Genomic DNA, 71,171 nt, shown 5'->3' on the forward strand with positions numbered 1-71,171 from the left:
TGCCCTCTCCCCGGAGTGCAGGTTTGGAAGGCAGGAGGCCTCGCCCGGCCGCCGCCTCGGCTGCTCGGGTCCCCATATATAGTCATATCCACCGTCAACTGGGAGGCCGGCAGGCAGCAGCAAATGGGCGAGCGGCCCCCGCGGGAGCAGCGGGGAGGGCGCAGGGGGCGGAGGGAGGAGAGGGGGAAAGGGGGCAGGAGAAAAAAGCTTTTCCAAAAAAGTATTGGCTGTCTTGAGGAATGCGGTCGCCCCCTTGGGAAAGTACATATCTGGGATCAGCAGGCGGCTGTGCGCTCGCACTCCGGATCGGCCTCCCCACCGCGCTGTTGCCTCCCCGCTCCCGCCGCCGCAGCCCCAGGGCCGCTTGCCGCCGCCACCATGGACGCCATCAAGAAGAAGATGCAGATGCTCAAGCTCGACAAGGAGAACGCCTTGGATCGAGCGGAGCAGGCGGAGGCCGATAAGAAGGCGGCGGAGGACAGGAGCAAGCAGGTCTGCCTGCGCCTTTCCGGCCCTGCGCCGGCCGGTCGCCCGCGCTCCGCCCGCCGGGGGCCCCCGAGCCCCGGGACCCGGGCCTCGCACCCCTTCCCGGCCCCTCACTCCGAGGACTCGGGGAACCACCCCACTCCAGGGCGTCTGAGAAGGGGGAAGGGAAGAGCGAGACTCTGGCTTATTCTAACTTTTTCTCTCGTCTGGGGACGCTTATTTCCCTTTTCTGGTTCCCAGAGCCCGCGAAGTCCCTTCAAGTCCTAGAGGCACTTGATTCTCAGGATGAGAAATCAGTTTTGGATTCGGGGGCGGGGGAGAGGAGGAGGGTCGAAGGGAATCAAGTCCAGAAACTGTTAGAAGTTCTTCTGGACTTTTTGACTGGGGAGTATAAAACATTCAACTGGGAAGGGGGGGGGCTGCGAGGGAGGGGGGAGGGACAGTCACACAGTTTGTTCCTAAAAACAAAGATGGACAGACTAGAGAGTACGGCGGGCCGGGAAGACGGGGGCGTTTTTCTGCACCCCCAAGTTGTGGGCTTGAGCCCGTTGAGACCTCCGCAGGAGTCTCGCCCCGGGGGCTGGGGTGGGGTGCGGAGTGGGCTCCGGAAGAGAGGAGGGTTACCTAGGTACCCTTGAACCCCAACTCGGTGGCGCCTCACACCCGAAGGGCCCCAGCCAACTCGGTGCCCGTGTGTTTTGTGTGTGTGTGTGTGTGTGTGTGTGCGTGTGTGTGTGTGTCTAACACCCGGTCCGTGCCGGCCGGCCGCGCCCGCCCGCCGCCGCCCCCCAGCTCGAGGAGGACATAGCGGCCAAGGAGAAGCTGCTGCGGGCGTCGGAGGACGAGCGGGACCGGGTGCTGGAGGAGCTGCACAAGGCAGAGGACAGCCTCCTGGCCGCCGATGAGGCCGCCGCCAAGGTACCCGGGGCGCGCGGCGCGGCGCACGAATGGCTAACTCTGTCTCTCTCTCTCTCCCTCCCTGTCTTTCCCTTTCTCTCTCCCGCTGTCCCTGTCCTTCTGGCTCTGTGCACCCACACCCCTCCCCTGCGGGATCACGCTGCCTGCTGCACCCCCCCTCCCGTCCCCGTCCCCCACGGCCAACTCCCAGCTGGAAGATGAGCTGGTGTCGCTGCAAAAGAAACTCAAGTCCACCGAAGATGAACTGGACAAATACTCCGAGGCTCTCAAAGATGCCCAGGAGAAGCTGGAGCTGGCGGAGAAAAAGGCCACCGACGTAAGTGCACGCACACACTGCCTCCCTCACCTCCTGCCCTGGTGGCCGCTCTGGGGTCACCACAGGGGCCAGAGAGCAATGGAGGAGGGTCACCTCCTCTTGCTGGAAACTCGCACACAGCCTGCCATGGCCCAGAGCACTGGATGCTGCCTCCGACTGCTACCGCACACGTTCATTTTTATTTCATCCATTCCTCTTTCTTTTTCTCCTTCTTTCCCCCACCCCTGGGGGTGGAGGGGGGTGGGTGAGAAGCTGGAAGAATACAGTAACTGAAATTGGACTCTGGAGGTGAACCCTGCTCCATGGTGGCAGAAAACCTCCGAGGTGTCATCACCGAGGTTTGTGCAAACGGAATGCCTAGTTTTCTCCACTTTTCTTTCCTTTTGCCATCTCTGGTGGGTGGCAAGGCCTGGTTTTTGGTGGTGGGTCTAGTCAGGACACAGACTAGAGATGGCACTGAAAAAATGGCATGGTGCTACTTAGAAGGCTAAGCTTGATGGTGGGCCACAGAAACACTTGAGGCCTCCTTACTCACTAAGGAAGCTTAATCCAGCCCTTAAGATCTGCCTGGGAAGACGATATTTGCTTGGGTCTGCAGTCTGAGGGCACTAGATCCAGAAAGTAAGCTGGGAGTTATATATAGCTCAGTGCTTTATATGGTATAGTGAGCTAGCTGCCCCCGACTCTCCTGCTCACCCCACCCCAACCTGTCAGTCGCTGACAACCACCACATAGTTTCAAGGATGATGCACGCACCACAAAAGCTCTGCCAGCATTTTGTCCACTGCCCTCTGGAATCCTTTTAGCCGAAGAGCTTGCCTCTTCTGCTGCGTAAGTCAAGACAAGCATTATATTTCCAAAGGACCGACTTCTTTTCACACCATTCTAGAAGCTAATTAAGCCTAGAGGCCCAATTAGGAAAGAATTCGTTGGGAAGTTGGTTAACAATTTCAGGAATGTATGAGCACCAGGGAAACCTATGCCCAGAAAGTTGAACTACCAAGTGCAACAGCAGAATTTTTTGTATGAGAGTAAAGTGTAAATTGCTGGAGGGTCTGGGTCTTGAAATCAGTAAAGGCTTTCTGTGACATGAAAGGCACGAAATGTAATCCCTGAGTGTGCTTTGTAAATGAGAGATCCAGACACAGGAATTTAGAATCTGACAAAAAGAAAGTTTCAGTGAAAAGCAAGGTCCCTGGAAAGGGGGTTCAGGGAAACACTGATTTAGGTAAAATATTTAAGTTACAAACTACCTGGCTTTAGAAAAAGAGCCAAAAAATGCATATAACTCTGTGCCAGTTTTGTGTAATGTAGATCAGATGTCTGCTCCGTATATGGTTAAATGGAGGATGTCTGTCTCCCCGAAATTCTCCAGCAGGACGTTTATTTAGCTTTTTCAAAAGAGCCGCTGATAGATCAAGGAGAGATATTCCTTATAAGGAAAAGAATGCAGAGAATTTGAAAATAGCCCAGTAAGACTGAAAGCAAGAGAAGGAGAAAAATCTACTACAATTCTTAAGGGAAAAAAATCATAATTATTGTAACTATGTGGTTCTATCATGTCTTTATTGAAAAGTCTTGTTTAATGGTGCATTGGAATGAGGTGAGGCAGAAGTGGCAAAGAGGATATTTAAAGCCAGCTCGGTGGGGGAGGGCGGAGCCAGGAGGAGGGGGAGGTTTTTGAAGCTGTGTTCTTTTCTTTCCACTGGAAAACTATCCCTAATATGGTACACTTTTTTTTTTTTGGTAGTATATTGATCATCTTCCCCTTTAAGACATTTTAGGTTGTTTGGAACCTGTAGGGATGTGCAAGACGTTTGTGAAGAAATGCTATATTTAGAGTGATTCCTAGCTAGTAAAAATAGTGATGACTTGAGGAGGAAGAGACAGATGTCACCAGAGAAAGGTAGGAGAGAGGTCAACTTCCTGAGGTAGAATTGTATTACATTTGGGATTAGGACATTGCACTATTACTCACCAATGTAAAACATTTTCACATTTTTCTACTACTAAAAACATTTTTCTATTAATTTTCCAACACACTTTACAAATCCTATTCCAGAAATGGGCTCTTCCTAGCTTGAAAGGTGGTAATTTGCAAGGTCGGATCTCTGATGGTTTTGTTTTGAATTTTTTGTCGTCCCTCCACATAAGTGAGGCTGAAGGGGATCAAGCGCTCCATTTTCTCTCTGGCCCAACCCCTTCCCCAATAACTGTGATGTCTCTGACATCTGCAGTATGTGAGTCTTTATTCCCTGTAGGTCTTTGCTTTCTAAATCAGTGATTCTCAACCTTACCTAAACAATCACCTAGGATGGTTTTAAAACTTAAAATCCAGGCTGTACCCCAGGCCAATTAGAATCTCTGGGAGTGGAATGCAGGCATTAGTATTTGTTAAATACCTAGGTGATTCCAATGTGCAGCCAAGGCCGAGAACAACTGTCCTAAACTCTTGTATAATGACATCAGCGTGAAAATGAACTCACCTGAAACTGACTTTCCCAGATGTTTGAAAAGCAGGACATTAAGTCACTAGTTGGCTGCTTAGAGCATTTGCACCTGTCCAGCAGTCTCTGCATCTCCTGGAGGCTCCCAGATGCCCCCTTCTCCCACCCTCAAAGTTGGAGGCCCCCAGTCTGTACTCTTAGGGAAGCAGTTGTGACCCCCCTCCTGAGTAGATGAACTGTGTGGAAACAAAGCTAGAGGCTCCACCTACAGGATGTGAGGGCCCATGCTGGGCTTTGTGAGAGTCTCAGCAGAGGGAGGCTGTGAGAAAGTCCATAGCAAATGAGTCAGAAAAGCAAGGAGCTTCCTCATTAGGGCTTTGGCGTAGGAGGGGGTTGTCAAGTGTGTTTTCTTTTTCTTCATTATTCCCACACTTAAACATATAGGAACTGACTTGAAGGGCCTTCTGTGAGAAAGGTGAGGAAAGAAAGCTGTGAGACTTAGAAGACATTTAAAAACGTAGCCGAAGGGGAGAATTGGCAGAGGGTGGTTCCCAAAGATTGTGTCCACTTTGGTTTTCATCCAGCTGTAGCCAGACGCTCTCATAGGGTTCTGTAGACTTCCTTGGTGTGCCTTTTAAGACATCTCAGTCCGGCCCAGAATTGGTCAGATTCCAGAAGATCTCAGAGGCTGATCTAAAACCAGAGAAGGTTGTAACTAGAAGGGACCCTTGAGATGATTGTTTTTGTGGAAAGGAAAGTAGGTCCCAGATAGGCTGGAGGGCTTGAGGTCCCACAGCTGGTTATAGGCTGTAGCCTGACTCTTAAGACAGTGCCTGTGTATTTATTAACTAAAGCTATCATTTGAGTTAACTACGTACAAGGTATTGTGCTTAGTGCTTTCTGTCATTTCATAATCCTCACAGCAGCCCTATGAGAAACGTACTACTATTAACCGTGCTTTTACAGATGAAGTTGTTTTCCGTCACACAACCAGGAGAGAACCAAAAGCCAGATTCTAACCTAGGGAGACAGCATTTAGGAGGTTTAACCTCTATGCAATATGTTAATGGTTTTCCCTTCATGAGTTTGGAGGGAAGGAGAGTTGTTGTGGTTAGGATCTTGTGTTCTGGGGTTCTTTACATCGAGGAACAATCCCTTTGGGGGTACATTCCAGCCCCAAACCCCTCGCTCGGCTTCTCTCCTTCCTGGGCATGGGAAACTGGCAGTCCCGAGCGGAGCGCTCGCGCCGCCAAAAGGCGGCACCGTCGCCCTTTGCAGCCAAATCCGTTACTCCGGGTTCCCCACGGCGCAGGGGAGGAGCGCTGGGAGTCGAAGTAACAACCTCGGCGCGTTGGCCACCCTCCCGCTCACCAGGTGCCCCGGCAGCCTGCGCACCGCGCCTGTCAGCCCCGCGGCCGTGAGCATGCGCGGTGCCTCCCGCGGTTGGCGAATTCCCGGGGTCCGCGGCGCGCGCCCCGCCCCGCCCGCTGGGCCCGCCCCCGGCGCTCGCGCACCCGCCTGCGGTTCGCCTGCGCAGCCTAGGAGGTCGCGACTTCCGGGCTGTGCCTGGGCCGCAGGGGGCGCTGCCGTGGCGCGCCGCGGCCTGGGCGGGGTGGCCAGGCGGTCGGAGTGCGGCAGGAGCAGCGGCGGCAGGAGCGCAGCAGCTGGTCTCTCCCGCGGCAGTCCTCCAGCCTGCCGGCCCGCCGCCGCCCGGCGCAATGGCGGGGAGCAGCTCGCTGGAGGCGGTACGGAGGAAGATTCGGAGCCTGCAGGAGCAGGCGGACGCCGCGGAGGAGCGCGCGGGCAGCCTGCAGCGCGAGCTGGACTACGAGAGGAAGCTGAGGGAGACCGTAAGGGACCCACCCATCACCCATCCCCGGAGGCGCCTTCTCCCCAGTCGGCCTCACCGCGCCCCGCAGGGCCCCCGGGAGCCCACCTTCCCCCGCCACCCCTCCCCCCGCCTCGGGGCGCACCTGGGCCCGCAGGTGTCGGGCTCTGGGGAGGGGCGCTGCCCGTTCACTTCAGCCCTTTTCATCTCGCTGGTCTAAAGAACCGAGGGAGAATTAGTGGTGTTGAGAAGGTTCTGGAAGCAGCTCTTTCCCAGAAGGGACTCTGTGTCTGGGGTGTTTGCGTTCGGCCCGGCGTCTCGGGTCCCCGGCATGTGCCCTTTGCGCTGCTGGCATTATTTACTCGGAGCGTGGGGACGGAAGAGGTCTCTCCTTTTGGAAATCCGTTCTTTTGGGAGGGGCGCTAACAGGTCATGTCTGAGACATTGTCTGGCTTTGGGGCCCGGGGATGCTAAACTCCCCCATCCCTGTTTAGCCTTGGCTTCTTGAAAGCCTGTTTCTCTGGAGGTGGTTGAGACACTGACAGCGCGTGTTCTGACTTAGTATGCGGCCCTTTGCCCTTCCCTTTCTTAATCATCCCTCCTCCCAGGTTCTCCTGTACAGGTAGATGTTCCTTTGTTACCGAGTCTTGAAAAAGTTGGCTAAATAGCTACGATTATTGGGTGTTTTCTCCTGCCGGCTTCCCCTCCCCCACGTTGAGTGTAATACCTGGCTTCCTTCCTTTCCACTAAGGCAAATGCATCCAGCACACCGGAACAGGATTTCAGAGGTGGTTAAGGCATTTGCTGTTTGTTGATTTTTGAGTGTGTGTGTGTGTGTGTGTGTGTGTATGTGTTTTAAATCAGGATACTCAAACACCTTGGGAATTTTATGACAAGCGCTCATGTGGGGTCCTTCTGTGCTTAATAGAGGCGTATTCTGAGTTGAGAGGTGTATGTAATGGCATTATGGCTGGCTGCAGAAGCTATGAGACCTGTTTTGCATAAAATACCTAGAAGCAAATGGGTCCTCTTGAAAGGAAGGCCTAACTAGATGAAGTTTCAGATAAAATGGGCAGGAACCAGGAAATCAATAGGCAAAAGATCATTTTCTGTAGGGGACAAGACAGCAGAGGTCCCATGGATGTCTCTGAACTTGGCCAGGCAATGAATGAATTCCGACTCCCTCTCTGACTGGCTCGCAGTTGTCCTTGAACCATTAGAACCAATAGAACATGATGGATAAGAACAAGAACTCTGGGCCCAGGCTGCTAGGATTTGAATCATTTAACTTCTCAGTCCCTCAGTTCCTCGACTGTAAAATGTGGGTAATGGTAGTGCCTGCCTGTTGTGAGGATGAAAAGAGTGTGTGTAAAGAAGTTGCAATGGTGCTTAGCACACTAGAGTAAGTGCCTTGCATCAGCTGGTATTAGAACTGCTCCACACTCGGCATCGCTCATTGCTCCTTTGCGTTCAGTTCACCAGCTATCAAAGCGTCTTAAAGATGGGCTGCTCATTTCACTACATCTTAAAACACTCCACTTCAATGCTTCTAATCAGATTTTTTTTCTTCTTTTTTCAACTTGAACGGAGAGGGGACACAGGCAGGCTAGAAGGAATGTTTGGTGGGTAGAAGTGGTATTAGTGGTGGAAGTCGGTAGACCTCCCCTCCCCTGCTAAGAAAGGGAATATGTGGTCCTGTACAGGAGAGCCTCTTATGGACTTTTGGCCTGGTGATTGATATTAGACACAGAAGATAAATTTTATGAAGGGCACATTGTTACTATTTTACTCACCTTCTCTCTTGGGCTTAGTTTTTATGACAGTACTCTTCCTGGGCCAGTTGGGTAGAGATAATGCTTTCATTCTTTTCAAAGCTTTATATTAAAAGTGGTTTAGCTTCAAAAATTTTAAAGTGATTTTTGAAAATAGTCTATCTGGATGATTGGATGGGCACAGAACTTTTTATGACAGCAACTTGAGGACTGGGTCAGACCACTGAAGAGAGAATTTCAAATTGAGAGGTGTTCCTAACTTATGAAACTGGAACTCAAAGGTAGCTAATTGAAGGTGGTTTCTTGGTAGTTGTCAGGCATAGCTGTGAGTTAAGCTAGCAGTCACAGTTTCTCTTGGCAGCAAAGATAAAAATTTAGTGACAAAGTCATGAGCCACTGCAAAAAATATTTGGAGAGTTGGCCCTAATTCACATTCTCAAAGATTCAGACAGGCTGTAGTTAATTGGCCCTATTACAACCAGCACTTAACTTTGGGAAAAGCAGCCATCCCTTTTTTTTCTACTGGTTTGTTTTTCCAAGGTGTGTGGGCCCTTCAAAATTTTGGAATGAGGCTACTTTGCTTGATGTAATGGTTGACTCCAGATCTTGTGACCCGCTAGGGTTTTGTTTGTCTTTTGTCCTTATCAAAGAGGGAGCAAGAAGAAGGCAGTCTGCCTGCCTTCTTTCTGTATGGTACACAGCAAACAAGGGGACTTAACAGTTGCAGCCTGTAGGTTCCTAATTGGTAACTTTATTAAATCACAGGAAAAACCAATTTACAAGAATTCCCAGCCCTTCCCCTCTTTAGAGTTGGTAAATATTTCTGAGAACAGGAATCTAAAAGTGCATTTCATGCCCCCATTGGCCCCCACAGGGTGGCAGTAGCTGGAGTGTATATATACCCTGGCTTTCTGCTTTCATGTATAGGCAAGGCGAAGGCACTACAATTCCCTGTTCACATCCCTTCTCACTCATTACACAAATATGCCTCGTGAATTACAGGCTTTGGTGCAGATAGAGAGGTTGTTTTTAACTCTTATCCATGGGAGTGCCCCTTAATGTCATCCGTGTTTTTTTCCCCTTTCCTTACCATATAAGGGCAGAAGTTTAACTTGGCTGTAGTGACTTGGGTCTTACACAGTAAACTGGGTGAAACTTTCTCTGTACAACTACAGTGCGTATGAAATAAAAAGACCTGACCTTTGATCATCCCATGCAGTACTCCAGTTCAGGTAGGACTTCGAACATGCATTCCAGAGGATTTATTTTTAGGATATAATATTATTCTCCTACAATTATTTCTTCTTAATCCTCTAACGGAAATACTTGTTTTTAAAGTAAAAATCATTGCTTTTTTTTTTTGCGGTATACGGGCCTCTCACTGCCGTGGCCTCTCCCGTTGCGGAGCACAGGCTCCGGACCCGCAAGCTCAGCGGCCATGGCAAACGGGCCCAGCCGCTCCGCGGCATGTGGGATCTTCCCGGACCAGGGCACGAACCCGTGTCCCCTGCATCGGCAGGCGGACTCTCAACCACTGCGCCACCAGGGAAGCCCCATTGCTATTTTTAAATTGTCTTTAGTTATATTGGCTAGAACACCTGGATTTCATGAAATTCTAGGCCCTGTAAAAGTTCTCTTTCAAGTCAGACTTGGAGTAACATTTTGCTATATTGTGTGGGCATCCCCTTGATATCTATTGTAGTTTCTTAGGTAGCTGGTACCTTGTGGAAGGGACTGGGGGGCACATGCAGCTCTAAGGCACCTCACACGTGTAGAGTGCCTGGTGGTTGTTTAACAACAGATCTGCAGGAAGACAGTTGGCAGCCTTTACTAATACAGCAGTCTCTTTTCTGAGTAGTTCATTACATGTTGGGACACAATAGCACTTTTGAAATGAAAGAAACTAGCATCCCAAAGACTTCACCAGCAGTGTCAACACATGAGCTGTCGTTAGAAGCTAACCCAGTACACTGTGGGTGATTTCCATGCCTGGAAATAATTTGCGTCTGGGGTCTTGACCCTTCCCAAATGCCTTGTTATTTATATCTGCTTTTTGAATAACAGATGGTCATGTGTCTGTAGGGTTTGTACTGACGGAGGCAACAGCCAGTTAAGTCTTAAGTAAACTGCCCAGGTGCTGTGATGGGAAGAACCTTAGAAAATATCTAAATAAGCCTCAGAACTCAGAGAATACATACCGGAAATAAAAGCTAGTGCAGGTGAGAGATGTGGGCCTTTTGAACATAGAGCATAATCCCCCCCCCCAAAAAAAAGTGAAAATAAGGGTGTCCTTAATTAATTTATGGAATTGAGTATATCTTGAATTCTAGAGAACCACACTAAATTGCGATCAGACCAGTATGGTGAGGCCTGAGAAGCCAGTGAGAGCGCAGGTTTTCCCGGGCGAAGCTTACGGAGATCCATACACCCCAGCCACTGCTTTCCGATCTGGGCTGTTATCTACAAGCACCTTTGCCCATCCTGCTCTGAAACCTCTGGGGCAGCAGGCGTTGGTTTCTGGGGTTGAGAACAAATGTTCTGTGTCCTTGTGTGAGCTGGTACCCCCCTGATGTTACTTGATGAGGTTTTCAATTTTATTCCACACCTTTTTTCAAAATGGATTGAGAGGACTTGTTTAGCAGATGATATTCAGTACAGTAACTGTTCTTCTAGTCCTGGTTAGGTTCTTTCGCTGAAGGCCTTCTTTCAGGTAGGGGGGTTGGAGTCAGGCTGGCTGTAGAGAACCTGCTGCTCTGACGTCAGAAAGCAGAAAGACTCCATAGGTGAGAACCACCAGTTCCAGGGCTTCCACGAGGCTCCAGGAGGCCTTGAGAAGGGAGGCAGGCATGCCAGCACATGAGGACCAGGGGACTTTGTTGCTAGTCTTACCTCCCGCTGATGGCTGTGACCTGAGCATGTCAAAGATCCCTCCCTCTTCCTATTTTCTCTTCTACAAAGAGCTAGATGAGTGGTTCCCACAGGATTTGCCAGCTCTTTGGATGGTGGGTGGGGAAGAGGGGGGGTTGCTTTTTTATAGTGCAGATTCCTGTCCTCCTTTCTGACCTCTTGAATCAGAATCTCTAGGGATGGGGCCTGGAAATTTGTTTTGTTTTTGTTTGTTTTTTAAAACTTTCGGCTGCATTGGGTCTTTGTTGCTGTGCACAGGCTTTCTCCAGCTGCAGCCAGCAGGGACTGCTCTTCATTGCTGTGCTTGGGCTTCTCACTGCGGTGGCTTCTCTTGTTGCGCAGCATGGGCTCTAGGCACACGGGCTCAGTAGTTGTGGCACACAGGCTCAGTAGTTGTGGCTCATGGGCTCTAGAGCGCAGGCTCAGTAGTTGTGGCACACAGGCTCTAGAGCACAGGCTCAGTAGTTGTGGCGCACGGGCTTAGTTGCTCCGCGGCATGTGGGATCTTCCCGGACCAGGGCTCGAACCATGTCCCCTGCATTGGCAGGTGGATTCTTAACCACTGAACCACCAGGAAAGCCCGGAAATTTGTGTTTTTAATAGGCATCTCCTGGTGAATTTGGACACCCAGCCAGTTGTGGGAACTGCTGGACAATGCCTAGGGACCCTTCCAGCTAAACATCCTAGACCCCGTTTTGTGGACCACCCACAGGTCTGTTCTCTGTGTTGCCCCTGTCCTGGCTCCTAGAACAGGTCTCCATTCCCAGTTGTTGTTCTGGTGCCGTATACGAGGCCTATTGACGGGTATTTCCGTAGGGCACAACCCCTAATGTAGGTTCTACAAAATGCTCCTGGGGAAAAGGAGTTAATGACCTTTATAAAGCAGTATCAGAGCTAAGGGAAAGAACGGTTAGAATGGAGGCAATAAGAGGGAAGAGGGAAGGTTCGGATTGATGGGCGTGCCTCTCGGGTAGGGAGATCTTTCGTGCAGAGGCAGGAACGAACGTGGGGTGCTGTCTCCTTACTCTCTGATGCCCCAGGTGTGTGGGAGGCCAGGGACCTGGACTGGCCTGGCACCTGGAGGGTTCTTTCCCCGGAGTATAAACAGTCTCCTCTCTGTGAGTACAAAGTCCTTGAGGTTGGGGCCCAGATAGAAAACAGAACAGGAAGCTTAGAGTGTGGTGGCTACAAAAATTGTTTTGAAAATCTTGTTGACATTTCTCTGGCTGCAGCACCTATAACAAGGATGTTTAAGAAAAGGGGGACAAATACTTCTGAGTACATGACCTAGACACTCTGCTGAGGTTTTTTTTGTTGGTGGTGTTTTGGGTGGTGGTTTTTGTTTTGCTCCTCATTTTAGTTTTCAGCTTTCAGGGTTGCTTGCTTGTTTTCCCCCGTTCATGAAATGAATAGAATTTTACTAGAAATGGAAAATACAGAAAAGAAATCTGACCTGACCCAAAAGTATACCCTTAGTGTATACCTCCTTCCGGTTTTGTTTTGTTTTGTTTTTTTACATGGGGCTAAAAACTTTTTAAAGTTCCCATACTTAAGAAATATGTTATCCCATGGGCTTCCCTGGTGGCTCAGTGGTTGAGAGTCCGCCTACCGATGCAGGGGACACAGGTTCGTGCCCCAGTCCGGGAAGATCCCACATGCTGCGGAGCGGCTGGGCCCGTGAGCCATGGCCGCTGAGCCTGCGCATCCTGAGCCTGTGCTCCGCAACGAGAGAGGCCACAACAGTGAGAGGCCTGCGTACTGCAAAAAAAAAAAAAGAAGAAGAAGAAGAAGAAATATGTTATCCCTATTACCCTCATCCCTCCTCCAAAAAAATCCCAACACTCACCTGCCAGACCTGGTGGAGCCCATTACTAGCTGTGCAGCTGCAGTGATCTACTTTGTGGGCCAGTGCAACTGTTGACTGACCTTGGATTCATTTCACATTTCCCCCGCTCCCTGCCTCCATCAGCCAATTATTACTACACAGTTAATTTTTGAAGAGATAAAAGTGTATTTGCGTGTTTTTATAAAAAGTCTTTCACCATGATTGTAGATGCCCTAATCACCTCTCTTTCCCAGAGAGAACTTGACTTTTAAAATTTTACAAATCTAGATGAGCAAAGAGCAGAATGTTCTCGTGTTCCTTTACTTCAAGGCCATAATCGCAGACTCTAACTACATGTGCATTTCCAACTGTGTATCATGGGTCCAGAAACTAAAAAAGTTGCTTTTGTTTAAATTAGGTTGGTTTTACTCATTTTATTCAGTAGACCTTTACTGAGCCCATACTCTGTGCAGTGAATTGTGATTCCTTGCACATAAGAAGCTTACAGTTGAGTAAGGAAGACAGGACTGTAGGTAGAGAGCTAGCATAGTCCCAAAGTGCATGTTGTAGTTTTTAGAAAACTCCCAAGTGTCCTGAAAACCCCATCACCCCAGGATAAGCACACATTCAGAGTGGATGAGGAAACAGTACCAGATTAACAAATTCCATCTTTCACTTATGTGCATAATGTTTAAACAGCCATCGATGCAAGTGTATGTAATGGACCGGTCCAGGCTTGCAAGTGTTCTGAGGCTTATAGTAACAAATGCTCATAACTGTAGGTAACCATTGCATCCCCCAGAAAGAAGCATCTTATTTCAGAGATAGATACCAAGTAAAAAGAGTATCGGTACTGCTTTTCTTCTAAGGAGTTTGAAGCTCTTCTTGTAGCAACCTTGACTTGTGAGAAATTCCTGTAGGCATATGTCATATGTCACAAACGCTTGGGAAATTTGTCTTGGCCCTCTTCCAGTGTGACCAGTTATTCTAAAGGGGTGCTGAAGGGCAGGGGGCTTGCTAGGTTTTGCTGTGTCTCTGTATGGTGTATATTTTAGAACCACTGAATTTAAAAATATTTTAGTTCCTAAAATATTTAATAAAGCCCCTTTGAGAACACAATCAGCAGAAAGGAGAACTGAGACTCCTGAGTCCGAGTCCTCGCTGTGCTGCTCTCGTCTTGTGTGACTGAGCCTGGGTAAGTCCCATCGCCTCTGTCCACACCTCAGGCCCCACCGAGTGAGGTGGCTGTGATGAAGCTCCCCCTTAACAGGCAGGTAAAGCCAGCGTGTTGAAATCTGTGGAGGAAGAGAACCAAGTGAGAGAGTGTTGCTGATGGTCCCTTTGTCCTTTGAGGAGGGTGTGTGTGGATCTGCGTATACCCCAAGGTGGACATTCACTGGGTAGGTCAATGGATGAACGTATCTGACAACTCCGGAGTTGACCAGGGCTTGTAACGCACTTTAGGGTGGCTCACCACAGGGCCCAGGCTTCCCGTCTGGAACCAGTGTTTCAGTCTCAGCCCCTCCTGAAGGCACTACCGTCACTTTCTCTCCGACACTGAAATGCCTTTCACTCTCTACCCAGGCTGAAGCCGACGTAGCTTCTCTGAACAGACGCATCCAGCTGGTTGAGGAAGAGTTGGATCGTGCCCAGGAGCGTCTGGCAACAGCTCTGCAGAAGCTGGAGGAGGCTGAGAAGGCAGCAGATGAGAGTGAGAGGTGAGGACCCCTCGTTCAGCCCACCTGTTAGCACAGCCTTTCCTCCTGGTGGAACGGGAGGGCTTCTCTGATCATGGGCCTCTAAGAATTTTACAGTACCTTGGTGGCACTATTTCCTGACTTGATCCAGGTGCAACTAATGGCTTTGTTCATTTAACATTAGTGGGACACCTTTGTGCAAAGCACTGTTTTAAGCCCCAAGGTTACAAATAAAAAAAAGACGCCATTCCTGCTCTCTTAGAGCTCACCACACAGCGAGGGAGATGGACGTGTAAACGGGAGGTTCTAGGGATGTGTTTTGGTTCTTTCATTCCTACTGACCATGGAGCAATTATGCATTTTTTTAAAAAAGATAACTTTATTTTAAAATATAGCAAGGAAGCCGCATGGCACAGGGAGATCAGCTTGGTGCTTTGTGACCACCTAGAGGGGTGGGATAGGGAGGGTGGGAGGGAGGGAGACGCAAGAGGGAGGGGATATGGGACTAGATGTATATGTATAGCTGATTCACTTTGTTATAAAGCAGAAACTAACACACCATTGTAAAGCAATTATACTCCAATAAAGATGTTAAAAAAAAAAAAATATATACCAAGGGGTCTCAGGCCGAGGTAAATACAGTATGGGCTGTCAGTTGTCAAATAGCCCAAGAAATGAGCGGAAGAGAAAGCACAGATAAAACAGAAATATGATCCACAAAAGTAAATTGTTTTGGACTTAGTAAAGCCGGTAAGACACACGTGCATAGGTAAGTACAGTCAGATCTGCATGTCTGCTGAGCATGCTCCCACTATGACCTGGCTCTACCTGACTTATTACCCCAAGATTCAGCCTTGTGGTAGTAAAGGAAAACCAGGGCCATATCAGCCGTCGTGTATTCCACAAGGCATTTTCTCTCATGTTCAACTGTTCGAGTTCTTGTACTCATATTACTTGGAAGCACTCCGAGCAAGACTCCACAGGACTAGAGAGAGTTCTGCCCTTCGAGGGGTGACAAAGTATTGTGATGTCTCAGACACTGGCAGTGTGTTTCTGCACTGTGACCTGGGCAGGTGCACGCAGTCCATCATTTTGTCCGTTTCTCCATCTTTGAGGTGCATTTCTGCCCCCTGCCACCATGGATAAAGAATGATTTCAGACCTGAGGATTAAAGAAGCTCTTTAGCTGAAGTTGTCAGCTCATTATTCACTGTTGCTTATTGATTCTTTTCTCATAAGAGTTTTGGAATTCTTAAAGATGACTCATCATCTCTTACAGTGTACATATAACCAGCGGTTTTGTGGCTGGCTTCTTCCTGAAATACACTTGTTAGTGAACCTGAAAGGAGGGCACTCTGGCAATGTTAGACATTGGAGTAAAAAGGTATTTAGAGATCATTTAGTCCAGTCCCCTTGTTTTACAGATGAGAAGACTAGGGTTCAGAGACTGGTGTGGCCTGCCCGAACTCTCAAAGAGAATTTATGGCCGAGCCAAGATGCAGGTCTCCTAAAATACATTGTAGTGCTTCATTAAAAAAAAAAAAAAAAAAAAGTGATTTATTTATCTTACTGCGTACTTAGATATTGGTAAATGAATCCCGTTTTAACATAATTTGTTACTGCATAAATCTGTAATATATCATAGGTCAATTAACATTTTCTAAAACTTACCACCATGCTGAAGGATCCAAACGTACACATCAGCATAGAAGATGGTGTTAGTCCTGCCTCTCAACACCTCTATTATGAGTTTTATTAGAGGCAAAACTAAGTTTCTTCTCTAAAGTATAGGTCAACCCACATGAAATTGCCATTTTTGCAGGTCCGATGTGGTTAAATACCATCAATTTCATTTGGTTCAATCTAATACTTACATTTGTGGCTAAAGGGGTAAGAACAGCTACTTTCTTTGTGGGAAGGAAGTACATGAAGATAAGTTTGCTTTCGTTCTAACTTTGGTCCATTTTCAAGGTGAAGCTTCCCACCAGAAAAGGGAAGAAGTCCCATTATTTATACAGCAGGTAAAGCTTGTTGACCTTCCTTGATTCCATGCCTCCCACATTCAAACAGGATCCTCACATGGTACCTTTCATTTCACATTAGCTGCCTGGACAGTGTCAACAGTACCAAAAGTGTAAGCTTTCATTCACAATAAACAGAGGGAAGTGTATGTCTTTTCTGCCTTCAGCTCTAGAAAGTCTTGTTTCATGGTTTGGAAGATAAAAGTAGCTCTGTGCTCTGTTTCGGTCTGTCAGTTACACTGAGCCTCACAAACCACTGTGGTGCAGGGTGAGTTCGTGGAGGTCGCCTCTAAATCTTGGGTCTTCCTGCATGTCTTTCTTCTCAGAGGCATGAAAGTCATTGAAAGCCGAGCTCAAAAGGATGAGGAGAAAATGGAAATTCAGGAGATCCAACTGAAAGAGGCCAAGCACATCGCTGAGGATGCCGACCGCAAGTATGAAGAGGTCAGATCCTGGGGCCCAAGGCCTTGTGGACTCCCAGGAGCGGGGGAGCAGTGTACAGCCTTGCATTCTTCAGTGAAACCATCTGCTTCCTTAGCAGAAATGGGTGGTTTTGAGAAGCAAGAGTTCCTTTGTCCCCAGAAAACGGTTCTCAGTTTTGATCCTGCTAGGGGATCAGTTGCACTGGGAAAGACCAAAGCTTTTTTTGTGCCCCCATGCCTCCCCCCACCTCCCGCCCCAAACACACACACAAAGGCCAGGACAAAAGTTCTCTGGTCAGGAGAAGGGAGAGTTGGGCCTCTTGTGTTTTGTGGAAGGGACCTCTCATGCTGTCACCATCTCCCTACTGTGATTCACCTGGCACAGCCCAGTTCAGTCAGTGTAGAGACACAGACCATGCACTTGCTCCCTAGATTCATGGAGGCCTTTCTCTCTGTCCTCCTGTCTCCTCAAGGTTCACAGGTGAATCACCTCCTGGTCATGCCCCATGAAAGCAACCTCCTGTGATAACAGAGCCCACATGATTGTGTTAAGGTTTTAGTTTTTCCCTTAATGTACTATGGCTATCCTGAAACAGCACTGACTCTTCATCATCATCATCTCCCATCTCCAGGTTACACTACGCCCACTAATTTTGAAATGCTTCCTAGGATCCCTTCTCTCTGGTCCTTTCTTCCACTGACCTCATTAGTCACCTCAGCAGCTTCTCATGTCAGCCTCTCTTGCTGTTTCTGTTGGCATTTGTAGCCTGCTGCACATAGAGGGAGTCGAGGTACAGAGCTCTAGATGGATGGAGTTCTCAGGATTGTTTCCAGTCTTGTCTTGCAGCCCCGCCTTTTCAGCATAAAAGGCGTCATGTCTCATCACACTGCTAGTTTGGAGATTGTGAACTTCATCTCTCTCCCTCCTTCCACACTTGGTCTGGCTGCTATGTAACTATACAGGCATCACCTGGGTAGGACTACAGATGAGCCAGCCCACCCATAACTAACCACACTGGGTCTTGGTGAGCAGAAGCCTCTGGTCTCCTCTCCATGGGCACGCCTGGTGGAGAGTCACTTCTCTCCAGTGCACGGGAAAGAGGATCATCTTGTTTAGAGGCAAGAACTCCTAGGGGCTGACGGATCCAGTCCTCACCCCACACCCCTCCTCAGAGCTTGGAAGCCCCATGGTGTGTGTGTTTTGTGTGTGTTCTGCTGCAGGTGGCCCGTAAGCTGGTCATCATTGAGAGTGACCTGGAGCGTGCAGAGGAGCGGGCTGAGCTCTCAGAAGGGTAAGCGGGCCCGGCGCCAGGAGGCTGTGTGTGGGGTGCTGCGGAGCAGTGACTAAACAGCATGACCTTCTGGCAGCTGCACATTGACCTGTTTCAGCTCCGGGCTCCTTAAGTGCTCATTTGACGGGGATGAGCTACGAGTATGGAACATGGAGGACTTGCGTGGGGTGTCTATGTATGAATGCGTGTATCACTGCATGCCTTACCTGCACACTGATTTTGAGAATGGCCTTGTGCATTTCCTGTGTCCACTAACAGCCAAGTTCGACAGCTGGAAGAACAATTAAGAATAATGGATCAGACCTTGAAAGCATTAATGGCTGCAGAGGATAAGGTACTGATGGCTCATGTATGGGTTTTAGGTTTAACTGCAACCCAGGCGTCTTTCAGCTTCCAATGCCTACTGGTTCATTTTTATAACGACTGCACCTTCACTACACCCTCTGCTATCTTATACCTTGCTTTAAGTGCTTTCTTTGGGTCCTTTATACTCCTTTGTTTTTCCTTCATAAATGCTCTTTGGTGCAGCCAAAAAAGAAGCCAAATTATCACACTTCGAGGTTGTTGGATTTTGTCACCCTGCCTTTCTGCTGTTGGAAGGTCGGGAGCAGTCTCCATGGCAAAATTGAGCATTTTAGTACCTTGATGATTTGGCTACTTTAAGGCAGCCCTTTGTTCTCTAGGACTCGGTTTTCATTTTTTCCCATCCCTCTCCTTTTTCTCTCCTCCTTCCTTTGGCTTGTCTCCCACCCTTTCTACCTCTGATCGAAAACGTTAGCAAATGTGCCGAGCTTGAAGAAGAGTTGAAAACTGTGACGAACAACTTGAAGTCACTGGAGGCTCAGGCTGAGAAGGTAGGCCAGGAGCACGGCGTGGGGGAAAGGCATCTTTAAGAGTTGCTCTAGAGACACCCACTTTTTCCCTTCTGGGGCCCTGCCAAGGCAAGGAATAATCCATTAGACACGTTAGCAAATGGCGTCATTTTGAGGCAATTTCCTGATGATTATCAATAACAGATTTTTTTTTAATGGAGAATCTATTTTATTTTGAGTATGTGAGTCATCTGTAACAATTTAATTTAAACCAAGTGCCAAATGGATAAGTTATCTTGTTCTTCTCCCATGTAAAACAATAGGCAGGAAAACAGAGAATGCATTGTTGTATGCCATTTGATATCAGAGGCTCCATTACCTTCTAAGAGATCCTCAACATCTGTTGGCTGGGCTGACACTTTCGTTGTATTAGAAGACCTCAGTATAGGGTGAGCTATGGCCTGACATCTGGAACATTCTTTCTAATTACAGTACTCGCAGAAGGAAGACAAATATGAGGAAGAGATCAAGGTCCTTTCTGACAAGCTGAAGGAGGTAATATTAAGGGTGTTGTGGACAAAGCCAGCTGGATTGAGTTTGTTTTTACAGAACTGTTCAGGGCTTTTTCATTTTAAAGTTAGAATGATCCAGGGATTTTCAGGGGTGGTCTTGGAGAGTGAGCTGTGCTAGCCGCCTCTCACTGTGGTGATTGACTGGCAGGTGGTCTCAGACCCCATTCATGGGTGCCAGGATTGATTTTCATTCTCTAGTTTCTCTATATTTGTAGCTACCAGAAATCTAAAACTTCCCAATTCTGATTGAAATAAATTGAATTATTGCAGGCTGAGACTCGGGCCGAGTTTGCGGAGAGGTCAGTAACTAAATTGGAGAAAAGCATTGATGACTTAGAAGGTAAGATCTTAAGTTTTGTTTTTAACTTAATCCTTGTGGCTGAGTAGTGACCTGGCAAAGTCATTTTCCAATCATTGCGTCCTCCTCGATACACTTCTTTGCTCTTGCACATTCTTCCTGTCTGCCCTTTGGGGTTTTCATTCCGTGGCTCCTAAACTCTCTGTTCACCAGATGACCGTTAGCCACCAGACGGGGCCCATCTCTTTTTGTAACAGCAGATGCCAAACGGCTCTACTGCACACTCTTCAGAAGTGTGGCAGGTTTATTTCTCACTCTGAGTGAGGTGGTCATAGGTGAGAATGACTGGTGTGTTTTCTGTCTTTAGTGGCATCTCCTTATTGCCAGAATGGTATGGATTTGTTTTTAGGCACAACTTATCTCCCCCCAAGTGCGAATTCAATGTAAGGGTTTGGATTTTTTTTTTTTAAGTTACTAATCATCTTGGCATGTGCTGTGTATCCTGACAGGGGGGTGGAGGGTAATAGGGCACTACACTTTGACATTATACTTCAGCACTTCTCCACTAAGATACTTAGGTTTTATTTTAGTGACACCCTCTCTGTCTCTCAGAAATCCTAAATGTTGAGCTCTGAGGCTGTGAAAAAGAAAGAAAAAAATATATAAAATATATACATCAAAAGCAGAAGTGGCTAGAGTAGGGACTGGAGGTTGGTGCAGATGATAACCAAGCTGGTGGAAAAGAGAAAATGACAAATGGTTGCAAAACAATCTGCCAAATTGGAGCAGAGTATGAAACCTTCATCATTAGAAGAACTGAATTGCAGATTTAGCGCAGCAACACCATAAAAAGCGTGGCTCTCCTCGCTTTTCAAGCCTCCTGGACCAGCGAGGGCAGCTTGAGTGGGCAGACCACAGGAGTAGTCTGGATGGCACCAAGAAATCCATACCCCAGTGGTCTAGTTTGGTCCGGAAGTCAGTGGTTTCAGGGTGGAGCCAGATAAGGATTACAGACTGTAGTCACAAATTGTTTCTTCAAAACAATGCCCTTGGATATTTTTTCCACTGTTTATAGTGGCAGGTGGCTGTGTAATTAAATTATAGCTCTATAAAAGAAAGATGTTCTATTACCCCTCTCCCAACCAGGAGACAGCCTTCTGTGGTTTCGTTTAGGGTTTAACATGGTTTACTGATATACCTGCCGTATTTGTTATGATTTTCATATTGAGTTTCTTGTTTTATTTTCTAATGGGTTTTGTTCTTTTTGTTTTTGTTTCAATTTTTTTAAAAACAAAACGCACGCCTCCTGCATTGGCCACCTGCTGCGGCACCAATTCCTTCATGCATTGCCCTTTTCTTGCTGCTGTGTCGGGATGGTGTCCATGCCACCCTCACTCACCCTCCATCTCTTGATCACTCTCCATGTCCTTGCACCTCTGCCTTCCACTTCCTGGTCATAGACGAGCTGTACGCTCAGAAACTGAAGTACAAAGCCATCAGCGAGGAGCTGGACCACGCTCTCAACGATATGACTTCCATGTAAATGTTCATCCACCCTGCCTGCTCACACCCGTGCCCTCATGCTAATATGATAAATTCGCCACCACTCCCTTCTGTATCTCCAGAATCTCCATCTTTACACCTTTATGCTCACTGTCTTTGCATAATCTAGGATAGTAATTGTTTTTTCACATTCTACTAACATAAAGGCCAAGTAGATTGTCTGTCTATACAAACCATTTTCCTTTCAGAATCCATTCATTTCACATTGTCTCAGCTAGATCATTCCCATGAAGCAGTGAACTGGAATATGTGTGACTTGGGCACTGTCCTTTTAGGAAATTAAACTAGGCTCAAGTAGAATTGGTAGGCCACGCAATTGTGCAGGAATTTCCCAAGAAATATCAAAAGGCGGTTTCCTGAGATTCAATTAAATACAATGTGAACGTTTTTTCATAAAAGAAATAATAAATTTAAGGAACCCAACATGGTCAGATGACTGAGGCTCTTAGAGAAGGGAAATTGATCCAGAACAGCATAAAGAATGTTGCTGTAAAAAGTCACATCTTCCTTTTAAGAATTATAGACAGAAATGAACCCTCTGCCGGGTAGCCAAGCCTTTAATTTTCTGTTTATATAAAAGAATTAACATACAAACACCACAACCTGTGTCAAAGAAATGGGACATAAAACACAGATTGTGTTATATGAGTTTGGGAGTTAATGGCCCAGCTTTTACTACTGCTGGGCAGTAAGAGTGAAGTAGATAGTCTTAATCTCACGAGAACCTGGAGCATACACAACTAACTTAACATATTACTAACCAAACCTGAATGTTAAGCTGGTTCTGCCCCTCTAAATTCTAACCTGGAATGTTTCACAGAGGCTTCCTTTTAATCTCATAAGATGGCACTGAATTCCATGTAAGCTGGATATTTCAGTGTCCTGGCCCACCTGTCATTGCTTTACCCGTGCAGAAAAATGGTAGCTTGAAGAGTGTTGGCAAGTGCCTGCTGCCTTATAGATTATAGAATCGCCACACTACCCCTTGAGACATGACTGTTACCATGGAAACTAGAGAGAATTCCATCCTCTCTTCCCTCATTTGTAAACGGGGGGATGGATCAGATCATCTGTCTCTCAGTGCTAAAATGTGGTGATTCTATGAGAAAAACTTTTAGCATTAAGTATGGTTAAATATTCTGAAAGGTGGGTTTAGCTTAAAATCTGTTTTAAGTTCTGTTCATGGGTCTTTTGCAATGAAACTCCCGCAGAAGGGGCTTGTGCTGGCCTCGGGTCCAGACACTGGTGGGCAAGGATTGACATCCTCCCGTAGATATGGCTGGCAGCGGGTTTTGCATGTCTGCTTCTTACCTGTGTTTCAAATGCCGCTCTCATCTGTTAGTTTAGCTTCCCTGTTTTCCACTGTGCCACTTTTTTCCTTTTTCTCCCACCTTTTCTCTTCATGCAGATAAGTCTCTTTGCTTCACTTCTCGCACGACCCCTTCATCAAGCTGGATGTCCCTCCTCTCTGAGTTCTGCAGTTTGTCTGTTCTTCAGCTGACCCTGGTTCTTTCTTTCCACATCCTGCCTTAGGGCCAGGCACACACTGTGCTTCCTATTGTACAGAAGCTCCTCATTGCAGTGTAAAATAAACACTGTGTAAGCTATTTCTGTTTGCTATTCTTTTTACTTCTTATTTATTGACATTTTAGTTTCAACACTGAATAAAACTCCAAATCTTCATCACACATATGAGGGTTAATTTTTGGCTGCTGCTTTGCTTCCCCTCCGCCCATTCTGAACATCATACATTAATACCAAGAGACTCTAAAACAGTAGTTCCTTGTGGAACTTTTTAAAAAATACCCATGCCTGGGTCCCTCTCAGAGTTTTGGTTTGCAAAGGTTACAGTGAGGCCTGGGCATGTGTGTCTTTTTAGAGATTGAAATGGCTCTGGTATGTAGTACGGGTTGAGAACCTCTGCACAGGGGATGTTGCTTGTTGGAGCCGGAAGATCTGCCTTGAGCAGTGCCTTCCTCTGCCAGATGTTTAGTTGGGACGTGGTGAGCCCTCTGTGTTAGTGTTTAGATAGCCCTGCTTGGGAGGGTGTGGCTGCCACCCCACATTGCTAGGAACTTACATATCAGAAAAGGTGAAAAGGAATGTGGATTCAAACAGTGTAAGTTGAGGTTATTGTTGATCATCCTTTTACAGCACAAAGAACAGTTAAAGCTTTTTAAAAGTATATTCATTCTTCAGCCACCTTCGTTTTGATCATGAAATGACATTCTTAGGTTTAAGGAGCATACGATTATGTTCAAGTCAAGATTTATTTTTGTGCTCTTAAGCGCATCATGTTTTCTTTAGGAGGGGTTGTACTTACAGTAAATCTTTGTGGTAATTAACTTTTTTAAAATTTGTGAACATCTTTAAAGCATAGCCATTAAAGTTGGTTCTTTTTTTTTTTTTACCCCTTAAAAATAGTAGAAATTGTTCAGTTATAGTTTATCAGTTATATTTATAAATTCAAAACCAGCAATTAAGTGATTTTTTTATAACGCATCACAAAATTAGAACTTAAAAATGATGTGGACTTTTATTTCTTAATTCCCAACATTTCTCCATCCTCAACAGTCTGGCTGTATTTCTCCTGTGTTTTAAATGTGGGTGACCTTCATCTGTTTGTGTATAGTTTTTCTTAGCCTAATAGTGTTTATATACCCCTGTATTCAAGTAAATTTGGACAAATTGAAAATGTCAGTCACTCTACAAAACCTCAGAAGAGAGTAGAAATACTCTTTTTAAGAGGTAAGTGAATTTAGTAATGGTATAGTGGACTTCTAAAACTTTATAATTTAGACAGTGTCTCTCCCTTGAGAGTGTAAAGTCTTCAGTAATTTCTTGTTTATCTTTTCCTAAGGCTTCTTGGGCCTGCTTTTGACTATGATTCCTGCCTTGTTCTTTTAAAATTCAGAGTAATAGAAGTGGGCCCTTCTCTGAGTAACCCTGCTTCCTGCTATAGATAAAATGACAAGTCTGAAAGTTCTGCTGAGCAGATGTTCAGTTAATTTTGGAGGCACATCTGTTTTTTGAAAGCCATTCTGGAGATTTTCACACTTCCTATAAGTATATTCTACAAGGGGAAATGGGAAACTGATGGATTGGAAGACAAATCTGGAGTAGCCCAAGAAGGTATGGGTGCACAGGAGGATAAATAGCTTTTTGATTTTATCAAGAAATTGTTGGGGCCTAGGCTTCTAGCTCAGAGGGTCAGGCCATATGTAGAGGCAACTGCTGCAAGAGCCTTGGTTGGACCAAACCCCAAAAGCATTGCTTGGCACTAGACATCCCAGACATTGGGGAGGTAGAACAGGAAGGAAGAATACTTGCAAACATACAAGCGTTCCAGGCGTACCAGTTCCATGGCAGCTGAAGTGGAGCAGGTCCAAAGGAGGATGTGGTAGGGACAGCTGTCATTTAAGCTGCATTCACATTGACCCTCTGGATTCTCTGGGATTTCTCCAGAGTTCTTCCATCCCAGCTTGGCTGTACATTGGCTCAGCAAACTAAGACATCCTACCTGCCTGGGGTGGTATCTCCCACGCGATAGTGTGAATGTGCTAGTGGGGTATAGACTTTGCACCCCCCAAACATGCAAGATACCATGAAAGGTAGGAAGGATGTGGTAAAGAGATGAACCAGAAATGTTCTTTGCCCTCAATGAGCTGGCTATCTTGTGGGAAGACAGATGAGGGAAGCAAGTCTGAACTAACAGATGGTGTGCATTTAGAGTCAACAAGGAATAGAGACTAGTTCTGACTGGGCGCTACCTGGAGGAGGTGACATTTGACTGGGGTTTCGAATATTCAGAAAATGTGGATCAACAAAGAAGACAACGCAGCAGATATTCCAAGCTAGAAAGCACAACGAATATAGCGTATTCCCCATCTCCTACCATACATGAGAGAAAATTAAAATAAGAATTGATCAATTTCCCCACAGACCTGGGGGCTAGAGACGGAACATTTTTCTTTTCCCCGGGGTATAGGATTACTGCTTTTCCAGATCATTAAGTTAGAGTTTTGTGGGTCTAGGTCGTCACCGTCATTGGAAACAATAAGGTATTCTCCAGCTTTTCATGGTAAGTGCCAGGTTCTTGTCCTTGTTGGGGCATCCCCTGGACTACCAGATACAGACTGACTCTAGTGTCCGCCTTCCTTGCCAAGTGAGCAGATTACATGCTCTAGTGTAAAATGCTTTTCACACTGGTCTCCATATGGCTGTTTGAGATTTTATTCATTTTATACATGTCCATCGAGCACCAGAGAATGCCATCCTCTTCAGAAGGTCAGCAGTTAAATTTTAAGTCAGTTTTGAGTAGAGATAAGTGCTTGTTCTTTTGCTGTTTGAGTAGGGTAACACACCCTGTATCTAGGCTGGACGAGAGTTCAGAATTTGCACCCTGTATCACAGCAACTAGGGGAGGGACAGGGAGCTCAGCTCTGCTGTTAATGCAGTGGCAGTAGCCCCTCTTGGTGCTACCTGAAAGGAAAGCCAGCCCTGGGAGTGGAGATGAAAGGAGTTGCAGGAAGAGGTGAGCAGAAATGGGCAGGTTGAGGTTTCGCAGGAAGCTCTCAGCTGAACCCTAGCAAGGGGTGGGCTCGCCTCCAGCCCTGCCCCTGTTCCTGAGGCTGTTTCCAGAAGCTGCATTCAGCCCGGTTTTCACAGTGGTTTTACTGAGATGCATGAGGAACATACACTCTCTCTGTCCTCCTCCTCGGATCCTGCTGCTCTCTTTCCCTCCCGTCCTGCCAAGAGAGGAGTCCTGGCTCTTCCTAAGTCTGCCAGGCCTTTTCCATCCGCCCTTCCTGGGCACAGGACAGCTGACCACAGGGTAAGGGTAACCTGCTCAGCAAGTGACTGGCGCCCGAGGTACTCTGTGTTCTGTCTGTGAGCTCCCTCTCACCACCTCCAGCTAACCTCTCTTCCTCTGCCTCTTCTCTTCTGCTAACCTGCTTGCTGACCTGTACAGACGAACTCTACCAGCAACTTGAGCAAAACCGCCGCCTAACTAACCAACTAAAGCTGGCCCTGAATGAGGATTAAACTTAAGTGGGAAAGAACCTGGGCTGAATTCTAGGAACGCAGCCCATGGGCAGGAAATCTAAGACTGTCATACCTTCACCTAATAGGGTTGAAAACGATTCCTTTCTGCAGAATTGAACATGAATCAGTTGAATGACTGGCCTTGCCTGTATTTTCCTCTCATATCTGGAATAATTAAGTTCTCTTTAATCCCCAAACCACTTTTATGGTAAAATTACATCTGTGTTTATGGATCAATGTTTATAATCAATTCAGCACTCATCTTTGCAAGAGCAGGTCCTCTTGTTTGAGCTGATACATAATGAGGACCAAAAAAACGTTTTCTATTTCCTACAGAGAACTGAGTCTTGCTTTAAGTTAGAAAGCCAAAGCAGAGGGATGTGTATGCGTATAAGTATATATATATATTATATATAGGATATGATATATATAATATATATTCCTATTACATATTCATATTTCTAACTTCTAAGTATCTGGCATAGTGTTTGAAATATGATTACCTATGCTTGGGCAAAATAGCTTTTGAACACAGGAGTTGATGTCAGAAGTCCCTGATTGTCTGAAAGGTATGCTTTTATTCAGTCTAACAGTGTTGGATTCTGGTGAGAATGTCATGCTAATAATAAATAGAACACTGTGAAAATAATAACAAGAGAATGTCCTACTGGAGTGTGCATGAAACGTGTTGGTAATTTTTTTTAATGAGTAACAGAAATAAATCATTGAAAAAGTTGTCAGCAAGCCTATTTACGTCATCTTTGTTTTCTGTGAGACGGTGTTACCACACAACTCTCAGACCGTAACTGCTTGTAACTCAGAAACGTCTGCTGTTAACTTCAGTGCTGCAAGCACCTCTCCCTGTTCCCACGGCACATGACCGGTGAACCTTCACCAACCCCACCTGCATTTTGTCCTCAGTGGGTTGTTGGTGGAGGTTCACCTGGCCACTCTGTGAGAACCTGCTGTGCCTGTAGTTCCTTCGGGTCCAAGACAGCTTCCCCTCCGTAGGTCCTTGTCTGGAAATGAGTAATGTCTTACGAGCATGCCTGGTCCTAATCATCTCATCCTGTGTTTGTGATTGATGTTTGCCTGCCTAAATGTACAAACCACCACTGTGTCCAAAGCGCAGCTATTCATGACTTAATTTTCTAATCCCACCACAGAGAAAGTGGCTCATGCCAAAGAAGAAAACCTTAGTATGCACCAGATGCTGGATCAGACTTTACTGGAGTTAAACAACATGTGAAAGCCTCCTTAGCTGCGACCACATTCTTTCATGTTGTTTTTGTTTTTTGTTTCGTTTTGTTTTGTTTTTAAACACCATGCTTACCATGAAACCCCTTAAATGCATTTTTATTTACTTTTACCACTGTCACAAATACATCCACAAAGTACCAGCTAGATCAGGGGTGGGAAAGACACACACACACACAGGCAAGCCCGTGTCAAGGCGACAATGATTTAAATGTGCCATTTCCCAAGTTGACGTTGCCACACTTCGTAGAGAGTTTAGCAACACAGTATGCTTAGTCCAGGAATCCTTGCTGAAGCAGAAAGATTTCCACTCAAAGTGCCAATGATACATGAACAGGAAGATTAATGTTGGAAACACAATCAGGTGTGGATTGGTGCTACTTTAAACAAAAGGTCCCACTGTGGTCTTTCGTTCAATATTGTACAATTTAGAATTCTATCCAACACTAATTTATTTTGTCTTGGGTTTAACGATGAGGTGAGACTACGGATCCTGTCTGGCAGAATTCACTAAAGCCAAGGGTTTGTAAGCCAACATGCTCTTCTAAGGCTTCTGTTTTCTTTTTAATTGGCACATTTGCAGTTCGTTACAGCTCGTGGGATAGCATGCAATGTGGATTTCCACCATGTTCAAGTGAAAGATTTAGGCACCACGTACAATGGTGAAGAAAAAACATTGTCTTAAGAGTTATAACTGTATGGAAACCTTGTATAATGATATGGAATAAATGCACATTGTAGGACATTTTCTAAATGGGGTGGTCCTGTCATTTGTACGTTTTTACTTTGTGAACTTTAGATCGTGTGATCGACCTACCTTCCCTCACACATGTTTCTTAAAGCAAATTAATATCCCATTGTCCGGGAGGAAACTGGGTTTCATGTGTCATCCTCCCAGAAGCACTCAAGCCAGCATCCCTTTGGTCTGTTAAAGTTACAGCCAAGCAGCAAAGGACACTTTCTAAGTCCAGGCCTTTCTCCAGGTTATGGGTTATATCTGCATGTACATACATGTAGACCTTTTGCCATGGTTCTACTGGTTTGGGGATTTTTCCTCAATTCTTAGCTAAGTCTCTAGTAGTGGCAGTCATACACATCAACAAATTGTGGGTTAATGCACCAAATGTGTTGTCCCCTAGCAGTGTGATTCTACTTCAAAGTAGAAGTAGAGGGTCTTGGTGATTTTCTGCTTTCTAACTCATGTTGAGTTCTAAATTCCAATACATCTTCTTTTTATTGGACTTGGAAACTGAAAACATCTCAGGTCAGTCTTGAAGACGTTAGACAAACAAAAACATTACAATATTAGTATAATATTGTACAACATTACAAAAACAGATTACAGTATTAGTTGGCTAAACTTGTGCTACAGAGGAAAAAAAGATGTTCCCATGAAAAGCGAACACAGTAAAATGGAAATAAATTCATTTGGATGCATGGATATTTTCATTGAAAAGGATTCAGTACCTCTGTAGCTGTTCTTCCACACCCTTTGATCAGGTATTAGGTTGGCCAGAAAATGCCTTCGGTTTTTAACTAAAAATATAAGACATTTTTCATTTTCACCAAGAACTTTACTGAACAATGTATGCACCCTTTCGTTCCACTGCCTTCTGCCATTTTTCAGGCAACTTCATAATTCCATCGTCCCAAAACTTTTTATCTTTTTGAGCAAAGAACTGTTACAGATGCCTTTTACAGTTTTCCAGGGAATTGAAATTTTTTCCATTAAGAGAATTTTGTAAAGACCAAAATAAATGGAAATCCGAAGGTTCAATGTCTGGTGAACACGACGGATGAATCAGAACTTCCCAGCCAAGCTGTGACAGATTTTGCCTGGCCGTCAGAGAAACATACAGTCTTGCGTTATCCTGATGGAAGATTATGCGTTTTCTGTTGACTATTCTGGACGCTTTTCATTGAGTGCCGCTTTCAGTTGGTCTAATTAGGAGCGGTACTTGTTGGAATTAATCATTTGGTTTTCCGGAAGGAGCTCATAATAGAGGACTCCCAGTCCCCCCATCTACACAACGTCACCTTCTTTGGATGAAGACCGGCCTTTGGTGTGGTTGGTGGTGGTTCATCTCGCTTGCCCCACGGTCTCTTCCGTTCCACATTATTGTACAGTATCCACTTTTCATTGCCCATCACAATTTGTTTTAAAAACAGGACGTTTTCATTACGTTTCAGTAGAGAATCGCATCTGGAAATAAGGTCAAGGAGGTTTTTTGTCCTTAACTTACGTGGAACCCAAACATCAAAGCGATTAACATAACCAAGCTGGTGCAAATGATTTTCAGTGCTTGATTTGGATATTTTGAGTATGTCAGCTATCTCCTGCATGGTATAACGTTGATCTCAATTAATGTCTCGATTTGATTGCTATCGACTTCAACTGGTCTACCCAACCGTGGATCATCCTCCAGCGAGAAATCTCCAGCACGAAACTTCGCAAACCACTTTTGACACGTTCGACCAGTCACAGCACCTTTTCCATACACTGCACAAATCTTTTTTTGCATTTCGGTTGCGTTTTTACCTTTCTTGAAATAATAAAGCATAATATGCTGAAAATGTTGCTTTTTTTCTTCCATCTTCAATATTAAGATGGCTACACAAAAAGTCACCAATTTTGATGTCTTTTTTTAAACGCACGCCGATATGACAGCTGTCACATACAATCTAACAAAATTGTTTTGAATGAAGTGAAAGACAACTAAGTGCTACTACAGCCACCTAACGGGAAAAAAATGAATGAACCTTTGGCCAACCCAGTATTTTCTCTCCACAGACCCAAAGGGAAGCTTGGCAGCCAGGTTACAGTTCCCACCTCTAAAAAGCTGTCCTTTTTTTGCTCAAGGCAAATAAACTCTGCATCTCGGCCTTCCTGCATCTTCACCAACCCTGGGCACTTCCCTGCCCATCCTCAGCTAGACAGAGATGCCCCCTGCTTCACTCTAGTCAAAAGCTCTCCTACACCCAGCATCTTTTCACTTTGGGAGCCAGATCTGGCTTCACTTTTCCTAGCTGCCTAGCCTGTCGAGTCCTTCAATCTGAGATTGTTCTTCTATGAAATGGGCCCTTAGCTCACAGGTTATCATCGTGGGACTGGAATGTGTGACCCAGGTGATAAGTACACAGCACAGCACCTCGGGCACGCTCGCTGGCCCTTCCTGCTGCTGCCCTCAGTGTGCCGCGCATGCCATGGAGACCAACACGGAAGACTTGGGGAAGCTGGGACAACACTAACAGCTCCATGTGGCAATGATTGTTATCAGGACTATTTTCAAATACCCTGTGCCAGAACCTGTCATAAGCACCTTACTGGTGTTATTTTAGCTTCACAGTCCCATTTCACTTACACAGAAACAGGCTCAGGGAGGCTGAGGGAACCTGCTCACAGGTCCAGAGCTCCTGAGTAGCATGGGCTGGCATCAAAGTCGGGCCTGTGTGACTCCAAAGCCCTGTTTGGATTCTTCTTCCACTTGTTTCAGACATTTTACAGCAGAAGGAAAGCAGCTCCTGGGCACGGGTAGAACCAGGTGAGGCAACAGGTACAGTTGGAAGAGGAGGAGCCTGGGAGGCCGGAGGTTGAGTCAGCTTGCAGCTGCCATGACCCCAGTGGGGGGTTTAAGGCCTGACTTCCTCCCTGGGTTCCAGGGACCAGATGGAATCAATGGATTTCTACAGCGTCACGCCAATTCGGAGAATTGTTATTACCTGATCGTTCTGATACATAGAAAAGGGAGAACGCCCTGTCCCCATGGTGCACACAGCTTGGGTCAGACCCAGTGTGATCATCTCCGAACACAGGGGAGAGCGGTAAAGGCTCTTCAGTGTGCAAACACCGAGGCTGGACGCTGATACGGTCACCATTTAGAAAACCGTGTAGTACAGACAAAGCAAGATTCATACTCTAAATTCGTTGCCAAGACTTAGCAGGCCCAGATTTCAGAATGAACAGCTGGAGACGTTGCCTTGTTCAGTGTAAAACATTGTGGAACTCCACAGAGAAAGGGTACAGGTTAAGAATATAAGCACCTTCCAAAAATATTTAATTTTGTGATGAGAGTTCTGTGGTCTCTTATTAAGGAAAAAAGAGCACTTTTGTGGATACATTCTGAACTTTCTGACACTGGCATTGAAGAGAACAGTTCTTACTGCTCCTAGAGCTATTGCTGGCAAGAACAAAATCTAATTTTTGTGTATGCTGCTATGTATCCTCCAGAGTTTAATACTTTGGGCCTGATTTTTATTTTTCTTCTTCAGGAAAAAAGTGTCTTTTTCACTTGAACAAGTATTTGAGTCGATGTTAACCGTTTTTTCACCTTGTCAACGCTATTTGTAAGTGTGATTTTTAAAAAAATCTGTTGTCACATGTACATACAGAAAAGAAATCTGAATTCTCCAATCAAAACCCTGGGGTGCTCAGGGAGCCATCATTTCCAAAATTGGAGACAGGGGTTTGGAAAGAAATTGTTAGAAATGGCAGGCAGTACAAGAAGCATTCCTTCCATTTTATACACTTTTTGACATTGAGGTTTTCAGAGCTACATTCCTCCAACAGAATTCATAAATTTTGTGTGTCAATGAATGAAGCTATGTTGAAGGCTCACTAATGTGAATGCAACTTTTGCCAAATTCTTGACAAATAGGCATCGACCTGAGGATAAGACTGGTTGCTGCTGCCTGTGAGCTTTCTTTCTGTCTGTTACCAAGGCCGTGGAGAACAAAGAGGCGAGTCAAGGCCTTATCAGGGCCTGCCAAGGCTGGTGCCTTAACTGAAGTGCTGATTCGGAGCCGGAAGGAGGCTTATCATCGCCAAGGCTGGAGAGTTGGGTGGCTTGCTCAAGGTCACCATCTGCTTGAGTTCAACCCCAGTTCCCCTTCAGGGCAGGCAGTGCAGTGTGGGGCTTGGAAACCAGAGGGGCCAGGTTCAGGCCCTCCGCCACTCACTGTGTGACCCCAGGTTAATTTTACCATTTGTGCAGCAATTTCTCCATCCTTCAAGCAGATGGTTTGCCTGTGCACTTCCTCTAAGGCAGAGAACTAAACGAGGTGATGATGTATGTAGTCTCCCCACCTCCGCCCTGCCTCTGCCTCCAGCCCCTCTTCTGATTCTTAGCCCTGAGCCTTTTTTTCTCCCTGCATTGGGTCCTTAGGGAAACTGAAGGTAACTTTTTTCCTTTTGAAATGAAAATCCCCAGCACCGATCCCCCGATCCCCTGGAGACCATGCATGGCTTTGCAGTGGTATCTCACACATAAAATGCATTCTCAATGTTTGTCGATTGGCCCAGACACAGATGCTCAAGTAACAGTTGCCACATGGTTAATCACCTGTGCACAGGGGTGAAGAATGTTTCAAAGTAATAGATTCACATTTCATATTTAAGCAAAACACTGGCCCTTGAAAATAAGTTTCTGTTGCTCCGTTTCTTGCATTTGGATGCATTGCTGAGTGGAAGCTAACAGAACACGGGATCCTGCTGGTAGCCCTTGTAGCAGATGTAAGTGAAGGCAGATCAGCCCTCATTCATTCATTCTTGAGGATCTACGTGGAATCCCCTGTCTCCAGAGGAAAACTAATGACGGGAAAGGTAAAAAGCCCTTCATGTGTGTGGCCCAGGAACACACACAACTCTGTTCTGTCTCCCGAGGGGCCAGCTGGACATGGCTGGGCCGGAGGCATGAAGGAGTCAGCTCCCCTGGGTGGATGCTGCGTGGGGATGGGGGCGAGAGGTGAGTACACTCGATGATGGTGAGTCCTGATCTGTTGTCCACTCAGGAGATACTCGGAATCTGAAATGCTGCCTTTCCAGTGGAACTCTCGTTGCTTAGACTCATAAATCGAACATTAAATTCCCAGGTACATGCCGTGGAATAATGTAGTCCTATGGCCTTCCGATGAGCCAGGTTTTGATGTGCTGACCACATCCTGCATCAGAACTAACCCCCCACCCCATCCCAAGCCCATTTCCTCTGTGAAAACCTGTTTCACAATAAAACAGTTTGCCAAGTAACTCCTTGAGTCATGCTGTGGTCAAGGACACTGCTATCCAAAGTGAGCCCTGTCACTATCCCAAAGGGGTTAAATATTGTTGCTAAAAGCCCAGTGATCAGCCTGTTAGAAATGTGACCCAGCACCCAGGCAGTAGGGTTTTTCATTTTTGTTTTTAAGGTGAGTGATGGCTTTTCATAGGGATGGCTGGCATATCTGCATCTCACGACCCAGCGCGGAAGTGATTCATCGCTGGCTTACTTGAGCTTGATCACCACCATTCTCATGATGTGTCTTCCTGCTCTGTTCTCACACAGTACTCTTTTCCATGATACTCCAGGACTGTCTGCCTTAGCACCTTCCCAAGAAATTAAAAAGGAACAAGGCAGATAATCTGCCTAGGAATAGGGATGTAATCAGTGTAAAGAAAGTGTGACTCCAAGAAGTGTTCCTGGTCTCAAATCCTTGCCGAACTGTTCATATCTCTTCCATCCCTAACCCTCTACTTGAAAACTCCTATCTGGAATGTCTCTCTTTTCCAGCTTATGTTCTCTATTTCCCCTCCAGCTATAGCTTTTCATTACTCTTATCTCTTATTCTGCTCACTCAAACATAGAAAGGGCTTCCCTGTTGTCTTCTAGTAACTAGAGAATATGTGGAGGTTAAGATTATAAGTAATTTGGCCTACAGGACTAAGAATTTCCATTTAAGAAGAATTTATATTATTTTAGGGACTAGAGGTTGGAGGACAATCTAGAAAAAGTATAAAATAGAATTCTTGCCCTCAAGAAGTCTATAATCTAGAGGAGGCAATGCACACACATTAAGAAATAATAATAATAGGGTATGATTGCCTGGCAAAATGAGAGTAAATGATACAGGAGTGCATTGAAAACAGGCATTGTGCTCTCCTTCCTGGAAGATTTTAACCACCTAAAACCAATGGGAAAGGCTCAGGCATGCTGTGCAATTTTCTTGAGAACTCCAGCCATAGGCATGCATGACTCACCCTTACCTCTCAAACCTTAGAAACAAGAGCTCTGTTAGTTTATAAATGCTTTGGTTGTACTATTTACTCTGGCCACCAAGTTTTTTTTTTTTTTTTTTATTGTAGGTTTCTTTTGCTGAACTTAATCTACAAATTCTTCCCTCTTACCCGCCTCCCATTTCTTGCTTTATGCCATTTAACTTTTTAAAAAATGTTTTGGTCCTACTATACCTTTGCTTTTATCCTAGAGCATCTCCCAATCTTCAGAGCAAGGAGTAGAGTATAAATAAATAATTACACAGGCTCTTCGAGACCTCAAAATCAGCTTCCTACTCCCCAAGGGAGGTCTGCAGGGAGTCTTTGCTTCCTAGGAAAGCAGATTGGATGAGAATCACCACAAACACTCATTTCTTCCATAGGAAGACTCCCTAGTGTTCTTTCCTGTGGACCTTAGAGAAGAGTCACTTGACCTGCTGGGGTTGCCAGACTTCATCCTTCTTAATGGGTTAGGAACCCTGGGGGTCTCCAGATAATCCTTCTTCCAGACTTCCATGAAAGATGGAAAGCGAGGTGGTGTGCTGAGAGAATGGGGTTTCACTGCTGTATTGATAGGAACTGCTGGGGGGTGGCAGATCCCTTTCACTTTTCTAGTTTGGATTCCTACCCAAGATAAAGTATTACTGATAAACATAGCATAATGAAATTTGGATTAAAAAGACTCTAACCCGAAGAGTTAATTCCAGCTTGTGTAACAGCAATAGATACATATTTATGTATTTAAAGGAATATGTAAATTTCATGCAGCAATTTGCAAGCTGAAATGAAAATCTATTTGCCATATTTGGATATAGGACTGCAAGGTAAATAAGCCAAATGTACACATAAGGTACAAGGCAACATATAATTGTATACATTTCCAGTTTGTCACAAAAGATTATAAAATCTATAAGGAAAAAGGTCACTTATAATCTCACCACCACTTTAAAAATTATTTTCCATGTCTTTTGCCTGTGTGTATATATAGGACTTTGTAGTTAAAACCTTATTTTTTATTCAAAAAATTTGCATAAGCACCTTCCTATGTTCCTAACCTAGTCTTCATGGTATCACTGTATGATACTCCAACTGGTTAATGTGCTGTAATTTGTTATTCTCCTATTTTTGAAAATTTGGATTCTTTCTAGATTTTTTTGCTCTCATAAGTAGGACTGATATGAGATTCTTTGTAATTTGGATATTTTCTGACTCCTAGGAAATGAAAACATACACTTAAAAAAAAAAAGCTATTTAAGTGCAGGCATACCCTAAATATAGTGTTAAGCTGTTTAACTATGTAGTGATTCCTACTCCAGCCTGGACTGGATAGCCCATTTGATTTCCAGCCTTTGGGTTCTTAAAAAGAAACAAAACAAGACAGTCTCCCCAAACTGGTTGAAATAGAGGCCTTTAAGAAATCTAGCTCCACACATTTCTTCCCCCTCCTCCTCCCACCAACAGAAACACACAATCTTGAACTTTAAGAGATGCTTTCACGGCAGCCACTCACTCTTGTACCCCGTGTCTAGACCCAACTGATAAAAGTGAATAATGGCTGTGAGGGCTCAGAAGCACTGCCCAGGGTCACTCTTGCCTCCATTTGGGGAAGACCCTTAACTACTGGTAATGAACAGTGATAGAGGGAAGAAGCAGCGATAAAAGAAACTTAAACTGCACTGCGAAGGCTGCGGTCTAGGATAGAGGTCAAAATCCCAGGCTTTGCTCACTCTTGTTTGAAGAGCAGGCGTTTTCCAAACAGGTTTGCTTTGCATTTTGTGTTGGATCCCCGTGTGGTGAACAGATGGGAGGTTTTTATTTTAAGTTGTTTGCACTGAGGTTGACAGCCTGGAGAGTTTCCAGAAACATGGACTGAAGTTGCCTTTTCAAAACAAATCTGGAGGAATATATGCCTCAGAACGAATGTATGCCTCAGAACCTATGCCTCAGAACGTATGCCTCAGAACGTATGCCTCAGAACGTATACCTCAGAACGTATGCCTCAGAACGTATGCCTCAGAAGCTGTTCCAGGCACATTGCTGGGCCCTGCCCCTTCGCCTCCTCTCTCCCTCTTTGTGTTACAAAAAATAAAAACAAATACAACTACCAAAACAAAAAACAAAGCTTTGAAGTAAGACCAGAATTTGGAAGTCACTCTGCTACTTACTGGTTGTGTGACTTTGAGTAAGCTCTTAAACTTCTCTGTCTGCAAAATGGGGATAATAATAGTACCTGCATCCAGGGCATGATTAAGATACTACCTGTAAAGTTTTTAGTACAGTGCCTGACACAGCAAACTCTCAATGATGGATAGCTTCTTTTTTGTGTTGTTATTTAAACACACCGTAGTCTTGTGTCTTTGCAATCAGCCATTATAGCCACCCTTCCCTGGCTTCAAAGAAAAGGCTGCCCCGTCTCTTCCATACTCACCTGGGAGGCTGCCATATGGTGCTGTCTTTGCTCCTTCAAGGCTGCCTCTGATTTTCATCAGGATGCTTCATCAGGATGGTTCAGAGCCAGATAGCCGATTAAGATCTTCCCCCTGAAATCACAAGGAGACAAGGCTTCATCGCCCTTCAGAACTAAAATCCAGGGAATTCCCTGGTGGCCCAGTGGTTAGGGTTCCACGCTTTCACTGCCGAGGAGGTGGGTTCAATCCCTGGTCAGGGAACTAAGATCCCGCAAGCCGCGCAGTGCAGCCAAAAAAACTCACTGAAATCCAATGTTGATGAAGGGTAGGAACAGCCCCTCTCCAGTGGGGAGGGTTGGGCTTAAGTAAACCCTGCAAGACAGAAAGACCAACCATCACCAGCTCTCTGGGAGTCACCTCCCCCGTGCCATCCAGAAGACAGCGCACATGTCCTGTGTCTCCACCAGGGCATGATGGGGCTTGCCTCTGAGGTTCGGTTTCCTGGGGATTTCTCAGTGACACTATGAAAACCCAGTTCACCTGGTTGGTGATCCTGTTCCCAGACACCAGAAGGTTACTTAGGGCACTTGAAAGTTTTCTTCAGACAATGACAAAATCCTCATCCTCCTCTGGTGAAATCCTTAGCATCGGAGGTCTTGCTTCCTGGTTTCCTGTGTTGAGATGTGGCTCCTGTCTCTGTATCTCTAGCCTTGGAACAAGGGGTCGGGAGGAGGAAGCAGACTTTTCTCAGTCGGCGCAGATCCTGGATATGCAGAGGAGGCAGGAGCTCTGGCTTTTGTCTAGAGATGCTTTGGACTGTGGGGCCGGGCGCAGGGACCCAGGAACAAAAGCCAAGCACCTGCTCTGTGCTTCTGGGTCTGGTTAGCCAGGGTATCTGACACCAGGGAACATCTTTCCTTTCACACTCCATTGTCCTGTGGCTTCAATTACATTCTTGACTCAGAGCCCAGGAATGAGGATAGCAGTCACTCCAGAAATTCTTAGAGCAGTGGCTCTCTAGAGTTTACAGTCTCCCTGCCTCCCTAACCACTCTGCACACCACTGGTCTTGCAGGTGGAGGGTGTCACCACCACCTCCACACAGCTGGGCGAGGGTTCCTTAGCCTCAGAACTGGTGTTAAGTTGGGTCCTACAGGGGTGTGTACTGAGCGCATCAGCAAAAGCAGGGGAGCCAAAAGAATGAGAAAAAAAGATAGAATTTAGTATTTTATATTTCCCCCCAAAAAAGCACTGATGAAATCATCATTGGAAAAATCTGAATATCCTCACTTCCACTTATTTTTTTCATTCTTTTTTTTTATTGAAGTATAGTTGATTTTGTGTTTCAAGTGTACCGCAAAGTGATTCAGTTATACATATATATTTTTCTCAGATTCTTTTCCCATATACGTTATTACAAGCTATTGATTATAGTTCCCTATGCTATACAGCAGGTCCTTGTTGTTCCACTTATTTTATTTTAAATTACAAATGTGTGAAGTCTTAAGCTGACTATATATCTCATTGATGCCATGGCCCACCACCACAAAGAGCTAGGCCCCTCTGCAAGCTTCTCGCTTGTACACTTGCCCTTGACTCTCCTGAGGACCCCAGCCCACCATCCCCCAACACACGTTCACGCACGTGCACACCTAGAGCCATCATCACCTCCACCACTTCTCTCATGGGGCAAAGGCCGTCCATGGTTATGTGTTAACATTTCACGTGTTTTGGTGAGTCTGCAACATGGACAAAACCTGGGTTCAGTCCCTGGTTCTTCCCAGGTAACAAATGGATGATTTGAGGCAAGTTGTTTTGGCCTCTCTGAATTTGTTTCTTCCTCTGTCTAAGCCTGTCCTTTATGGTTGCATTAAAGAATAAAACAGAAAATATGTCCCAAGTCTGGTGCGTGGCAGGCTACCAGTAAATATTAGGGTTGTTGATGCCCTTTCTCCACTCCTGGCCCATTCTGAAAGGAGGAGAGAGCAGCTGTCTGTCTCTAAAAAAGAGCCACCGCCATCCCATACTAGCCCAAGACTAAGGGGTCTCGTAGGGTACTTTTACCCTTTGAAGTAGCCTCCTGAGTCTCCCGCCTCCACTGCCCCAAACTTTTAAAGGGAAGGGGCATCTCTGGAGAGAGGCTTGGTGGTGCTGGCATCATTCTCTGAAATTAATGCCTAATTTTTTTCTTTTGTTTTAGAGTCAACCATTAACAAAATACCAGATGAGTGTGTCTGAGGACTCCTCAGGGAGGGAGGCCCATCTGGGAAGGGCAGGGCCAGCCCTGAGCCTCCTTGCATTTCAGCAAGTGGTGCATTTCCCTTTCCTAAGCCCCTGTGTTGTGAAGCTCACGGCCAGCAGCAAGGACCATACGTGGCGGGAGGGGTGGGGGATGCAAGGTGTGGGTTAATGCTCCCCACACTTTCAGGCACACGAGAATCACCTGGGGACCTTGTCAAAATGAAGATTCTGACTATGGTCTGGGGCAGGCCTGAGGTTCTACATTTCTCACTAGCCCCAGGCAATGCCAGTGCTCCAGGTCTGTGGACCACACTTGGAGTAGCAGGGCTCTGAGGTGTCACTTGGACTGGAATGTTGGCATTAGAGAGACTGTAGGTGGTGGGAAGAAACAGGAACCAACTCATTCAGCCCAGGAGTCGCAGTCCAGAAGGAAGCATATGATGCCCACACCAGCCTGGACTCTGGGGGAATGAGGCCCTGGGGAAGTTCCACAAGACTGGATACAGTGAGAAAGAAGTAATTCCTCACCAGGGAATTGGGGCATCTTAGGTAACCTAAACTCACAAGTGCCGACTCCAGCCCTCCCAGGCTCACAGAAGGCACTGAGGGAGCTAAGGCACCAGTCAGGGCTACAGGGAGGCAAGTGCTAGGGTGCAAAATTCAAGGAGGTGCCCATTCTTGAGGTCACGCAAGTACGTGCGCATGAAGGCCTCCTTGGCTTTTTTTTTCTTTTCTTTCCTTTTAACTTTATTTTTTTCTTCCTTCCTTCCTTCCTTCCTTCCTTTCTTTCGTGTTGGGTCTTCGTTGCTGCAAGCGGGCTTTCTCTAGTTGCGGCGAGCGGGCTTCTCGTTGTGGTGGCTTTTCTTGTTGCGGAGCATGAGCTCTAGGTGCACGGGCTTCAGTAGTTGTGGCACATGGGCTTCAGTAGTTGTGGCTTGTAGGCTCTAGAGCGCAGGCTCAGTAGTTGTAGCGCACGGGCTTAGTTGCTCTGTGGCATGTGGGATCTTTCCGGACCAGGGCTCTAACCCATGTCCCCTGCATTGGCAGGCGGATTCTTAACCACTGTGCCACCAGGGAAGCCCGGCCTCCTTGGCTTTTGCACCCTGGAGGCCTCACTCACCTCTGCCTAGTCCAGCCCTGCTAAGGCAGACACCAGTCACTCTTTGGTTTCCCTCTTTGATGTTCCATCTGGGACAGCCGGCTTGACCCTCTGTGCCCCTGTTTGTCCCTCAAGAAAATAAAGATAACAAGGTAAAAGCGAGGAAGATAGTGCTTACCATAAACATCTTCAGAATCTATTTATCTTGGAATGTCTGGCACCTAACCCAGGACCTGGAATGTAGTAGTAGGTGCTCAGTAAATGTTTTGTTCAATGAATGATTGAATCTTATCACTCAATGGAAAGGACCTTTCCTTATCTAATTGCAGTTCTCCCCTATCAGAGGGCAGGGGCTGTTTTTCATCATCTCTGTACTTAGTGTGCTCCTGGAATATAATAGAGGCCAATGGAAGTCTGTTGAATTTACTAGAAGTGAAACTCATTCTCCCTGAAGGTAATAAAGTCAGTAGTTGTTTATAAGGCGGCAAATGAGGGGCCTTCTTCAGACTATTTCCCTTGTTCTTCTTGAAATTCCTGTGTTGATAATTTGTTCCTTTGACTTTCCTTTTCCTTACCCACTTATCTTACTTTATTTTTATTTTTTTTAGTCTTATTGTGGCTTTTAATTTGATATGCTGTCTTCCAGAAAGTGCCCCCCGGTTAAAGGGATTTCAGCTCTTACAGAGGAGGCGGGAAGGTTTGGTTTTGTTCAGGGTGGGGATGCAGGGGTACCTTTACCACCAGAGGAAGCCCTGAGTGGTTCTTTTTTTCCCCAGAGTGGAATTTTTTTTTAATTGAGATATAGTTGATTTACAATGTTGTGTTAGTGTCTGCTGTACAGCAAAGTAATTCAGTTATACATATATATATATTCTTTTTTCATATTCTTTTCCATTATGGTTTATCAAAAGATACTGAATATTGTTCCCTGTGCTATACAGTAGGACCTTGTTGTTTACCTTTTTTAAAATTTATTAATTTATTTATTTTTGCTGTGTTGGGTCTTCGTTTTTGTGCGAGGGCTTTCTCTAGTTGTGGCAAGCGGGGGCCACTCTTCATCGCAGTGCGCGGGCCTCTCACTATCGCGGCCTCTCTTGTTGCGGAGCACAGGCTCCAGATGCGCAGGCTCAGTAGTTGTGGCTCACGGGCCTAGTTGCCCCGCGGCATGTGGGATCCTCCCAGACCAGAGCTCGAACCCGTGTCCCCTGCATTAGCAGGCGGATTCTCAACCACTGCGCCACCAGGGAAGCCCTACCTATTTTATACATAGTAGTGTGTATCTGCTAATCTCAAACTCCTAATTTACACCCCCCCCATTGTCTTACTTTAAAATAACAGGCCCATAGGGAAAGGGTTACATTAACCAAAAACAAAACTTTGCCTTCATTGCACTTTTTCCTTGGGGATTTTGTAAACCAGGCAGACTATCTCTTGTGGTCCCTATTCAAGCCACTGCCTGTTTTTGTACAACCTGAGCGCTAAGAGTGGCTTCTAAATTTTTTAATGGTTGAAAAAAGCTCAAAAGAAGAATAATAGTTCATGATATATTATATAATATATATAATTATTATATTATATAAAATTCAAATGTCAGTGTTTATAAGTCAAGTTTTACTGGGACACAGTCACATCCATTCAGTTCTGTGATGTCTGTGGCTGTTTTGTGCTACAATAGTGGAGCTGAGTGGCTGTGACAGAAACTTAGGGTCCACAAAGTCTAAAATATTTACTATTTGGCTCCTTTACAGAAAAAGTTTGTTGACTCCCTACTCTCAGAGGAGGCTGTTTGTACTCCAGCACTTATCCTATTGGCTTGTTCCAGTATTTTGTACAAAATCACTAGATACAACCTAATTTTAGTGAGGAAGCGACATTCATTTTAGAAGCTACATAGATTCCCAGAAAGTTATGTGTAAGTAGAAATCCTATGAATAAAATCATGGTTTAAGTATTTTTTATATTTCTACTTAAAATAATTATTTAGGTGTAGAGAGATGACAGTGTTCTCTCTCTGACTCCCAGGTTTGTTTGAAGCAGGTGCTGTGTTACCGCAGAGGCACCTCCTCTTTATCTTGTCTTTTCACTGCTCATAATTCTTGGGGCTCAGGCCATCGGCGGTGGTGCACTCCATGCTTAATCTCAGTCTCGGCTCCCTGGAGGCAGACTGCTTGAATTATGCTCCTACAAGAGAGGGACAGTTATCTCAGGGCTGGAGGAAGAAATGATTTATTCCAGGTGCTCCCAACAATATGCCTGGGAAATCATCTGTTTGCAGCTAAATGGTTTCCATACTGCAAGGAGTAGGGGTGGGCAGCAACAGGCAAGGATAGGAATTCCAGAACTGGTATTTCTCCCCTTGTCCCCCACCCCACCCTCAAGCTTAGCAGTAAGTGTGACGTTGTCCTTCTGGCCCCCATATCCCCACATGGACTCTCTCCACAAACTTTTGGTTTTGCAGCTGGTCGGCTTGAAGGAATGTGAACTTAGGCTGAGTTGGCAGCACAGAGATTTTCAAGTGTGACATCACCTCCCAGTCGGGAAAGTTGATGAAGTCTGATCCCAGCCTGAAAGTTGTGATTTCCCCTGGCTCTCTGGACTTCCAGGTGTTCCTGGATTTGCCGGAGGCATTCTGTTGCTCTCAGCAGTATGAGCCTTGGAGCTTCATTTTCCCTTCCCACCTTACTGCCGCATGAGAATTCACAGGCCGCTGGCAGGATGGGAGCCTTCTAGCCAGCCTCCGGGTTGCAGGTGAGCAATTTGAAAGTCAAATCCACCTTCAGGATGGAGGAGAGTTAATGGAAGGCTACAGGCTTTCACTCTGCCTCCCCTGGTGAATTTTTCCATCTGCCGTTTTCGTAGTGTAATCTGGTATACGTCAAGAAACACCTTTAAACCAAGAATCCCCAATCTTTTCCTGAGGTGAAGAGACTTTGCCTTTGTCAAGAGTCATAAAATCCCAGTAGTACCACACAACACTTCTGACACCAGATGTATGGGTTTTCCACACATCAGGCAATTCTCTGACACCAGCTGGGTGTCCTACCATTCAGTTCAGCTCTGCACTATGTGCTTAGAATAGCATTAGATCCCACAGGTTAAGGGCTCCGTCCCTCAAGACTGTTCCCACTCCAGGGGGACAATTCCCACTTGCCAATCCCAAGTCCCAGGCTGTCACCCCTACTTCTGACTATCCCCTGGCTATAAATCGAAGTTCCTTGACCCCCTCCTTGGGTTAAAAAATTTGCTAGGATGGCTCACAGAACTCAGGAAAATATTTACTTATGTTTACCAGTTTACTATAAAGGATATAATAAAGATGTGAGGGAATTCCCTGGTGATCCAGTGCTTAGGACTCGGAGCTTTCACAGCCGGCGGGGGGGGCCTGGGTTCGATCCCTGGTGGGGGAACTAAGATCCCACAAGCCGCATGGCGTGGCACAGCAAAAAAATAAAATAAAAAAGATTTGAATGAATAGCCAGATGAAGAGATACAGGGCAAGGTCCCGTAGGGTCCCTAGTGCAGGAGCTTCTGTGCCCGTGGAGTTGGGACATACCACCATCCTAGCTTGGAGGTGGGTGGCAGGTAGAACCATGAAGGCAGATTATTAATGGATGGACAGAGGAAGCACCATCTTTTTTTTTTTTTTTTTTTTTTTGCGGTACGCGGGCCTCTCACTGTTGGGGCCTCTCCCATTGAGGAGCACAGGCTCCGGACGCACAGGCTCAGCGGCCATGGCTCACGGGCCCAGCCGCTCCACGGCATGTGGGATCTTACCAGACCGGGGCACGTACCCGTGTCCCCTGCATCGGCAGGCGGACTCTCAACCACTGCGCCACCAGGGAAGCCCAGAAGCACCATCTCTGATGCAGCTATCAGTATTTCTTTATATTACAGGAAGTATAAAAAAAAATACAGCTTCAAGACACATGCCCTAGACTCTGCTCTCAGACTGCCAGCCATAAGCTCCGACTGGTTCCTTGGACTTTGCACAGGTTCTCTTATGCAACGCTTGCAATAACTATATGAACAGGTAATATTATCCCCTTTTTAAATGAAAACAAAATTGAGGCTCAGAAAGCACACAGAGCTGGGAAGTGGTAGAGCTGGGATTGGAGCACAGGACTGGCGTGTGCAAAGTTCAAGTTCTTTTTTTTTTTACCATTTTCCGCTACTTTTCTGCTGAGAATGCTCATGAGCTTCAGGGAGGAGAGGAAGGGCCCGGTGGGAGTGGCTGGTTTGAGGATGGGCCAGGCAAGGCTCCAAGGCCTTCTGATGGACTGCCCGTCTGTCCTTCAGGGAGCCCTGGGATGAGCTGTAACTGGAGTGAAAGTCCAAGGGAGAAGACAGACGTCCCCCAGGCAGAGAAAGCTGAGCCCGCTTCCCCCACAGTGTGGGCCATGGCTTTATAAGAGGATTGGGCAGTTGGACCCAATCCATGCCGACCCAGATGACAGAATCAGCCTTTTTAATTAGTTCATCTGGTTCACCTGGTGGAAGTGACAGTCACTCATAGTTCAAGAGGTGCCAATTTTCCATCCCCCGAGTAGCACAACCATCCCTTTAAAGGGACTTCACTTGTAAAGTTCAGTGAGGAGACCCCTGCCCACCAGCACCACATTATAACTGCTGTGGACCCTGGGTACTCTGACTTTTATGGGCTCCTTCCTCCATAAAAAATGTTTAAATTTTATTTTATGTCTGCATTGGTATGAAGACAAATATATTAATATTATATATTAAAACGTTTTCTTCAACCTAAAATTTTTTTTCTTCTGATTTTAAAAGCAATTAAAACACATTCATGGGCCCCCTAAAGGGTCATGTGCCCTGGGCACTGCACCTCTCATGATTTAACAGAGAAGTTGGCCCTGCTGCCCACCGCTTCACCCTCTGCTCCATCCCACCTCCGTGGCCCTGTTTGCTCAAACAAGCAAAGAGTCTGTATTTGCTGAAGGAAATTCACAGTACACTGCATTTCTTCCCGGAAGAAAGCTGAGTAATAAAAGGCAGTCGAAGGGAAAGAGACCCTGAGAAAGCCCAGGACTGGGAGTCGAGAGGCCTGCGTCTCAATTGGGACTTTGCCACCTGACCCCTCCGTTGTCCTGTGGAGACAGGGATATGTTGGTTCAGGGGTGTGTTGAAGGTCAGAGGACCCAGAGGCAGGACCATGAGCGGGAGTAAAGTTTCAATGAAGCCAGAGCTCAGATTGATCTAATTACTTTCTAACGGTGAAAAAGGCAAGCAAAAGCCTTGACCTGAGAGATGGGAGGTCCCCATCCCGGCAGTGGCCAGCAGGGGCTCCTGCCCAGGTGCTCTTGGGATGGATGCACCAGATAATGCTTGTGAAAGGAGACAGAAAATTCAAGGGACCTGGAGAGTGCAGGCATTCCTGGCAAGTCTGCTGTTTGAGGGAGAAGCAACCAGACAGGGGAAGGGGACAGTGTGACCTAGGCTCCCTGGAGAGCAGCCCTGGGCAGGGTGGCCACACTGCTGGCACAGGCAGCTTGGAGGATGTGGGGTGAGAGAGGGTGGGCATGGGGTGGAAAGGGTAGCGCCGACCAGATGGCAGGAAGCTGCGAGGGACTTGAGTGACCTCTCTCCACGGCCCTCAGAATTTGTCACATCTCCCACTTCATGAAATGTTCAGTGTGGTTGGATATTTTGTAGGAAACAACGAAGGAGCTGAGCTCCGTGACCAGTTTCAATACCAGCTGAAACCGAAACATGAGCAGATACGCAAGAGCAAAGAATCAGAAGATGCCAGAAGTGAGGTGAGGGACGGGTCAGAGTCTTGGGAAGGGCTTTTAGCAACAGCAGTCAGGGCCATCTGGCCAGCAGGCCCCCCTGGCACAGGGCCTCTTGCAGACCAGCTTTTTCAAAAGCCTGTGAAAACATGTGAGATGAGGAAAATAATTAATGGATCTAAAACACAAAAAGTATAAAATTGAAAGTAATACATTTTAATGAAGCATCCATAAGACATAAAATTATGTCAACTTCATTCATTTTTCAATTTAGTGTTTATAAATTATTTACATTTGAAAAGGAAGATACGGTTTGATTCTCTCACTCTGTAAAATTTCCTGTGTGTGTGTGATGACAGCCCACAAATCATGGTCAGTCATATATAGTCAGTGAATAACTGGTAGCTAAATAATTTCAAAAGCAAAATTAAGAAAACCCTTTTGATTTTTTCCACAGCAAAAAAATGTTATATTTCATGTGAAATGTGGGTATATGCTAATGTGTTTGATATGATGTGGAATGTGGACTCCATAATTAAAAGGCCCTGGGCTTGTTATGATCTGAAACCAGCCCTGGTCATAGGCCCTGGAATTGGGGTGTAGGCCAAGTTGAACAAGATCTATGAGGAGTGAGATGGGGGCCTCAGCTGATGTCAGATAATAACTGCATTAGGTGAACTCAGAGCCTTCCAATTCAGAGTCCATCTGTACACAAGTCCTTTCAACCCTGAAGGGCTAGTCAGATGTAAAAGCTTTTATTTGTATTTTAATTTTTTATCTTTTATATACAATGTGTTACGCATTTTTAAATCATTTTAAAATTTTTTTATTTTTTATACAATTTTGAAAGGTTACCCTCCATTTACAAAATATTGGCCATATTCCCCATGTTGTACAATACATCCTTGTAGCCTGTCTTAACACCCAGTAGTTTGTACCTCTCACTCCCTGATCCCTTTAATGCCCCTCCTCCACACTGGTAACCAGTAGCTTGTTATCTATATCTGTGAATCTGCTTCTTTTCTGTCATATTCATTCATTTGTTGCATTTTTTAGATTCCACATATAAGTGATATCATACAGTATTTGTCTTTCTTTGTCTGACACTGAGCATAATGCCCTCCAAGTCCATCTATGTTGCTGCACATGGCAACATTTCATTCTTTTTTATGGCTGAGTAGTATTCCTGTGTGTGTGTATGTGTGTGTGTGTGTGTGTGTGTGTGTGTGTGTGTATCACCTCTTCTTTATCCAGATAGATGAGCTTTTAGATATGGCGAGCATAAAGCTCTCTGGAAGGAAGAAGCACCTTACAAGTGTAGTGAACTGTTATATTAAGTCTCCACTAGGGCTAAAGTAACTCATGGAGGAGAAAGTGACCCAGAATGAGCAGGTGATAAATTACTACTTGGCTGGTGGCAGGGAGCCTACACATGTCAGGAGACCTGGGTATGAGGCAAGGAGCCAGTGGGGGGCCTCTGGCCTGGACTGGCTGACGTGTACCATCGCTTAGCGGTGGTAGGTGTCCTGGTGGCAGCTGGAATGTACTGTCACCCACTCAAGCACTAAAAGCCGACACTGATTGCCATCTCCTTTTTTCCCCCTTAATGATTTCACTCTTACACTTGAGAAAAGGGGGGAGAAATAAAAAGTGCTCTCCAGACTTCTCTCTCCCCCCATTCATTTTTTGTCTTGGTCCTTTTCCCCGGCTCCTGTTGTGCCACGCCCTTTCTCGTCACACCCAGCTGTGTTCTCTCCCTGCCCCAGCCCTCCGCAGCCAGGTTTCTTTGCCTGCATGTTTCTTGCAGTGAGGCCACAGAGGTGGGAGCAGTTGATACCCCACTGGAAGCCTCTCAGGCTGGGTGCAGAGCTGTGAGTGGTGGAGAGGGAGGAAGCCAGCCTGAGGAGCCCCAGGGGTAACCATGGGAGAACCCAGGCCCCCCATCACCCCACCACCAGTGGCTCTGGGCAGAGGACCTCAGCCCTGAAGTAGCAGTGAGGAGGCGCTGGCTGTAAGGCCCCTGGTGTTTGCTTCTCATGGCAGGTGACCCGGGGAAGGCGGCTTAATGGGTCTGTGTGTCTCTCTATCATGGGTGTCAGTGATCAGAAAGAAGCAGCCAAAGAGCGAAGGGGAGGAGTGGCCCTCCTTCCCCAAGGACACCCCGCCCCTTCCCAGGGCTACCTCCATCACACCAGGGTCCCTTCAGACCCTGAAGTCTAATCGTTTTCACAGCCGTGAACTAACATTCATCTAGTACTTCCCCGCACCCTGTGATGCTGAACAAGGTGGGGCAGGTGTCAGAATTATGCCCATTTTACAGGTGAGGAAACAGTTTGGGAGTGAACTGACTGGCCAGTGTTCTGGGGCTAGTAATGGATGAGCCGATCGAGATTGGAACCTCATTCTTCTGACTCCAAGCTCACGGTGTGTGGGCTTGAGCTCCGAGCCCACAGGAAGCACCGGCTCCCACTAAGCCGCCAGTTAGGCCATGAGTGAGTATTTGGAGTAGGAGTATGCACTCAGTGAGTACGTGCGATCCCAGAACCAGAATTTCTGTCTCAGGCAACCCTCAAGGCTCCTAAAATGCAGTACAGCCGTTGAATTTTAGAGGGGAAGATTATTTCTTTTATGGCAGAATTCATTCATTCATTTATTCATGTATTCATTCACTCAACAAGTATATATATTAAGCAACACTCCATCTCCAATAAACGCCAGCCAATTTGCCAAAAATCAGCACCCCCCAAAACTCCACCTGCAGCATAATCAACTCACTCCATTTGTCGATTTAACCACTTTGTCAACTGACTAGTTTACTAGTTTTACCAAATTTACTCATTTTATGAGCTTGAGCAGTAACGTTTTAACAATTAAAATATTGGCTACACAGACATAGTAGAAATTAACATTTTTTCCACATGAAATACTACTTTTCCAGGCAAAACTCCAGCCTTTAGCTATACGATAGGATTATTTTGGCTACCTCTGGTTTCTTTACGTGCTTTATTTTCAAACTTGAAACATTTAAATATTTTTTTTGTCAGTTTCTTGAAATGATATAAGCTTGAACTTTATAGGGGCAGTGCAGGGAAATGGCTACGTAGGAAGGCCTGGACCTGGACCCAGCCTGCCCGGGGTGTCAGCCCAGCTCTGCCACTTTCTTCGGGACAGCTTACTTGTACATATGTGATGTGATCTCAGCCATTTTATGTACAAGCACTGGGGGAAGAAAAAACACATCATGATACTAACGGGGTTATTTCTGGGCGGTGGGATCGTGAGTAACTTTATTTGCCTTCCTTATAACTTTTGTCAGTACAAAGAATCAATGGTCAATCTAAGAAAGAAAGGGAAAATTTTATTCGAGCCAAGCTGAGGACTATAGCCCAGGAGACAGCCGGCTACGCTGAGAAACTGCTCTGAAGAGGTAAGGGAGAGGTCAGTAATGTGATTTTGGGGAAGAGGGTATGTGCAATCGAGCACACATCTCAGTAGAAGGTTGCTGCTAGTCACGAGAAACAGCTTAGTTGATGATTGTAGTACTTTTCTAAGTATGGGAAGATGCAAGAATCCAGGTCATAAAAAATTTTTCCTGGGCTTCCCTGGTGGCGCAGTGGTTGAGAGTCTGCCTGCCGATGCAGGGGACACGGGTTTGTGCCCCGATCCAGGAAGATCCCACATGCCGCAGAGCGGCTGGGCCCGTGAGCCATGGCCGCTGAGCCTGCGCATCCGGAGCCTGTGCTCCGCAACGGGAGAGACCACAACAGTGAGAGGCCCGCGTACCGCAAAAAAAAAAAAAAAAAAAAAAATTTCCTTAAAATATCTAACTATCTAAAGGCCTGTTCTGCCAGATTTCCCAGAGTACAGAGTGCCTCATTCCAGATCTTCACTCTGAATTCCTTTCTCGGGTGTACTGTACGTCAGCAACTGCAGAGACTAATGACTTGATTCTTGTAGAACTAGATGGTGGGCAACATTCTTTATTTTACAATCACTTCCCTTTTGGTCTTAATTTCAACCAAGGTTTGGGAGGCATTTGGTGACCAATTTGTCCCACGGTGCTAGAAGTGCTCATTCCCAGGTTAGGTGAGGATTTCATTGATAGTCCACTCAATGTGCTATTACTGGACCAGGCCCTGTGAACAGTAGCCCAAAGTCTGTTATGGTCCAGGAAATGGTTCCTTCTTGTTGCTTCTTCCCATAAAGAGATACACCATTACAGTCCTTGATCATATAGAACTATATATTTGGCCAATCATTTCAAGTCACCTAATCATCATTAATTTTATCCAAGGCTCAGTCACATATTTGATAATGCAAGAAATAATCTTGTAAAATAGGCAAAATACAAATAATATAGCTGGTAACATTAATAAGATCATAAGTAAGTATTTAAGCTGAGAACTTCCATTAACTGAGGCCCAGTATCTCCCCAGGTAGTCTAACCAGTCTGTTCTGCATTAAGTGATGATATATTGACATGGTACATAAAGTTCACCAAAGATGTCTGCACATACAAGGTGAGTGGTGGGTCATTGTGACCCCTTACAGGATTGAGAAAGGAATGTTATCTTCTAAGGAGTTACATGGATGGCACCAGAAGGAGAAAAATTGATCTTTATGGTTGAGCAGGTATTTCTGCTGTTGGGGAAGCCTGGTTAACACATAATGCAGGTGCACAATGCACACTAGAGGGGAGAGAGGAAGCCAAAGGGCAGAGAAAAAGTTTTGTTTAAATTTTTCTTGTCTTGCCTTAAAGCGTGAATTTTATTTCAACACTTTTCTATATGTTTTAAGACATCCTTTTAATGATTTTAAGTGTAACTACATAAGAGGAACTATACCAGAGGGCTTCGTATATGTTGTTTTATTTAGTCCTCACAACCAACACCCAAGATAGGTAATATTATCACCATTTTACAGAAAAAGAAACTGAGGCTCCAAAGCATTAAGTAACTTGCATGTGGTCCCACACCCCCAAGGAATCTGGCTTCCTCATCTCATGCTAATATTACTTCCTCTGGCTCAACCTAAGAGTCCTTCTCTGTTAAATGTGTAATATCTGCATCTCAAAATATGGAGGAAGGATGGAGTGAGATGTTGATGTATGAGAGCCCACTGCAATGATACAGCCCTCTATAAAGAATAATATGGGGCTTCCCTGGTGGCGCAGTGGTTGAGAGTCTGCCTGCCGATGCAGGGGACACGGGTTCGTGCCCCGGTCTGGGAAGATCCCACATGCCGCGGAGCGGCTGGTCCCGTGAGCCATGGCCGCTGAGCCTGCGCATCTGGAGCCTGTGCTCTGCAACGGGAGAGGCCACAACAGTGAGAGGCCCGCGTACCGCCAAAAAAAAAAAAAAAAGAATAATATGAATGAGGAGCATGTGTTATATTCACTGTGCTGTTCTAAGGCTCTGTATATATTATGTTCCTTCAGTCAGCTCAATGAGCCTTCAAGGCAGGTGGCCATTATTATCCTCATTTTACAGAAAAGCATATCAAGGAACAGAGAGGGTAACATGCCAAGTTCACACAACTGTACATGATATTAATGATCTCAGTGGGAGTGTTTCCATTGTAAATGACTTCTGGGTCATCTTTCCCAATCTCCCCTTTGAGTTCCTCAGGGAGAGAAAGGGAAGCACCCTACTAGAAGTCAGACAGTTCACCTGGCTCAGCAGGAGGTAGATGAGGGGTGGGAGGCAGGTCAGAGATCAGAGGTCAGGCATTAGGATCAGCATCTTAATTGGTGCTTGTTGACCTTGCTTTCCAAGGACTGTAGGGGACAACCACAAACTCCAATGACACTGCTGCCACCTGCTGTTCACACATTTTCCAGCCAAGGCTTCTCCCCAACATCAAGATCTTCACCACTGTCTTCCCCAGACCCCTTCTGTGGCCCAGGTAAGAGAATTTCAACCTTTCAATTTCAAGTGCAGGAAGGGTAAGCCCTTAGCAGAAGTAGAAGGGCTCCAATAAGAGAGTGCAGAGATGCTTCTGAGCCATGCAACCTGGAGGGCAAGACCTTGCTTCTTGGAATCTGTCTTCATCGGTAAAACAAAGACAACCATAATATCTGCTTCATACAATTGCTTTTAAGATGAAATAAGATCTTTTCCCTCTACAATCTACCTTCTTTTTAAAAATATTTATTTATTTGGCTGCATTGGGTCTTAGTTGCAGCACGTGGGATCTTCATTGCAGCGTGCGGGATCTTTCATTGCGGCCCGCAGGCTTCTCTCTAGTTGTGGTGCGCGGGCTCAGTAGTTGCGGCGCATGGGCCCTCTAGTTGTGACACGCAGGATCTAGAGCACGTGGGCTTAGTTGCCCCATGGCATATGGGATCTTAGTTTCCCAACAAGTGATTGAACCCACGTCCCTGCATTGCAGGGGCGGATTCTTAACCACTGGACCACCAGGAAAGTCCCACAGTCTACCTTCTTTTTTTTTCTTTTTAAAAAGTTTTTTCTAGATTTTTTGATGATGGCCTGTCTGACCGGTGTGAGATGATATCTCATTGTAGTTTTGATTTGCATTTCTCTAATGATTAACGATGTTGAGCATTCTTTCATGTGTTTGTTGGCAATCTGTATATCTTCTTTGGAGAAATGTCTGTTTAGGTCTTCTGCCCATTTTTGGATTGGGTTGTTTGTTTTTTTGTTATTGAGCTGCATGAGCTGCTTGTAAATTTTGGAGATTAACCCTTTGTCAGTTGCTTCATTTGCAAATATTTTCTCCCATTCTGAGGGTTGTCTTTTGGTCTTGTTTATGGTTTCCTTTGCTGTGCAAAAGCTTTGAAGTTTCATTAGGTCCCATTTGTTTATTTTTGTTTTCATTTCCATTTCTCTAGGAGGTGGGTCAAAAAGGATCTTGCTGTGATTTATGTCATGGAGTGTTCTGCCTATGTTTTCCTCTAAGAGTTTGATAGTGTCTGGCCTTACATTTAGGTCTTTAATCCATTTTGAGTTTATTTTTGTGTATGGTGTTAGGGGGTGTTCTAATTTCATTCTTTTACATGTAGCTGTCCAGTTTTCCCAGCACCACTTATTGAAGAGGCTGTCTTTTCTCCACTGTATATTCTTGCCTCCTTTATCAAAGATAAGGTGACCATATGTAAATTGTTACAGCCACTATGGAGAACAGTATGGAGGTTCCTTAAAAAACTACAAATAGAACTACCATACGACCCAGCAATCCCACTACTGGGCATATACCCTGAGAAAACCATAATTCAAAAAGAGTCATGAACCAAAATGTTCATTGCAGCTCCATTTACAATAGCCAGGACATGGAAGCAACCTAAATGTCCGTCAACAGATGAATGGATAAAGAAGATGTGGCAATTTGGCACATATATACAATGGAATATTACTCAGCCATAAAAAGAAACGAAATTGAGTTATTTGTAGTGAGGTGGATGGACCTAGAGTCTGTCATACAGAGTGAAGTAAGTCAGAAAGAGAAAAACAAATACCGTATGCTAACACATATATATGGTATTTAAGAAAAAAATAAAAATTTAAAAAAAGGTCATGAAGAACCTAAGGGTAAGACGGCAATAAAGACACAGACCTACTAGAGCATGGACTTGAGGATATGGGAAGGGGGAAGGGTAAGCTGTGACAAAGTGTGAGAGTGGCATGGACATATATACACTACCAAACGTAAAATAGTTAGCTAGTGGGAAGTAGCCGCATAGCACAGGGAGATCAGCTAGGTGGTTTGCGATCACCTAGAGGGGTGGGATAGGGAGGGTGGGAGACACAAGAGGGAAGAGATATGGGAACATATGTATATGTATAACTGATTCACTTTGTTATAAAGCAGAAACTAACACACCATTGTAAAGCAATTATTCTCCAATAAAGATGTTAAAAAAAAACTGAAAGCATAGACAGTTTATCAAACAGTGTTTCAGAGTTTGAGGAAAGAAGTTGATTTCCCAGAGAGAGTGAAATTTGGTCCAGAAATGAATTCAGCACATTGGTTTTATTAAGGAAATGCTTGGCTGTATCTATTTGGGAATCTCCTTGAGCAATAAATTTGATGATTTAGACATGAACCTTCCAAAAAAAAAAGATTTTAAAATTTATGTATTTATTTATTTTTGGCTGCGTTGGGTCTTAGTTGCTGCATGCGGGCTTTCTCTAGTCGTGGCGAGCAGGGGCTACTCTTCGTTGCAGTGCGCGGGCTTCTCATTGCTGAGCATGGGCTCTAGGCTCATGGGCTTCAGTACTTGTGGCTCACGGGCTCTAGAGCGGAGTCTCTGTAGTTGTGGCACACGGGCTTAGTTGCTTCGCGGCATGTGGGATCTTCCTGGACCGGGGCTCGAACCCATGTCCCCTACATTGGCAGGCAGATTCTTAACCACTGCGCCACCAGGGAAGGCCCCAGTCTACCTTCTTACCAGAAAAAAAGTTAGCTATGTAAAGGACAAGCCAGGATGGGGAACAATTAAGCATCCCCAAATGTCTAAAATCAACCTTTGCTTACATTAACATTTTTAACAATTAAAAATTTTTTTACTTAGTAAAGCATTTTCCTTTATATTTTGCTACTGATTTTGAAATTATCAAAATTAAGTCTCAAGTCATTTTTTGTGCATTTTATTGAGTATCTGAACCAGATTGTGAAATACTGAAAAGGATATCCGATTTTTTTTTTTTAGGAGAAAAAGCTTTCATTATTGAAAGTGTCTCTCCCATCTGAGACTGCCAGAGTCATTTCCAAGATTCTGGTTCACAAGTTTCACATCACTTCTTTCAGGCAAGGCATCTAGCAAATGAGCAACATAAAACTGAGAAAACTAGAGGGGGCTTTTTCCACTCAAGTTCCCTTGGGAACTGACCCAAACAGCAAAGCTAAGAGGCCTGGCTCCCTCTCAGCAGCTAAAAACATCACACCAGATTCTGTTTGCCTGAACATTCCTTCTGACTAGTTCTAGACACTAGCAGTTGGATTCCAATTGACTTTCATGTTGCCAGTCTAATAGTCCTTCTAGAATATTTGCAATTTGTATTACTGGTTTAAAAGTTCAGCAAAACTGAAACTCTCGATGGCTGAGTTCCGGTAAGTACCTGTAAACAATTTCAGGACTATCCACTCTACTACACATTACAGGCCTGGCTGTGATGTGGGTTCCAGGGCAGGTCTGGCTGTTCTCATCCTCTGAAAGGGAGGTTGGGTACCAACTCGCTCTCTCACCTTCTTGGGTTTTGGACAGAGTACTAAATGAAGATACTATCTGCTGCCTGGATTTGTCTTGTAAGACACCAGTGTTTCCAGAACCTGGGAGAAGCACACAATGCCCTGTTGGAGATCCTAATGACAAGATGGTTAAGGCAGAGTGTGGGACAGCTGAAGGCAGATGACTCAGGACCTCTGTACCCAGAGCAAGGAGGCATCTGTGAGAGGGAAACAAGGCTTAACGAAGGGCCTGATGGAGACTTTGGGAGGAAGAACTAATGGTGGACCTGGACTTAGATCTTTGGTTTTTCAGTGATGAAAGAAGCTGAGAAGAAGACATTTCAGACTGAGCCCCCAAAACATAGAAATAAGAAGAATAACTCTTAAGACGGTATTTAGGTACAGCTCTTAAGAAGCTACTCAGTAACCACACGATAGGTGGTAAGAACAGCAGGATTTCCAGTGACACTGGGCCGCTGTCAGGCTTCTCCACCTGGGACCTGCAGACTCACCCTCAAGGCATCTGTGAGTGTTCTGTAAGGACTTACACATTTTATCTTCTCACTTGATGCCTATTTGAAATAAGATTAATGTTTGCAGATTCTGGGTCATCTGCTCAGCACCTCATCTGTATAGCCACTGAGTACCATAACACAGTTTCAGCTTCTACACGGGCACTGTGTTTAGATAGGATTGGGACCAAGTAATGCTATTTGAATTGTCAGAACTAGAGGAAAAAAGAATAGATATAGATTTAATATGTAAACAAGTAGAGACCAAAGGACATCACAAAACACTGTATGACGACCACTTACCCAGTCATTCAACCAGAAAACTGGTGGGTATGCAAAGTTATCACCCAGCCCCTGGGGTATAGGCATATAGCCAAATACAGAAGAATGCTGTCAAGAAAAGATATACAAAAAAGGTGTCATACAGGGATGACAGCCTGTCCAAAGATGACCTTTTTTGTTTCAGGATCTATTTACATCTTTAAAATTATTGAGAATCCCAAGGAGCTTTTGTTTGTGTGGGTTGTATCTATCAATATTTATGTATTAGAAAATAAAACTGAGAAATTTATTTACTAATTCATTTTGAAATGACAATAATAAACCCATTATATATTAACATAGCCAACATTTTTAATGAAAATATATTTTGCAAAACAAAACTTTAGTGAGAAGAGTAGCATTATTTTACATTTTTGCAAATCCATTTGATGTCTGGCTAAATAAAAGCTAAATTCTTATGTCTGCTTATGTATTCAACCCATTTTGATATATTGTTTTGGTTTATGTTGGGATCAGGGCGGGGCGCCCCAAATTATGCCACAATGGCATATTGATTGTTTTGAATTAGGAAATGGCCAGTGCAAGAGGGACACTCTTTTCTGCTTCACTGAAAGCAGGAAATAAATCTGTCCTGTGAAGGGTGTACTCCCTGCATCTGGAGGCAGAAGGACACCCTTATTACCAGACAGGGAACTGGGGCTGAGAAGCCTGTATAAACAAACCTTGTTGTTTCTTTAATTTACTACCTCAAGCCCAAATTCTGTTGCTATTCTTTACTAATTGAGCACCCAAAAACTAAGTTTCTTTGTCCTGTCAATTCCTCACAAATATATTGTCTCTTTGTCTAAAAAGTATAAAAGCCGCCTGCTTTGACCACCTCTTTGTTCCCATTTTATGGGACCTCTGTGCACATGAATTGTTTCTTTTTCTCCTCTTAATCTGTCTTTTTAAAAAAAATTTATTTATTTATGGTCGAGTTGGGTCTTCGTTGCTGCACATGGTCTTTCTCTAGTTGCGGAGAGCAGGGGCTACTCTTCATTGCGGTGCGCGGGCTTCTCATTGCGGTGGTTTCTCTTGTTGCAGAGCACGGGCTCTAGGCGTGCGGGCTTCAGTAGTTGTGGCACTTGGGCTTAGTAGTTGTGTCTCGCGGGCTCTAGAGCACAGGCTCAGTAGTTGTGGTGCACGGGCTTAGTTGTTCCGCGGCATGTGGGATCTTCCCGGACCAGGGCTACGAACCCGTGTCCCCTGCATTGGCAGGTGAATTCTTAACCACTGCACCACCAGGGAAGTTCCTCTTAACCTGTCTTGTGTCGACTTTATTATTAGTCCAGCCACAAAAATCAAGAGGGGTGGGGGGGGTGTCGGAAATTTCCCCCTCCCGGACATTGACACATTTGAAGAAAATGTGACCTCACACATACACGTTGTTGGAAAAAAGGAAGAGTATTTTAATAGACATTTCAGATAATTGTGGGTGTTCTTCTTGGATAGTGCACTAAAATTTGACAAATGGTAGTTTCTTAAACATCAGTTGCAAGGTAGAATCTAGAACCACATTGATGAACTTTTCAAAATTTGGTTACATTATAATTCAGGAGTTCATGATGCATTTTGAATGTCCCATATATATTTTCCATTTTATCACACCGAATATTAAACAGATTTATACTCAGTGGTCAAGATTTAATGGAAATAATTTTTACAGCTTCATCAAGGACATTCTTAAGTGAAACAAGCTTTTTTTTTTTTTTCCCATGAGTGCATGGTGATGAAGAATACAGGGGCTACTAGTTCTATTTGGTGCCACCACTGCCTTGATTTGTGTAAAAGTGACAGCAGTTCTACCCACCATTTCGTTTGCACCATCAGTGCAAGTGTTAACACAGTGAAAAAGATAATGTCTTAGTATTATGATGATGATGATGAAGCTTCTCCCGGATTACCGAGGGGTCTCATGGGCCAGATTTAGAACCACTGAACTAGGGTAAAGTACTTAATTGGAGTCATTGTTTATTAAAGTTCCCAGACTTAGAGAAATTATTTGTTAGCTTATAGATTTTTGCCTAGTAGAAATTATTTTTGCTCAGTAGAAAAGGTAACTCCAAAGGTTTTAATCTGTTGCCTTAGAGGACATTAACCAGTTTTGAATGTAACCCAGCAATTGTATCCTAATATTCCTTTACTAAATTACTGAGAAGTACATAACTTCTCAAACACTTTCTACACCGGTCTTTATATCTTCCCGTTTCCCTCATTAATTGATGAATTCAGTAAAATCATTGACACACATTCATTTTATATTTGCATGAGTCACAATTTTAACTTCTTTCAAAATCATCCTTTAGCAACCTCAAGTTTCACCATCAGCATCATTATCACGTTACTAGTGGCAAATCACTTGTTTAACAAAACATCTTTAAATAATGTCATTCTTAATTATTTGGGGTTTGTGGTTTTGTACATTTAAAGGGAAATATCTTGTAGCCCTCTAGACTTACTAAAATTAATTTTATTTGAATGCTACTTAAATATATACTAACATGGAATTGTGTATAAACTGCTTATGCTTATAACTGTTACACAGCTGTAAAAACAAAACATATTAAATACATACAGAACCACAAATCCAGAATAATACATACCTGAATCTATGCCACCATGAAGAATTCCTGACCCAAGAAAGATAAGTATGAGCAGAAAATCAGCCCTTGACTGTGGTTGAGACTGGTAAAATATTCATGAACCCACAGACCTGAAAATACCACTGTCATCAGTGGAAAACACACATGGACACGTAGCCACCTGCTGAGAAATTTTAGGTGCCCCTACACTAGAAATTTCACCCCTTTGAGCTCCTCTGTAAAATAAGAGTATGTCTACCTATCCCACGGCATAATACAGGGATTCGCTTGGGAGGTAAAGGTGCAACTGTTTTTGCCAAAGAAGGTTAAGAAAACATTTCACTCTTTCATTCTTCTCACTCCCCTTTCAAGAACAGTCTTAGTCTCTAATTTTGATAGACCTTAAACAAATTATTTAATCTCTCACTTCAGATACCTCATCTGTAAACTGGAGGTGATAATAACCTATACCTCATAAGCTTATTGAGTGGATTATTGAGAGTAATGCACATAAAGCACCTGACATATAGAAAAAACACAATAGATGATCATTATTGTTAACGCAATGCTCAGCACCTAAGAGCTAAATAAATGTTGGTTATCATTATTCAGATGTAAGGTGATAGGTAAGGGGATAGTCCCTCCTAAAATGATGTTTTAAGAAGGAGGACAAGAAAGGAAACATAACATTTAGTGAATGCACACCTGTGCCAGGCACTTTGCACACATTATGTAATTTCATCTTCACAAATGCCTGTGATTCAGATACTAGTATCCAGAGCAGAATGAGGGTGAGGCACCTATGGTCCAAAATTAAGGAGGTCCCTCAAAAAAATTTAAGGAAACACTCCCACTCAGGGTTGTGCTGAGGAAAATGAGGGTCTAACAGGGTAGCTTGGTAACAGAGTGGTGAGCAGCAGAGATAAGATTTACCCTCTGGTCTGCCAACTGAAGCCAAAGTGGACGCCCTGAAGTGGACGGACCACGGAGCTTCCTTGCTACAGGTTCTCACCCTTCACCCCATCCTGATGGTGCAGATCTCTGAGAAACTGCCCAGCTCGTTCTAGAAAATTCCTAACTGTGATTGACCTAACTGTGACTCAAGTCCCTCACGATCTAAAATGTTCTAACTTTCCTTTCACAGGAGGGCCCTGCTGACATAGCTGCACTTTAAGCTTCTAGAAAGCAGTAGATTAAGGACCTCTTAAGATTTTTTTTCTCAGTGAGCCCAGATTCTAATAACTTCTAACAACTTAATAAGAAAAGCCTCTTAGGCCAAAACTGGGAAGTTCTGATCTCTCCTGAGAGAAGCTAACCCTTTGACCTCACACAGTGGAGTATGCTTCTGGAGGCCATTGCTGTCACTGGGATGAACCTTCAGGCCTGCACTTGGGATTGTTTTCCAGCATTCTCTTTAGTGTAAAATGGCTCTGGGGATAAGAAAAGCTCCCCCCCCCATTAGTGTTTACCTTTCCTTAATATGGAAAGATTGGCCGGGATTCAACAGAGCGTTGAATCCAAGGTAGAAGCCAGATTCTTAGAATTTGGGGAGCTTTCTCTGGGAATCCCTGAGGCATTTGTGTGATAACCAACCTAAGGGCAGGAAAAACCTTTGAAAGGAACAATTAAAGTCTGTTTGGATAAGCTTTCCTGGAGCCTGAGGGTAAAAGGTGCCCCTCCCTCCTCCCTACCTCAGGAAAGGAGACTGAGCAGAGAAATGATTTATTGGGAAGGAATGTGCAAATAAAAAGATGACCCTTGTGTTCTTTTCAAGATTTAGTGATTTCTCTAGAAACATGTTATAGACTGACTTGTGTCCCCCCAAATTTCTAAAGTGAAGCTCTAATCCCTAATGTGACTATATTTGGAGATAGAACCCATTAGGAGATAATTAAGGTTACCTAAGGTCATAAGGGTGGGGCCCTGATAGTATAAGATTGGTATAGTTATAAGAGAAGCATGAGGTCCACCGTGTGATCTAGCCAAGAAGAGGGTCTCACCTGAACCCGACCTTGCTGGCACCGTGATCTCAGACTTCCAACTTCCAAAACTGTGAGTAAACAAATTTCTATTGTTTAAGTCACTCCGTCTACAGTATGTTGTCATGGCAGCCAGAATTAATACAAAAAACTTGGGGGTAATATACCCACAATTTATTCAGTGGCTCCCAATGACTCGTCTTATTTATACTAGTCTCACTAAATTTGCATCTCTATCTCACCATCCAAGTAAGTGGGTAATAATTTTTGCTCTTTTAACAGCTGAAATTAGAATAATGGACTCTTTGGATGATAGAATCAAAAGCAGTAAAATCCAGAGCTGGGTGGTCTTATACGGAGAACTTAACCTTTCTGGGCATTAATTTCTCCAAGTGTAAAATGGGGAACACATTAGTTCCTACTTCATAGATTGCCTATGAGGATCTAGGTAGCTGCCCATAATCCCCAGTGGGAGGTGTAGGCACTGGCCAAGCAGGTCATTGACAGGAAATAGGGCCTGGGTTCCAACAGGAAACACAGGTGAGTGCCTTGTTGGGGGGAAGAATGTGCTGGACAGGTAGAACAGATGACAGAACAGAACTGAAGTGGCCAATAGCTTGCCTTATAGGATCAGGTAAGGTACAAATGGAGTTGGGTGACTCACCTATCATGCGGCAGTGATTGAGATCATTACCAAAGACCTTTGTTTGTTGAAACCCTCATCTCCCACACCTCTACCTCCATGATGCAAAGAGCAGGTTGAGAATCGCAGCTGTTAATAATGAAGTAGGGGTTTGATGACGGTCAGGGCTCAGGTGCGCATAGATCTCAACTATGAGATTTCGGAGTTAGATGTGCGTTGGATGCAATCGTTATTAAGCATTAATTTGTTTTCCTCATTCCTTCCCCTTTCATAATGTGTAATTGAATGTAATGGCCCAGTTCGGAGTTCACTGGCCATGCTTCCTGCTTGGGAGCCTTCAGGGTTCGTCCCAGGATACACACTGCTCTCCCCACTGCCCCTCTGCGAAGCTGGGAGGCCAGGAGCCTGAGGGTCTCTGACCCTTGAGTAGTAGAATCTGACAGGATGTTCCAAAAGAGCCCACTCACTTTAACAAGTGACTTTAATTAGGAACATCCAAGTGGTGCCACCAGGATACTTAGGACCAGAGACTCAAGTTTGAAATCTTAGAAATCCTGTCCCAGTGAAGCAACCAAACGCCTTGTTATAGAAAAGCATATCGAGAAAAATATGTTCATGCAGATTCTCATTAGACCAGAGAATCTGTTGTAACTGAGAAGAGAAAAGGGCAAGGTTTCAGAGACCTGCCCGATAAAGACATCTAAGCTGAAACAATGAGCCAGAGATTGTTTTGGACTCCGTTGCTTTTGCACCCCAGAGTTATTTGGTTTGAATGACTGCCAAACCCTAAAGTTCAAAAGACAGTCACAAGTGGGGAAGGAGGCCAACATTCTTGGGGTTGAATTCCCAGAATTCTCTCATTTACTGTAAGTCTCTCAGTCTAAGGTCAGCCCACTCTGGCTGGTGGTTTGGTTTTAGAGACAGCCTCTCCCCCTACTACGAAGCCTGTTAGAGGGATTCTGATGGTAAGATCGTCAAGCATGTTGTCCTCCCATGGACCTGAACTTGGGCAGGTCATCTTCTTCCAGAAGCCACCACTGTGGTCATTTCTGGGGTTCATAAGGATGGGCAACCCTCTCACACTGAATGCAGCTGTTCTCGTTAGGCCTGTCGTAAAATACACAAGAGCGAGCATTTCGGTCTTCTTAAAAGTGATTGCAATTGAATGTAAACACGAATTCAGTTAATAGGAGTTTATGTAAGCCTCTAAGCTTGGTTTCATCACTGAAATCTTCCACTCTTTTGCCACCCCTGTTAAACATTCACCATGCCCTGATGGGTTTTACCTCCAAGGAAGCAGCCCCTTCTCTCCTCCACTGCCACCACACTAGCCAAGTCACCCTCCCCACAAAATCTCCATTCTCCGTGCTCTAACCAGAACGATGGTTTCAGCACCCCAGCCTGATTGTGTCACCCTCCCCTTGCTAAAAACCTTTTGCTCTTATTAGGCTAACACTCAAAACCCTTCCCTTGGCCCCTGCCTGCCTCTGCCTCATCTTGACCCTTCTCCCGGTCCATCCCTCTCTGCCTGCAGCTGCATTAACCTCCCAGCTTCCCCCAACCTTTCCGCTCCACTCACCCAGTGATCACTGTTCCAATGGCATTTCCTAGGGAAGTTTCCCATGAGACGCCCCTATCTTGGGCAGGTCTCTTTAAGTTTTCATTAACCATGCTTCTTAAGAGTAATTACCTCCATTTTAAATTACATATTCACGAGTGTAATTATTTGATTAAGATCCATCTTCCCTACTGGTCTCCAGTCTCCATGAGAGCAGGGGCACAACTGCTCACTATCATATCCCAGGACCCTTAACCCAGTGCCTGGCACATAAACAGGTTCTCATGGAACATTCTTTGGATGAATTTCAGAGAGGTAGACACTGAGTGGAAAATACATACAACTATGAATCAGAGTTGTTTTTTAAAAAGGTCAGTACATTTGAAGGTAAAGTAAATTATTCTCAAAACTTCAAGACAGCGTTACTCATAAAAATCAACACATAATGGATGAGATTATCTGTACACAGAATCCAGGGAAAGAAGAAATCCTAACAGCTTGTCAAAACCACAGAGGAAGGGCAGAGAGGATTTTGGAGTCTGGAGTATATGGTCAAGTCAGAGAGATAGGGAGAGAGGGCAGGGAGTAGTGAGGCCCTGGGCATACCTGGGTTAAACACTGGCTCTGGAGACTGGTTTGTAACATGGTCTGTCAGACCACGTTAATGGGCACAATTAATGGGGACCCAGGGTAAGACAGGTGCCATCAAGCAACCGTAAAAAATGATTTGTAGACGGGCCTGGTTGGGGAGTTGGGAGCCAGCGAAATCTATAAGTAGAGATCAGTAACTGACCATCAGCGTGTGGTCTACCTGATGAAAGTGCATGGCATCTATGAGAAGGGAGGCCAGCTGACGTATCGGAGCTCTGGGCTTCTGCCTCACAGTGATAGTAAAAATCCTGCCAACATGTCTGCCAGCTGCTTGGTTAAGTTGCCTCCTAGGCACCTGGCTTTCACGGAGAGCATCTATTCTTCACTACCTTCACAGAAGCCATACTTTGGGTGGTCTCTACCTGCTTCTAAACTGGAAGAAGTCCATCAGGACTTTGGCTTTTGCTATATGGCTCTCTGCTTCTGTTCCATTTCTGATCCAAGGAGAGGTACAGAAGAGTGCATAAAACATATGTATAGTTTTTAAAAGAATGATAAAGTGAATTTATTGTAACCACCACTGGCTATGTCTTTTACATTCTTCTCTTTATATTTTTTTCTCTCACTGACATGTGCTTGGAATGGTGGGGGCCCCTATGATGGGAACTTCCAATACCATCTTGACAGGGTGCACCTGTCCACTCTAACAGCAGGTGGTGCTCCAGGAACCTCAGTGAGTTTCACTGCCAAACCCTCTGGGTCCTAAGATACACTGATCTCTTCAGGGTTGTAGGCTTTATGAACAGCCCACCACATTAGAATTATTTAGCCCCAGTATCTTCTGACTAGATGTGGTTACTGTTACTGCGTTTTCCTTAAACAGTAGCTCAAGATGTTTATGCCTTTTTCTCTTGACAATAGCTTGTCAATTCAAGTCTGAAAATTCTGTCTCTACAAATTCCACCTGTAAGGAAAGACAGACCCATTTTATACACTGGGTATATTGTCCCAGTACTAAGGCTTACAGGCTTTCAAAAATCTTTGGGAAATATATATTTATTATTTATTTAAATAATTTTTTAAATATTTAAAATATTAAATATTTTAATTTTAAAAATAATAAAACATTTAGATAGTATATATAATATTATATGTAATATATAAAAAATAATTATATATCCCAAGTATAAAGAGAAAATTGTAAAAATTGGAATGGATGTTTATCTTCAAAATTAACATAATTAACGGTTCAATTAGGATTATACACATTTTACATTTTGTAGTATTGATAATTTGAGGTTAGGTTTCTTATTTCACAAGTTCTGATCATCTACAGCTGTCAGAAATCATAGCTAACTAAATTATATGATTTACTTTTGGATTAAAAGTTTTAAGTGCCAATTTTATTTTATTTATTTATTTTTAATTCTTTTTTTCTTTTTTTTTGGCTGCGTTGCATCTTCGTTGCTGCGCGAGGGCTTTCTCTAGTTGCCGCGAGCGGGGGCTGCTCTTCCTGCGCGGGCTTCTCACCGCGGTGGCTTCTCTTTGTTGTGGAGCACGGGTTCTAGGTGCTCAGGCTCAGTAGTTGTAGCACGTGGGCTCAGTAGCTGTGGCTTGCAGGCTCTAGAGCGAAGGCTCAAGTAGCTGTGGCGCACGGGCCCACTTGCTCTGCGGCATGTGGGATCTTCCTGGACCAGGGCTCGAACCCGTGTCCCCTGCGTTGGCAGGCGGATGCTTAACCACTGCGCCGCCAGGGAAGTCTGCAGATTTTATGTACAACTTTATTTTTTTACAACAACCGCCAAGTTTTTTAAAAATATGAGGCGTAGATATAACAATATGTTTGATGTGGTATGGAGCTAGACTTTGAGAGGTAAGAGATTTTAAAGGGCCTCAGAGAAATGGAAGGAGCCCAAAAGAGACATAAAGAATGGAGACAGTTAAGAGAGAGAAAAGAGGGCCCTGGGGGAAAATGAGACGCCTGCTGAGCGGCTGCTGTGTGCCAAGAGCTGTTGCAGGAGATGAAGATCCAAAAGTAAAAGTCAAGGCTCTGCAAAGGGTCACAGTCTGGTAAGAAATCAGATTAGTTCAGTGAAACGTAAGTGTTAAGTGTTGTTAAGGAGGCGTGCGCACTGGGGGTCTAGGTGTGGCGAGAGCTCCCATGGGGACGGGGACTAGGAAGGCTTCTCTGAGGAGGTGACACTTGATCTAAGGGGAGGCAGAGAAGGAAGAGTGTGTGTGTGGGGGGGGGGAGAAAGATGAAATATCAAGAGCCGAGGCAAAGGAAAAAAGGAAAAGAGGAAGGACTCGATGCGATCGGCGCTCCGGCCATCGGGCCTCGACTGCTAGGGCCTGAACGCGGTCACCGCCCCCTCCCCTCCTCCCCTCCCTTCCCCGCGCCTCTGCCGCCCGCCAGGCCTGCGCGAGCTCTGAAGCTGCCGGCTCGCCAGAGACGCCATGTACCGGCTCCTGTCAGCCGTGACAAACCGGGCCGCGACCCACGGGAGCTGCGCCTGGGGCGGCGGGCGGCGCGCAGCTCACCAGCGCGCCGGGCTGCCGCCGATCGGCCCCGGCTGGGTCGGGGGCCTCGGGTTGGGTCTGGGGCTGGCGCTCGGGGTAAAGCTGGCCGGCGGGCTGAGGGGTGCGTCCCCCGCGCCGCCCACCGCGGCCCCAGACCCCGAGACGCCGCCTCAGGCCGAGCCGCTGCCGCCGCAGGAGCAGCCCCTCGCCCAGTGGTCTCCGCAGACCCCGCCGCCGCCGCACTCCAGGCGCTTTGCCAGAGCCATCGACCGCAGCCGCGACCTCCTGCACAGGATCAAGGTGCGGCGACGGGGGGCGTAGGCGGCCGGGAACCCAGCGCCCCACCGCCGGCGTCACCCCGGCATTAGGCCGTTTGGTGGTCATCTCTCGGGGAGAGCGGACGCCACCCCGGGCGGCTGGATGCCCGCGGTCGGCTTCCGAGAAAGACTTCCCGTTTCCCGACCTCCCGGCCACGGTCAGACGCTCTCGGGGGGTTGCCCAAGTCGGGGCGGAGGTCACGGCCCGCCTCGCGGTCCGCCCCTTCCCCTCAGTGCTCCCAGCGGGCACACCCCTCACGGTTAACGGCCGGCCGAGCCGAGGTGGGCGGGGCCTGAGCCGAGGTGGGCGGGGCCCCGAGCCGAGGGAAACCCCACCAGAGGAAGGCGCTGGCGGACGTGCGAGGGATTTCGGCCTTTGACCTGTTCTTTCCCCTTGGCTCTTAGGATGAGGTGGGCGCACCGGGCATTGTGGTTGGAGTCTCTGTAGATGGAAAAGAAGTCTGGTCAGAAGGTGGGCTCAGCATAGTTTTATTTATTGGCTTGTTTTGTGCCAGTCGGTGAATGGAATCTTGATGTGTTACTGTTTGGCGTGAATCCCATGAAGTGCTGCTCAGTTTTAATAAAACCATACATAACTGTAGAGAAAACTAACAAACTAAAGAACTGGACTTTCTATAAACAGCAAGGTTTAAAGTGTGACTCTGTTGAGTAAACTGAAGTCTTAAAAATGGTTTGTTGCATTGTTCTCAAAGTGGTGTATAGAACGGTCTGTTAACTGCACATTTGTAGATAACCCTTATGACTAGATAAAACGTCAGAATTTAATTTTTTTTTTTTTTTAGTTCGGTCAACAATATACTGAGTCCCCCATTCTGTAAAATGCACTGTACTAAGAACAAGGGAGGGATATATATGATTCCTTGTCCTTAATGAGCTTACAATCTACTTTATTAGTTTTTTTTTTTTTTTTTTTTTTTTACTATGCAGAGGTGTCAGCTATTTTTTTCAAACAAAAAGCTAGCAGCTTTGGAAGAGAGACTTCTAATCATTTTATGATACTTCTATCAAAGCATTTTATAATTTGATTTACTTTTTCATTGCACACAAATTGGTCCAACTCATTACAGCAGGTTTTTAGGAACCCAACTTTTAGGAAATGTTGTTTCAGACATCATTTAGAGGAAGTAGTACCTTTAGAAGTTGATAGGAGCAGTAAGGTTTTGAATTTAAAGAAAAATGATTCTTCCTTCAAGTCTTAAGTGTACCCCAATCAACATTTATGACAGATATTGTAATCCAAAATTATATAAAAGTCAGCTCTATAGGTAAGGGCTTTGTTTTTATGCAGATATTTTTCAGCATAATTTACATTTACAAGTGAAAATAATTATTGTATGCCTTTTTGTTCTTTTCAGATCTCAGTTCTTTGTATGTCTCAGATTTCCACATCTTTATCCTGTAGAAGATGAAAACAAACTTAAAATATTTTCTAGAAGGAGCTTTAAATTAGCAGTACATTGTTTTTCTTCTGACTTGCAGCTGAATTAAATTGATGATTAACTAGGTTGGGTTTGCAGGGCATCTTTTCACATTTGTTTTTATTGGTTATTTTAGGGAATTCAGTAGAAACTCACTCAAAAATCAAGAATAAATGTAATCTGAAGAACAATGATATTTTCTTTAAAGACTGTAGAGTAACTTATTTAAAATGTGGAATAACCAAATTGTATAGATAAGCTAAGAAACATTAGTAACTGAATCAGAAAATTACTGTTGTGTACAGTGTACAATTTCAGTTTAGTTATAAGGTTAAATTGTTAGGCTTACTGTTGTCAGTATTGCTAAGACTCATCCCTTATATGTTGAGTTTTAATTAACTTATACAAGTGGAATATCTTTTCCTTTAGATAAACACATAGAATGTTTTAAGATAGTATTATTACAGTTTTTGAAGACTCCTTTGACCATGAAGCCTATTAATAGTGACTTTTTGCTTTTTTTCCCAAAGGTTTAGGTTATGCTGATGTTGAGAACCGTGTACCGTGCAAGCCAGAGACAGTTATGAGAATTGCCAGTATCAGCAAAAGCCTCACCATGGTTGCTATTGCCAAATTGTGGGAAGCAGGGAAACTGGATCTTGATATTCCAGTACAACATTATGTTCCTGAATTCCCAGAAAAAGAGTATGAAGGTGAAAAGGTAATAAATCTCGCAGTTCATTTTTCTAATGACATTTAAGTGGTTTAAAAGCTTTCATAGGATTCTTTGGTTTGTTTTAATTATTGTTAATGGATTAAAGTTTTGTTTTAACCAGATGATAACCGAGTGGGTATTTTTCTGAAATTTGAGGCTAAAGGTGTGTACATGACACATTATTCTAGCAGCAGTTTAAAATGGAAAATATTGCTGAAACATTATTCCAGGGCTACTAACTTTTTATTATGCAGTTTAATATTGTAATTGAATTTTCATGTTTTTACAATTAGGTTTCTGTCACAACAAGATTATTGATTTCCCACTTAAGTGGAATTCGTCATTATGAAAAGGACATGAAAAAGGTGAAAGAAGAGAAAGCTTATAAAGCCTTGAAGATGATAAAAGGGACTATGGAATCTGACCAAGAAAAAGAGTTAAAAGTAAAAGGAGGCAAAAGTAATGAAAAGAATGACTTTGCTAAGGCTAAGATAGAGCAAGATAATGAAGCCAAAGGCCGAAATTCAAAACCCTGCAAGAAAAAGAATGATTTTGAACAAGGCGAATTATATTTGAAAGAAAAATTTGAAAATTCAATTGAATCCCTAAGATTATTTAAAAATGACCCTTTGTTCTTTAAACCTGGTGAGTGTTAATTTTTTCTTTTTACAAAGTCATCATTACTGAAGTATTAATTTTCAGAAAATGCAAAATGATGCCATCCTGAGTGCATTCATTGTGGTTGATGATTATGGCATGGGTGTTGTTGTCAGTTGTTTGCTTGTTTGTCTGTAGTTCTTAACAAAGCCTAGCATCCAGGCAGCTAGTTGTTCATTGGAGGCTACCTAGACATTTAGAGGATTCTCAGTATCAAGATATTCATGGAAAAAATTAAATATTGGAATAATTCTCCAAATAAAATCTAAACTGAAGTCGGCATGATAACGCATTGCTAATATTTTAGTATTTCATTAGTATTTAACTTAGTATTTAAATTGTTCAACTTCTTTTGTGCTTTCATTTCTTAAAGAAATTAGTATGCATCAACTAAGATTTATTTCCCAAAAAGCTGATCTATAAAAATAACTTTTTCTGTATATTTTTTGACATGATGCCTACTGAAACCACTTTATCTTTAAATTTATTGCAGGTTTATGTACTTGTATTCCATTTTCATCTTAAAACTTGTTTGTGGGAATTCCCTGGTGGTCCAGTGGTTAGGGCTCTGTGCTTCCATGGCAGGGGGCACGGGGTTCGTCCCTGGTTGGGGAACTAAGATCCCACAGGCTGCGCGGTACAGTCAAAAAAAAACAAAACAAACAAACAAAAAACCTGATAAGTATATGGATCATCATTTTATTCTTGTGTTAGAGACATGGAATAAGCAGGGCCACTGCAAAGTTGACTAAATTTGTTAATATATCATCCATGATCTTTACCTAAATGCTAAAGTAAAATATTCCAGTTTTAAAGATATGCCAATTTTCAGTGGGAAAATATTTTACATGTTTTTAAATAATAATGAAGCATTTTCTTTTTTTTTCCCCCTTAAAATGATGTCTCAAGGTAGTCAGTTTTTGTATTCGACTTTTGGCTATACCCTATTGGCAGCCATAGTAGAAAGAGCTTCAGGATATAAATATTTGGACTATATGCAGAAAATATTCCATGACTTGGATATGCTGACAACTGTGCAGGAAGAAAATGAGCCAGTGATTTACAATAGAGCAAGGTAAATGAATACCTTTTGGTGTGTCTGGCTGTATCACATCTTTACATTGTTATCAATTTAAAATCACATTTTGCTTGTCTCCATTCCAAAATCAACTTGCCACATTTTGGGAGCTTTTCTACATGTCTATTTTTCCACCTATAATGTAAGGAAAATAAAATATATTTTATTTTTCAAATACACATATATTTGAAGTACCCCAAGATCCTTAGGTGAAAGATAGCAATAATAATTTAAGCACATGAATAATTAAACCAAAATTGCACCCATCACGGGCATCTATAATTTGCTCTTCCATCATCCCTTTTTTTGCGTTTTCGTTAATGCTTTATTTACCTTTTATTTTTTTAATTGTTTTTTTAATTTTGAAATTATCTCATACTTATAGAAAAGTTACACAAAGTAGTACAAAGAATTTTCATATATGCTTCAACCACATTCCCCACATGTTAATCATTTTACCACATTGCTTTATCTGTCAGTCTCTATGTTATTTTTTTCTCGGCCGTTTGGAAATCATCTGCAGACATGGTGCCCCTTATACTTAAATGGTACCCATAAATACTTGAATGTGTATTTTCTAAAGATAAGGACATCCAGGAAATTAATATCAACACAAGGTTCATATCAAATCTACAGACCTTATTCAAACTTTGCCAGTTGTCCCAATAATGTCCTTTATAACAAAAGGAAAAAAACTTTTTTTTCTGGTGCAGAGTCTAATATAAGCTCACACATTGCATTTAGTCGTCAAGTCTCTCAGAAGTCACATGAGTTCAATTTGTTCCATTACTGATGATGGTAATTTTAAACACTTTGTTGAGGTGGTATATACCAGGTTTCCCCACTGTAAAAGTTTGAAAATCATTTTATTGAAATATATCAAACTAAAATTTTATCATAATTTTTACAAGTAATTTGTAAAAAAATTTCATTGGAAGAGAATTTGGGGACTAAAGACTAACATGAGTTTTACTGTTATGGTGTTTTCTTTTCCATTTTACTCTTATTATTATTTGGTTTGTTAGAAAGGTAACAACACATTTAACTGTTTAAGTGCTGTTACTTTTACTTTTTACGTTT

General features: G+C 44.6%; 2 protein-coding genes across 24 annotated transcripts in view; both read left to right on the forward strand.

Annotated features, from left to right (window-relative positions):
* Positions 1-239: 239 nt before the first annotated feature.
* Positions 240-28,232, forward strand: TPM1 (tropomyosin 1). 21 transcript variants are annotated; one of them, XM_081227066.1, is made up of 10 exons: positions 240-492; positions 1,279-1,404; positions 1,595-1,720; positions 14,084-14,217; positions 16,543-16,660; positions 17,860-17,930; positions 18,189-18,264; positions 19,235-19,297; positions 19,585-19,654; positions 21,073-26,957. In XM_081227066.1, exons 1-10 carry the CDS (start codon positions 379-381, stop codon positions 21,153-21,155), a joined length of 981 nt encoding a protein of 326 aa, XP_081083192.1. In that variant the 5' UTR covers positions 240-378; the 3' UTR covers positions 21,156-26,957. The 21 variants fall into 21 exon arrangements, with proteins under 21 accessions (XP_081083192.1, XP_081083205.1, XP_081083195.1 ...); XM_081227065.1 differs by lacking the exon at positions 18,189-18,264 and adding an exon at positions 18,709-18,784 and having other exon boundaries at positions 244-492; XM_081227064.1 differs by lacking the exons at positions 18,189-18,264; positions 21,073-26,957 and adding exons at positions 18,709-18,784; positions 27,388-28,232 and having other exon boundaries at positions 248-492.
* Positions 28,233-65,685: 37,453 nt separating this feature from the next.
* Positions 65,686-71,171, forward strand: part of LACTB (lactamase beta) — a 15,573-nt gene continuing 10,087 nt past the window's right edge. Inside the window, exons 1-5 of one of the 3 annotated variants that reach the window (XM_081228761.1) lie at positions 65,686-66,185; positions 66,608-66,674; positions 68,172-68,362; positions 68,650-69,001; positions 69,927-70,082. In XM_081228761.1, the coding sequence (XP_081084887.1) occupies positions 65,823-66,185; positions 66,608-66,674; positions 68,172-68,362; positions 68,650-69,001; positions 69,927-69,973 (1,020 nt within the window). In that variant the 5' untranslated portion in view covers positions 65,686-65,822 and the 3' untranslated portion in view covers positions 69,974-70,082. Of the gene's footprint in view, positions 66,186-66,607; positions 66,675-68,171; positions 68,363-68,649; positions 69,002-69,922; positions 70,089-71,171 lie in introns of those variants that run through there. The other 2 variants (XM_081228759.1, XM_081228760.1) reach the window with 2 other exon arrangements.

This window comes from Mesoplodon bidens, assembly GCF_964165515.1.
Source record: "Mesoplodon bidens genome assembly, chromosome: 3".
NCBI lineage: Eukaryota > Metazoa > Chordata > Mammalia > Artiodactyla > Ziphiidae > Mesoplodon > Mesoplodon bidens.

Bases quoted from the DNA above. Each gene is read 5' to 3' on its own strand.
- TPM1 (XM_081227066.1), top strand. From the start codon at position 379: ATGGACGCCATCAAGAAGAAGATGCAGATGCTCAAGCTCGACAAGGAG. The intron at 1,405-1,594 runs GTACCCGGGGCG...GCCAACTCCCAG, and splicing joins CCGATGAGGCCGCCGCCAAG to CTGGAAGATGAGCTGGTGTC. The intron at 17,931-18,188 runs GTAAGCGGGCCC...GTCCACTAACAG, and splicing joins CGGGCTGAGCTCTCAGAAGG to CCAAGTTCGACAGCTGGAAG.